This window comes from Benincasa hispida, chromosome 5, assembly GCF_027475165.1.
Source record: "Benincasa hispida cultivar pf3 chromosome 5, pf3_genome.v1.1, whole genome shotgun sequence".
NCBI lineage: Eukaryota > Viridiplantae > Streptophyta > Magnoliopsida > Cucurbitales > Cucurbitaceae > Benincasa > Benincasa hispida.
The window spans coordinates 44,506,679-44,578,767 of record NC_143482.1 but is presented as its reverse complement, the minus strand read 5'-3'; the positions used below and the strand labels follow the sequence as shown (position 1 = coordinate 44,578,767).

The window sequence follows — 72,089 nt, the reverse complement described above, 5'->3', positions numbered from 1 at the left end:
TTCATAACAACTACTAAAATCTCGAAATTTAAGGATGATTATCCGCTTGATCTAATCAAGTTAGTTGGCATTGAAAGTCTGGAATATTTAGTTTAATTAATTAAAGTCTCATTAATACAAATGTCGAATTAATTACACAATAATTAAAAGAAATGATAAGGACATTTTAGGATTTCCAAAAGTTTGACTCACGTGACTTCCATGCGTTTTGCTATAATTCAAAACTACTCCACCTTTTGCTATTTTTTCAGATGATAATATAATTACTACTATTTACCTGATTATTCCCTGGTAGAACTGTATTCCTTTGTTTCAAAGTCTAAGGAAAAGAGAAACTTAATTGACATTTTCCATATCCAATATAACCACTAAACATCTCAAGCTCCACCTAAAGTTAGAAAACACAAGAGTAAATAAGGTATCATATTACATTGAAACTAACAATAAATTAACAACCTTCACCAAGAAAATGTGAGAGTTATAATGTGGTTTAATCAAAGTAGCAAACTTTTTCTTTTAGAAAAAGTAAATATAATTTAATAGCCAAAACTGAGAAAATTATGAAAGTAGAAGAAGATTAAACAAGTCCTCCCTTTCCCATGGTCATTTACCATCTTTAAAAACCTAAAAACAAATATTTAAGTAAAATAATTTCCTTTAGCATTAGAAAAAAAAGAAATTAAAATACCTAAAAGGTAGTTCAAAATCAAATTCTACTAATTTGTTCTAAACTTAAGCAACCAGTAGTACTCTTTTTCCATTTAACACAAACCCCACCTATTTCAACAAAACCAAAGACTTGAGAAAGAAAACTATTTAATGAAGCTAAATTAAAGAGGCGTTGCAAACCGAATTGAGCTTCTCAAACAATAAGGACAAAATTAATTCAGGAAACACTTTACTAACACTTTACTAGCAGAAACCAAATAATCCAAACAAACCCCATCTCATATTCCCAAAGAATTTGAATTTTAGCACCATTTCAACATCCTCAAGAACAATTCAATCAGAAATCAAGCAGAAACAATAGTTCCAACAAGAAAAAGCAGTACAAACACGAACTCTCTGGAAGAAAAAGCATAAAATTACTTCCAAGTAGATCAAACAAACAGAGGATGAGATCTTGAAGAAACCATCATCAAATCAACTACCAAAATGTTGACACAAAGAAATGCAGAAACAAGCCATAGTGTAACAGAGACTAAAAGAACTGAGAACCCAAACTTGCTAGAAATATAACAATGGTTAACAGTTGGCTAAGATAGGAAATTATGCCATTATCAATTGCTAGAAATATAAGGAACAAAAACTTACAAGTTAAAATATTGTTTCTCAATATAAAATCGAAAGAAAACAAGTGCCAAAACTAAACACCTTAATAGTCGAAAAAGTCTAATATCATTACATGCAATAAATTGGTTTTTGTGATAGAAGATTTCAGTTGACTTAGATCCATGTTTTCACTATGAATTTCTCCACTAAAGTTCTGATGACTGAAACATATAGAGATACATGAATTAGAAACATAACAACAAAGCTAGAGTGCTAAAAAACCTCTATGAAAAACATCAACAAGAGAACAAATCAGTTAAACAACAAGTTAAAGCATCTACATACACTATTTGTCTTAGAATTTCAAAGCTGATTTTAAAATATATATATAAAAAAAAAGGTTTAAATGGGTGGAAGGATTCAGTGATTAACCTCAAATAATTAACTTTTAATGTTCAATAATTTTGAGAAAGAGAGAAAAGCACCTGGTAGATGAAGAAAGTTGAGAGAAATCCTTAGAAATTGGCATTGTAAATGACATAAAAGAGAGGAAGAAGACATGTTTGTTCTTACCCAAAAATGTAAATATGCTCCAGCTATGAAGTAGCTATGATAATTATAAGATAGCTACAAAACAAACCAATTAAGTTCCTAAATCCACTATAACATGCATATACGAAGAAGCTACCTTAACTACATGATAGGCACCCAACAACTTAATTGAAAGGCTCAATCCACTAAAACATGCGAAAGATTTTTCTACAAGCTTAACATATGGAAAAAAAAATGCAAATATACAAACCACTTAGTAGCCTTTGTCTTCTAAAAGCTTTGACTTTGATCCATAATACCTGCAACAGGAAAGGAGAGGTTAGATTCTTCCTATTGTGAAAAGATTTTTCTCTTATCAATATGAAAGACGAACATTGCAGGTTAGGAACCAATAATAGAACTATACCAAAAAGCATTAAAATCGAAAGCTACTTATTCTTCATTTTTCTTTTAAAATGTAATGTAAAAAAAATAGTTTAATATGAGTTTAAAAACCATCTTAGATGATTCTCAAAACTACTTAAAAAAATTCCAAAAGAATGTCTAAGCATCACTTTGACTACTGAAGCCACCTAAATAAAGGGTCTAAATGACACTTTAATTCTCAACCACCTAAAAGGTTCTTAAGTGACACTTTCATTCTCAACCTCCTAAAAAATACTTGAAGGCAAATGTATGCACTTAAGCTTGAAGTTGATAGCATTTCAAATTTGAAGAGAAAATGCAACATAAAAAGCTAAAGTAGATGTAAATTCATGAAAACATGACAAAAGGTTCATGTCTTACTATATAAAGTGGTGAGATCAAGTTCATCAAAAGGAAGATATCCTGCTATCAACACGTAGAATAACAAGGACCAAACGTATGTAATAGCACCATCATAACTCTTGTGGTTGACCACCAAAAGGCAATCTAAAAACTATATAATCAAATTTATAAAAACAAAATGGTTTACAAGTTTTTAGATCCAACATAAATGCCTTTGGTACTACACAGTTTTCATTCCCACATGTTGTGTGGAGTAGGCTTACTCCCTGTCAGCAAATCACCAATAACCGATGAGCGAAAAATTGAGTCTTTAATCATGTTTGATACAAGAATGCTTTTAATCATGTTTGTTTCCAATAAAAAAAAAATCATAAACAGTCAGTTCTAATCAGTATTTTACATGTATCATTTCTCCCAAACGTCATTTAGCCCAACCCCTCCCTCCCCTCACCCACAACCATAAAAAAGAGAACAATTAGGGACTAAAAGGAATCTATCTTAAATTTTACAAAGCTTGGAGTGGAGCAAAATGCAAATTACAACACTCAACACCTTCAAGCAAAAACAATGATTTACCTAGCACTTTGTATGTCAAACTAGTTACATCGTATATCTAAGCCCTTAAATTTCAGATCTTGTAAACTTGTAGGTGTTATAAATCAAAAGTAATCACTTATCTCGCTCTTTCAAAGTTAAGACCCATTCATTTACCACCATCTTGAAATACAGAAAGCTACTCAAATCAAAAGAGAAAAGAATGATCAAATAAAAAATCTAAATTCCATCACACATGACTTATATGTAAGTAGACATAGAAACCTAGTTAACAAGAAAATTTGCATGTGATAAAAATTAATAGTTTAGTAATAAGTAGACATAGGTCCCATTTAAGCTACCAAGGTTTACATGCTCCCATTTCATATTTGCACACAAATTAATAGTTTAGTAATAAGTAGAACAGCACACAAGTAAGACAAACATAAATGTAGATTGTAATTCGATGATGAACCACTATAATAATATTTACATTTAGATTCCATTTTATCAAGGCATACTTCCGGGCAACTTTCAATGGATGTGTATACTTATCACTCACGAAGGAAATATCAGATTTACAAATTAGAAATTCCAAACCTATATAAATATAATATTAAACAAACAAATAAAAGCATTATATCGATTTGTTCAAAGAAAAAACTGGTATATTGGAAATAAAGAAATGAGAGATAAGAACACCTTAAATCCAGAGAGTAGTATGCAATATTGGAATTAAATTTTATCTTCTTCCTCAATGCTCTTTATAGAAGAACTATGACAGTATTTTCTATAATAGTATTTCTTAGAAGGGAGTTTTAATCTAAACTAGTTAATATCTTCGTACTAGTTACTAGAACTTGGAGATCTATTTAATCCTATTTGCTCTTGAGTTGGTATAAAAATAGACCATAGGCAGAAAGTTGCAAACATAATTTGGTTTGTTATTTATTATAATAGCTCATTTATTAATATGGATCAAGTTAAGCTCGCTCGTAAATATAGCTTCTATCTCTAATGATATTCTTGTCACTTGAATATTCTGGGAGGAAATCAAAGTGAGTTATCATAAGGAGCAATCTACTGCAGTTTGACACTAATTTAAGAACCCCATAATGAACCTCAATAGTTATTTATTTATAACTATCATATATCATTAAATGAAATGAAAATCATTTAATATCTAGGAGTTTTAAAAGGCCCAACCATTGATAGATTTGCAAGCAGAGGTGATTCAAAATCATTGAGCCTTTCCCTTAGGTATCACTCTTTTGTTGTGCTACCAAAATTTTATAATTGAGCCTTTCTTTAAGCACGGTTCTTCAAAAACACAAGAACATTCACGCATAGCACAATCGCCTTAAAATTCAAACACTAAGAATAACATAATTAATACAAACAACTAAAATTAAAGAACTCCTCAATCAAATAATTTGATCTTGATACAATTCCAAACATTCTATCTACAAAGTCCAATGAAACCCAACAGAAACAAGAAAGAGCAATTCAAGAGATAGAAAGAAACCTCAGTATAAGCTTCAATGACAGCTCCAATCCGACCCTTTTGAAAATAGTGGTTCCCATCTTTTCTAAGAAGCTCGACTTACTCTGCGGCGGTCAGACAAGGAACTTTTGACCCCATAACCAAGCAAAGGAATCAAAGAATTTCTATACTTGGTGGGAGAAACATACAATTAAATAGGAAGTAGAAAAACGCAACATCAAAACTAAAGTGCTAAACAACTCTATATGAATGTTATGGAAAGACTCGAAATCAAGAAATAAAACAGTATAGCTGGCAGTTGAACCGTTGTCGACCTCTTTCTATTAAGTGTTGTAACCACCAGAGCTTCATCGTCGACTGAATCGCTTGCACATATATAAACGAAATCGAATGTGAGATTAATGTAAGAGTGAATAAGAAATCGAGAGAGTAAGGCATTCATTCTATAATACTTTGAAGAGTAATAAAAGAGAACCTTCCAATTTGCACAGTGGACTTAGACCTTTGGCCGAACCATTTAAACTCCTGTGTCTTTTCTTCTTACCTCTACGATCGTTTAGATTTTGCTAAAGTATCGTTTACATGATCATGTAGTTCCTATCGCATCGTGTACACAATCGTTTAGCTCCGTACTCAATCGTCTATACGATCGTTTAACTCCTCAGTTGTCTCTATACAATCTGTTGGGGTTGGTGTCCTAATTCTTCTGGTGGTTTCATAGTTTGTAAACATTTTGTATACATATTGTTATTAATAAAATGATGTTTTTTATATGCATTTACTCAAATCTAATAAACTAAGATTCGTGGTTATTTCATGTAACTTAAGCATGTATGTGAGACATACAAGTAGATCATGCCTTAAGTAATAATCTAAATGGTCTGTAGTAGATGGATAAAAGAGGGATGTCTTATCCTGATGACACTACGGATACGGCCCGCTTTGTAAATTTTACAAGTGTTGTAAAGTGTTACAAATGGTTTGATCCCGACCATTCATGTGGAGACATGCGAGTGGGGTATCCTATACAAAGAGTTTGTATAAGACCGGACCACGATATGTTTAGTCTCTTTATATAACGTCGTTGATAATTGAGACTTACATTTCACTAAAATGACCATAGATGACATTACCTTAATCCTGAGTGAGTTGGGAACTCCTGCCTATGAGGGTGGTTCTTTGATTTGTATGGGTGAGAGTGGCAAATCAACAAGCTTACCATTTTGGGGATTCGTCTAATTGGGGAGCTGGAAACTCAGCTACACAAGACGGAATTCACTCCTTCCCCGAAGCAGGGGTAAGTAGATAAATTGCTCCCTTAAGGGCTAATTTTGAGTCATGAACATAGTGGCCACACCCTCTCCTGGCCCGAGAGGACTTAGTCATAGTAGGACTATGACTTATTGTTCATTAGAGGAATCAATTTTACTTAAATAGTTAGATGTAACTACACAGGGCAAAACGGTGAATTGGCCCAGTTGTACTTACGAGTAATTTGTGAAGGGTCATCACACTGTTGATTGGTCATATGGACACAAAAATATATCTGTAGTGCGAAGAGTGCAACTGTCGGTCTTTAATGGAGTGGCCAACAGTTAACGGATGGTGGACTCGTGATTAAAGAGTTTAACCAGTTATTCACATACCGTTGGAACTTCAAGCTACAGGTCCATGAGGTCCCCTTGGTAGCTCAATGGGTTCAAGTAGGGGTATTCAAAAAACCCGGAAACCCGACCAACTCAGACTACCCAACCCAAACCGCAGTTTGGGTTGGGTTGGGTTAAAAATGTTAAAAAATATTAAATTCGAGTTGGATCTCGGTTTACCCCATTTCAGAGTCGGGTCAACCCGACCCGACCCAAATATATATATATAAGTTAAAAAAAAACATTTAAATTAAAAAAAAAAAAAAAAACAGAACCGGTGACCTAACCCGACCTAACCTAGAAATTTTGGGTTGGGTTGGGTTGGGTTGACCCTCCAAAAAAGAACTAATAGGGTTCATTATTAGCCAACCCGAATTTTTGGGTTGGTTCACAAAAATCTTCCAACCCGGCCCAACCCGGACTATGTACACCCCTAGGTTCAAGTTGAGAATCAAATTTTGGGTTAATTTGAACTGTTCAAATTAACAAGAGGAAATTTAGTTATATGTGAAATAATTGATATGATGTATTAGATACATCAATTGGAGGAATTAATATAAATATGATTTATATAAATACCATAAAATAGAAAAGGAACTATGGTTTATATGTTTCATATGATGAAATATTAAAACTATAGGTTATAAATATAATATGATAAGTTGGTTATTATATTTATTTATAACATATTAATTATATGATAATTAATTATTCTTTTTCTCTAATAACCGAATTGAGTGGGAGGTTATTGAAAGTTTTATGGTAACTGTGAGATAAAAGGAAAATGATTTTCCAAGACTCGATGGATGATTCATTCGGAATAATCTCACGAAAAAGGCTATCAAGTAAAAGATTTTACTAAGCGATAGCATAGAGAGCATACGCGATTGAGCTACGAGTTTACTATACAATAGTTACTCACTTAATCGTTGCTACACGATCGAGTAGCAAAGTCTATATGATAGGCTTCATCTTCTAAACGATTGGGTACATCGTCTATACGATAGGCAGTATTCCTCTCCCATTTACTCAATCATCTACCTCTTGCTTTCCTCAATACAAAATCATATAGAGCCCACAACTTCTGGATTCTCACACTGAGAATACCAAGGTAACCATTGTGGTGGTGTTCTAATTTAGTTCGAGGATCGAGTTGGACTCGATTGGGTTCGAGGTTCATTCAGACGTTCATTGAGATCATTTTCTGATTGTTGCATTCGAGTTTTTGTTGATTGAACGAGTTATTGAACGATCGAGGGATACGTGAAGAAAGGTTCTTCAAAGGTTTGCATACTCTATCCCTTGTATCTTCATATTAAGTAGCATGCTGTAATTTCTGTTTATGTATAATTGTTTCTGTGTGGAGTTCTTTCTCAATGGGATTTGGAATGATCCGCTTCCACTCACCATCTTGTTTAGATTTCCTTCAATTGGTATCAGAGCTAGGTTGTTATGATATTCCAAATTCCATTGCTGTATTGAACTTCTTTTACAGTTATGGTGGGTTTTAAGTTTCTACAATGCGTTTAAGAGTTAAATGTGTTTGTGGATGTGTTGATGGATGTTTACGGGATGTTTACCTCTATTTAAAGCTTTCTTTAAGTTTACAAAGTGTTAATTTGTAAGGGTCCATGTGTTTCTGAGCATAATTAACAAGCAATCGAGTCTGTATTCAAAGTGTTTGGAGATTTTTGAGCCGTTCGTGATGAAGTTTCGAAGCATGGAGATATTGTTCTCATCGAAGAAGAAGACCAAAGGTTGGTCGCATCGTGTAGCCCAAGCCAAATGATCGTTGAGATTTGACTAAACGATCGTGTAGAAAAGTTATACCCGATCATGTAATTTTTACTAAACGATCACATAGCTGATGCTAAACGATTGAGTAAAAAGTTTACTCTCTCATGTTGCGTTGGCTGCTCGATTGCGTAGATGCTTGGGGTAAACGATCGTATAGAGTTTATAACACTCGTCGCATGGTAGGCGCGTACACTAAACAATCGTGTAGTCCAGTATGTTTCATCGCATAGTCACTGACTACTCTATCACCAGGTATACGATACTTGACGCTTGCCCTACAATCGTTTAGACGATCATGCTTCACGACATAGTTGTCGTCTACTTAATCATTTAGGCATGTGTTACACGATGTGTGTTGCACGATCGCGTTACCTTCATGCTTCATCGCATAGTCATAGGCACTCGATCCATGCTAAACGATCATATATGTTCGTACAGCATTGCTAAACGATCACAAGAAGCTGTTACACGATCAAGGAGACACAGCTTCGCTTGGACGGTTTAAGACCTGGTTCGCCTGTTTGAACCGGTGGACTCAATGCTCTTTGTAATAGTTAGCTTTATTCTTCAAGATTTGAGGCTAATTATTCCGGTCCTTCAACTTTTATCTAATATACATGAGATGTATGTTTGTTTATATGCCATAATGTATGATATATAGATTTAAAACCCACCTTAGGTTATGCATTTTGTTCATGCATCATCTTTATATTATAAGTGTTATAATATAGTAGATCGCATGATGAAATTACATTAAAGCATGCTCATGCATCATATAATATAAGAGTTATATTTATGCATGCATCATCTTTATATTATAAGTGTTACAGTATAAGGGTGTATGAGAGCATGTATGCTTGGTTTATTACTTTGTTATATAAGAGTTATATGAGCATGACACTTAGGTTTATTTATAAAAGTTATAAATACCTTGTATGTGTTGCTTTGCATTGTGGTTGGTTTTAGTTGTTTCCTTTTATAAGAGTTATAATGGAAATTAAAACTAAAATCAATAAGAAAGAGTTGCATGCAAACTTAGGTAAAATCGTGTTTTAAAAGGGTTTTAAAATTTGATTGAGATAGACCTAAGTTCATGGTTCTAATGTGATTAGAAATCTAAGTTTAATCTTTTAAATCAGTTTAATAGGATTAAATTGATTTCCATAAAAGATTAAATTTGTAATAAATCTATCTATAAGGGACCTTTTGTTTAAGGCGGGTTCTAGCTAGGCTGGGCTATTTAAGTTGACGGAAACGGAACACCTCTACCTGAGAACCTACCTGGAAAGGTGAATTAGATAGATTTGCTACAAGTATGCAACAGTTGATCAAAGACTTCATTAAAGTGTTTAATGAATGATGATTAAAAGTTGTTTAACTTTCCAAAGTAAGCGTTACTTTTGGGAAAACCTAAAAAGTCACGATCGTTTAGTTCTACAATCGTTTAGATTTTACTAAAGTATCATTTACACGATCATGTAGTTCCTATCGCATCGTGTACACGATCATTAGCTCTGCCCACAATCGTCTATACAATCGTTTAGCTCCTCAACTGTCATCTATACGATCGTCTAACTTCAGTCAACTGTCGTCTACACGATCGTCTAACGCTTTCTCCAACTGTTTGCTTAATTAAACTATCGTTTACTTCTTGGTGCATCGTCTACACGATCGTACAACCTTTTGGTAAACGACAGAAGGATTTTCAAGCTTCAACATTCTATTTCCCCTAACTCTTGGATTGTTATCGACCATTATATCTGAGTGTTTTGTGATTATTAACGTCAAGATCTAGTCATTTGGGACAACAAGTGGTATCAGAGCTCAGTGAACAATTCAAGACAGCTCCAAGATTTGAATTCTTGATTCAGAATAGTCAATCTTGAAGACCAAAAATGGCAACTACCAGATATGAGATTGATAAATTTGATGGCAAGACAAACTTTGAACTATGGAAAGCAAAGATTAAAGCAGTCCTAGGGCAGCAAAAGGCTCTCTTGGCCATTACGGACCCTGCGAAGTACCCTGAAACACTTTCTGAGGTAGACAAAAAGACTATTGAATCGAATGCATAAGGAACCATTATTTTCAATGTCACAGATAGTGTTTTGAGGCAGATTGTCAACCAGCCTACTGCCTATGTGAAGGAAATCGAACATGAGGATTTCCATGAGCAGCGGAATAGATCATTCCAAATTACAATCATGTATGAACATTATAATTATAATCGTAAACAAAACAAATGGTTATGCATTCATTACAAAAATTACAGCATGAAAATATAACTGAACAAGGAGAAATGCTACGAACATTTGTCGACTCGTCTCCACGTTCCTTGCTCACGAACGCTCGAACACAGAAACCTCGAACGCTCGAACAACACGACCGCTACGCAGCACGAACACTGCAAACTCGACCTCAGCAATCGCCTCAGTCACGAACACCCCAACAGCACGAATGGCCTTCACAGAACCTCGACGGTGTCAAGTTGAGTATGACACCACCAATAAGGCTACCTTGGTATTCTCGGTGTGCAAATTTAGAGAGTGGGCTCTATGTAGACTTCGTTTGAGGTAGAAGACAGAGGATTCAACAATCGTGTAAACGATTGAGCAAGTGAGAGAAGACTGAACCTATCGTATAGGTCGATGCCCAATCGTTTAGTAAAAGCTAAGCAATCGTTTAGCAAAAGCTAAGCGATCGTTTAGCAAAAGCTAAGCGATCGTTTAGCAAAAGCTAAGCGATCGTTTAGCTCATCGTTTAGTTCTGTGTCTGTCGCTTACAAACACTACACGATCATTTACCTTTTATCAAGCTATCGCTTAGTAAATCCGTGTTTACTTGACAATTCCCATGAGATTCTTTTTCGGTGAGAGAAAATCTTAAAAACAATTTTTGTCAACATTACTAAAATTAGGAAAACAATTTTCCTTTTATCTGACGGTTACCATGAACCACCAATAACCTCCAACTCAATTGGTTATTAGAGAAAAAGATTTAATTATCCAATAATTAATATTATTATAAATATAAATGATAACCAACTTATCATACTATATTTATAACTTATAGTTTTAATATTTCATCTCATGAAACATATAAACCATAGTTTTTTTCTATTCCATGGTACTTAATGTAAATCTCATTTACATTAATCCTCCACTAGATGTATCTCATACATCATACCGATCATATCATATATAATCGAATTATCTCTCGTCAATTTGAACATTTCAAATCAACACCAAAAACTGATCCTTAACTGAATCTATTGAGCTACCAAGGGGACCTTATGGACCTGTAGCTCGAACCTCCAACGATACGTGAATAACTGACTAAACTCTTTAGTCACGAGATCCACCATCCGTTAACTTTCAGATACTCCACTAAAGACCGACAGCTGAACTCTCCTTACCATAGATATATTATGTGTCCATCTTAACCAATCAACAGTGCGACAACCCTTCACAGATCGCTCGTAAATACAGCGGGGCCAATAACCGTTATGCCCCTATAGTTACATCTAACTCCTTATGTACCAGTGATCCCTCTAATGAACATAAGTCATAGTCCTACTATAACTGAGTCCTCTCTTCCAAAGAGAAGCTGTGGCCACTATGTACAAGCCCCAGAATCAACTCTTAAGGGAGCAATCTCTCTACTTATTCCTGCTTCGAGAAATGAATAAATTCCATCTTGTGGATTGAGTTCCCAGCTCCTAGATCAGACAAGTCCCCAAAAAGGAAATTTGGCCACTCTCACCCATACTATCAAAGGACTGCCCTCAAAGGCAGGAGTTCTCAAAACACTCAGGATTGAGGTCGTGTCACCTATGGTCGTTTGGGTGAGATGTAAGTATCTAGTATCAACGACGTTATATACAGAGTCTAGTCATCTCGTGGTTCGGATCTTATACAAACTCTTTGTATAGGATACCCCCGCTCGCACGTCTCCACATGAATGGTTAGGATCTACCATTTGAAGTAGTTTACAACACTTGCAAACCTCTACAAAACGGGCTGTATCCGTAGTGTCACCAAGATCAGGTGTCCCACTTTAATTCTTATACTACAGACCTATTTAGGTTATCACTTAAGGCATGATCTACTTGTATATCACATATACATGCTTAAGTTCACAAAAGATAACCAAGGAGCTTTGTTTATTGGATACGAGTAAATGCCAGAATGAAATAATATTTATTTTATTCATTAAACAATGTATATCTTTACAAACAACGAGACTCTGGGATAATTAGGACATCAATCTCAACACTATGCCCTATGGAATAAGTCGAATGAGATATATCTTAACAAAGATATACCTAACAAAGCTTTCTTGAGGGAAAGATTCTTCACTTATAAGATGGATCCAACAAAGTCCCTCACAGATAATCTTAATGAGTTTAAGAGATTGTCTTCTGAGTTCAAATCGATTGGAGATAATATTGGAGATGAGAATGAGACGTTCATACTATTGAATTCTCTACTAAAATCTTTCAAAGATGTGAAGATTGCCTTAAAGTACGATAGAGAAAGAATTACCACAGAAGTTATCATATCAGCTGTAAGAGTCAGAGAACTTGAATTGCAAATGACTAAGAAGGATCAACCAGGAGGTGAAGGCTTGTTCTTAAAGCGGAAGAACAAAAGCAATGGGAAGGGGAAACAGAACAACGATGACAAGTCCAAGATAAAGTGCAATTTTTTCACAAAATGGGGAACATGAAAAAGGACTGTTATGCCTTGACGAGAAAATTGAACCAACAGAATAAGGGGGGTAAATAGACCGAGGCTACTGTAGGAGAGAATTCTCTAGTCTATTCAGATGCTTTAGCTTCTACTAAAGAAGGTGAAGACCAGAATACTATGGAGACTCAAGATTGGGTATTAGATTCTGGTTGCTTAGTCCACATGGCACCATCAAATGGTTGGTTTTGCACTTATAAGAAGGGAGATGGTGGGTTGATCTATATGGGAAATTTGCAGAGCTGTGGGAATAGGATCTATGTCCTTGAAAATGCATGTTGGTTCAGTCAAATTGATAAGGAACGTGAGCCATGTTCCAACTTTGAAGAGAAATCTCCTTTCTTTAGGGATGTTTAATGCCATAGGCTGTGAATATAGGGGTGTGGGAGGCCCTTTGAAATTATTAAGGATTCTAAAGTGGTTTTGGTGGCAACCAAGGTAAATGGTTTATATGTTATCAAGGATGTGCAAATGGCACACTTGTCTTTGTTAGCAACTGATGAGGAACCTATTGAAGATGAGTTGTGGTACAAAAGACTCTCTCATATTAGTGTGAGGGGGCTGCAAGTGCTATCTAAACAGGGAATACTACCAAGGGGTGTTGGAAATAGCCTTAAATTTTGTGAATGTTGTATATTGGGCAAAGCAACAAGACAACAATTCCCCAAAAGGACAGCACACTTCAAAGAAAATCCTTGAATATGTGCATTAGACTTGTGGGGGAAAGCTCACTCTCCATCTCTTAGTGGAGCAAGGTACTTTCTCTCATTTATAGATGACTACTCAAGGAAGAGTTGGGTTTACTTTTTAAAATCCAAAGATGAAGTATTTAGTTGATTTAAAGAATGGAAGATCTTGATTGAGAAGCATACCTCTAAACAAATTAAACATTTGAGAACTGATAAGGATTTAGAGTTTTATGGAGAGAAGTTTAATTTGTTTTGCAGGGAGCATAGCATAGTAAAGCATAGAACTGTGAGGTACACGCCTCAACAAAATGGAGTAGTTGAAAGATTAAATAGAACAGTGTTGGAAAGAGTAAGATGTCGGCTGTCCAATGCCTTGTTGCCTGAAAAATATTGGGTTGAAGCTATCTTCTACACCATATACACTCTTATTAGATGCCCTCATCAATCTAAGAGCTGAAGACTCCTGAAGAAAGGTGGACAGGGCAGCCACCTAAGCTGGAACACCTAAAAGTGTTTGGTTGTGTAGGCTATGTGCACCAAAGCCAAGGGAAGTTGAAACCAAAGTTTGTAAAGTGCATCTTCTTAGGTTTTACACCGGGAGTAAAGGGCTTTAGGTTGTGGCGTCCAATTGAAAAGAGGTATGTGAATAGTAGGGATGTGGTCTTTAGAGAAAATAAGATGTTCATGATGTCAGAACAACCATCTTCTATAGTTATAAAGACTAGTAGCACTAGATTTGAGGTGGAGCCTCAAAATGATCATGGAGTTTCTACTTCCCCTCAAAATCAAGAGTTAGAAGGTGATGAGGCTGCTGAAACCAATGAGCATGTGTCAAATGATCAAGTTGAGACACATGGGGACTTACACAACTACTCATTGGCAAGAGATAGACCTAGAAGAACACTAGTACCACCAGCAAGATACCAAGAGTCTGATTTTTCTAATGTAGCATTGAGTGTTGCCATTTCTTTGAGTAATAATGAACCTTCCAACTTTGAAGAAGCAACAAATAGCCCGAATGCTAGGCAATAGATTGAGGCTATAAATGATGAAATGAAGTCCCTCAATCAAAATGACACTCGAAGATTAGTACTTTTGTGTAAAGGGTACAAACTTATCTCATGCAAATGGATTTACAAATTTAAAGAAGAGATTCCAGGTGTGCAAAAGTCTAGGTTCAAGGCTAGGCTTGTTGCTAAAGGGTTCATTCAAAAAGAAGGCATTGACTACAATCAGTCAATGCCTTCCTACATGAGAAGAAGCAGTAGTTGTGAAGCATACTTCCATCTGACTACTTCTTTCGTTAATTGTACATAAAGATTTGGAGTTAGACCAGCTAGATGTAAAGATAGCCTTCCTACATGAATAGTTGAATGAGACAATTTACATGAGACAACCTCAAGGAATATTAAAAGTGGAGAAGAAGACCTAGTGTGTTTGTTGAACAAGTCTATATATAGCCTCAAACAGTCACCGAGATGCTGGTATGAAAGTTTTGATGAGGTGATCTCCAAGATGGGGTTCAAAAGGAGCTCATTTGATTGGTGTGTTTACACAAATTCTAGTAGCTTCAAGGAACCGGTCTATCTACTCCTCTATGTAAATGATATGCTGTTGGTCGGGAGATCCAAAAAAGAATTGAAGCAAGTGAAAATGCTTCTTAAGAGAGAATTTGATATGAAAGACCTAGGAGAGTCAAGGAGGATCTTAGGCATAGAGATCGAAAGAGACAGAAAACAAGGCAGATTGCTTGTTAGCCAATCTGAATATTGTTCAAAGATATTACAGAGGTTTAAGATAGAGAATGCTAAGCCAATAGGTACTCTTCTTGCTCCTCACTTCAAGCTTTCAGCTACCAATAGTCCAAAGAGTACAGATAAAGAGCATTTGAACCATATGAAGGTTGTCCCTTATTCCCAAGCAGTGGGATCTCTTATGTATTTTATGACTTCTACAAAACCAGACCTGTCCTATGCAACAAGTATGGTCAGTAGGTACATGGCAAACCCTAGTAGAAGACATTGGGAGGAAGTCAAGTGGATACTAAGGTATCTATGTTCATCCAAGGAGGCAAAAGTCTTATATAGGCAGAATGAGTCATCTAATGATGAAATTTATGGTTATGTAGATGCAGACTATGCAGGGGACTTGGACAAAAGACGTTCCCTATCAGGCTATGTTTTCCTATAGGGGAACAATTTTATCAGTTGGAAAGCTACTTTGCAGCCTATTGTAGCCCTTTCCACAACAAAGGTTGAGTTCATCGCATTGTCTGAGACTGTGAAGGAAGGTTTGTGGCTGAAAGGTTTACTAAACGATTTCAGCATAACACAAATAAAAATCAGAATCTATTGTGATAACCAGAACACAATATACCTATCTAAGAATCAACAGTTTCACAACAGAAGCAAGCATATCGATATCAAATATCATTTCATTAGACAAGAGATTGAGAAATGGGAAGTCGAGGTAGTGAAGATTCATACCTCTGATAATGCAGCTGATATGCTAACCAAAACTGTTCCATTGAACAAGCTTGGTAGATGCTTGGACTTTCTCGGGTTCGAGTTACCTGAAAAAGATTAGCTCAAGTCAGCTCAGTAAAGCAAAGAGGGAAGGAACTCTGAATGCTTACAAAGGTGGAGATTGTTACAGAAAGACACAAAATCAAGAAATAGAACAGTGCAGCTGGCAGTTGAATTGTTGTCAACCTCTTTCTGTTAAGTGTTGTAACCACCAGAGCTTCATTGTTGACTGAATCGCCTGCACATATATAAATGAAATCGAATGTGAGATTAATGTAAGAGTGAATAAGAAATCGAAAGAGCAAGGCATTCGTTCTGTAATACTTGGAAGAGTAATAAAAGAGAACCTCCCAATTTACACAGTGAACGTAGGCCTTTGGCCAAACCACTTAAACTCTTATGTCTTTTCTTCTTACCTCTACGATCGTTTAGATTTTGCTAAAGTATCATTTACACGATCGTATAGTTCCTATCGCATTGTGTGCACGATCGTTTAGCTCTGCGTTCAATTGTCTATACGATCGTTTAGCTCCTCAATTGTCGTCTATACGATCGTATAGCTTCAGTCAATTGTCGTCTACACGATCGCCTAACACTTCCTTCAATCGTTTATTTAATTGAACTATCGTTTAGTTATTGGTGCATCATCTACACGATCATGCAGTCTTTTGGTAAACGACAAAAGGATTTTCAAGCTGCAACATTCTATCTCCTCTGACTCTTGGGTTGTTATTGACCGTTATATCTTAGTGTTTTGTGATTATTAACGTGAAGATCTAGTCATCTAGGAAAACAATAAATAACATCAACAACTCTGTATGAATTAACTTGTTGTTTCATATACTTCAATGAAACATCAAGTTAAAGCAACCAGCTACATTATTGTCCTTGAATTTTAGGTGAATTAGGGGGTCAAGCTTGCTAAAAGAGACAACAATAAAACTCCCTACAACTTTATTCAATATGTCTCTAAAATAGAGTCGTGAAGAAATTTAAGAAAAAAATACCTGGAAGAATGAAATTCGAAAGCAAAAAAGTTCAAGAATTGATTTCAAGCGTGGTTGTAGTTCAAGGAATCAACCAAATCAAAACTAAGAACCTAGTATCTCTATCAGAGTAGAAATTGATCAATTGTGATTTTAGGGATGGAGGCTGCATGGGAGGATTCATTGTCGTAGTTGGTTGAAACAAATCAAGACTCTTTCCTCATGTGATGATTGTAACATAAAATAGGAGTTAATTAGTTATCTCTAACTCTTATGTATGAACCTTTTGCTAATAAAAGGGAAAGATAGTATGTAAATAGTGTGCATGATATGACAAAGTGTGAATGAAGAAATTAGAGAAAATAGGGTCTTATCTTGTATTTCTTCATTTTTTTTATGAATGGAAAAATCTCTGAATGTCTTCAAAAGTGAATGTAGGCAAACTTACTGAATAACTATAAGATTGGTCTTAACTTCTCTTCTCTTCTTCTTTATTGTTGTTGTTCTTGACTGAAATATTTTCTTCTTTTTCTCTCTAAGAGTTTTGCATGTAAGAACAGAAAAGAAGAAAGTTAGTAAAGTTGCTAGCTTTTATATGCAGAGTTTTTTTATCAAACACATGGTGGGTTATTGCCAACTAAGTTTTTTTTAACATTCATGAGCTCCACTGGTTTGTCCTAGGAGTCCAGCAAGGACATAAACCGACAACAATATAATAGCTAAACTTGTCCAAAGAAAATATTCCTAAGACATTGTGTTTTAACTCATTGAAAAGAAGTCAGGAAATTAAGCAGAGTGTATGGTGGGGTTAGAGGAGCTAAAATGGAATACAATATTTTCCAATCATGGATATCACTTATCTTGATCTTGTTGGATTAAGCAAAAGGTATGGTGGGATTAGCTAAGCAATCCAATAGTTACGAATGTTTTTTCCCATTTAACATAAAGGAAATTCGACAAGCACTCTACAAGAGTAATCTTGATTGACAATAGTTGATTAAAAGGTATAAGTCCTCAAATCTTGACGATGATAATGTCATAATCACTTTCTACTAGTAGTACGAAAGCATCCTCTTTATAATGGAAATGAGAAGAGATCCTATATAAGAACAGAAAAGAGTATAATCAAGATCCTAAAAATATATGAAGGAAATCGGATTCGAGATTTTCATGAGCAGCGGAAATAAAAACATTCCAAATTTACAATCATGAATGAACATCACATATTACAGTCGTTCAGAATCAAACGGTTATACAATTAATATAGAAATTACAGCATGAAAACTCAAATAAACAAAGAGAAAACTCTACGAACATTTGAAGATGCATCTCTACACTCCTTTGCACATGACCGCTCGAACAACAGCAACCTCGAACACTCGATCTACATGACCGCAACACAGTACGAACACTTTGCGCTCATCCTCAACGATCGCCTTGGCCACGAACTCCTTAGCAACAGCACGAACGACCTCCAAAGCACCTCGACGGTGTTGAGTTGAGTATGACACCACCAACAAGGCTACCTTGGTATTCTCGGTGTGAGAATCTAGAGAGTAGGCTTTGTTCGGACTTGGAATGAGGCAGACGAAGGAGGAAACACCGATCGTGTACACGACTGGGCAAGTGGGAGATGGCGGAGACCTATCGTATAGGTCGATGCCTAATCGTTTAGCTAAAGCTATGCGATCGTCTAGCAAAAGCTATGTGATCGTTTAACTCATTGTTTAGCTCGGTCTGTCACTTACAGACACTACATGATCGTTTACTTTGGGCAAGCGATCGTCTAGCAAAAGCTATGCGATCGTTTGGTAAATATTGTACAATCGTTTAGCTCGCCACTACACGATCGTTTAGCTAGCCTAAGTTGTAGTTTAGTAAAACTGTTTTTGTTGAAATGCCTTAAATCAGTTTGCTGGTGTTTCGAACAAGCTAGTACGGGGGTCTCACTCTGCCCGTGGACATAGCTAATACACTGTTAGTGAACCACATATATCTGTGTGTCGATCTTCCCTACTCTACGTTCCTTTTTGTGTTCTTTAATTGTTGATTTCGCAACAGTATTTACTTGACAACTCTGTGAGTTTTTTTTTTTTGTTTTGTTTTGTTTTTTTTGCGAGAGAGATCTCAAAAACTTTTAATGAAAAAATTTTCAATAGTTTGTAAATCTTACTAAAATTAGGAAAACCATTTTCCCTTTATCTCACGGTTATATGAAAATCTAATAACCACCCACTCAATTGGTTATTAAAGAAAAAGAATTAATTATCCAATAATTAATATTATTATAAATATAAATGATAACCAACTTATCATACTATATTTATAACCTATAGTTTTAATATTTCATCTCATGAAACATATAAACCATAGTTCTTTTTCTATTCCATGGTACTTAATGTAAATCTCATTTACATCAATCCTCCACTAGATGTATCTCATACATAATAAAAAAAAAAAAAACCTCTTGTCAATTTGAACATTTCAAATCAACACAAGAACTGATCCTCAACTGAATCCATTGAGCTACCAAGGGGACCTTATGGACCTGTAGCTCGAAGCTCCAATGGTACGTAAATAACTGACTAAACTCTTTAGTCACGGGATCCACCATCCGTTAACTGCCAGGCACTCCACTAAAGACCAACAACTGAACTCTCCTTACCATAGATATATTATGTGTCCATCTTAACCAATCAGCAGTGCGACAACCCTTCATAGATCGTTCGTAAGTACAGTTGAGCCAATAATCGTTATCCCTCTGTAGTTACATCTGTCTTCTTAAGTACCACTGATCCCTCTAGTGAACATAAATCATAGTCCTACTATGACTGAGCCTTCTTTTCCAAAGAGAAGTTGTGGCCACTATGTTCAAGCCCCGGAATCAGCCCTTAAGGGAGCAATCTCTCTACTTATCCCTGCTTTGGGAAAAGAGTGAATTCCATCTTGTGGATTAAGTTCCCAGCTCCCAGATCAAACAAGTCCCCAAAAAGGTAGGCATGTTGAGTTGGCAATCTGGCCACTCTCACCCATATTAATCAAAGGACCACCCTTAAAGGCAAGAATTCCCAAAACACTCAAGATTGAGGTCGTGTCACCTATGGTCGTTTAGGTGAGATGCAAGTCTCTAGTATCAACGGCATTATATACAGAGTCTAGTCATCTCGTGGTCCAGGTCTTATACAAACTATTTGTATAGGATACCCCTGCTCGCACATCTCCACATGAATGGTCAGGATCAACCATCTGTAGTAGTTTACAACACTTGCAAACCTCCACAAAACGGACTGTATCCGTAGTGTCACCAGGATCAGGTATCCCACCTTAATCCTTATATTACAAACCTATTTAGGTTATCACTTAAGGTATGATCCACTTGTATATCACATATATATGTTTAAGTTCGCATAAGATAGCCAAGGAGCTTTGTTTATTGGATATGAGTAAATGCCAGAATGAAATAACATTTATTTTATTCAATAAACAATGTGTATCATTACAAACAACGAGACTCTGAGAGAATTAGGACACCAATCCCAACAATGTATATAAACATTTATACAATATGACACAAAGAGATCAATAGAAAAGAGTAGATAGATAGTGGAGTGCAAGTAAAAATGAGATGTGACATTGAGTAAAAACAGCCATATGAATCTTAAACATGATGTATACCTATGAAGTATTCAATAAAATTTCATAGTTCAGAGATCCACAACACTTCCTTGGCAAGGAATTTCTTCTCCTGGAAAGGAAAATTGTAACTGTATGTAAACTGCCACTCTATTTTATGTTTAAAATAGTACATAGGATGCAATAAGTAGATGATCTTACATTACCATGGAATGAAATGCGACAATTAACTCAATATTGCAACTACTAAAATTGACTAAGCTCACACGTAGTATTAGAAATAATTAAATGATCAAGCTTTGAAAGTATACATTGCTGCTAAACTGTAATAATCAAGCCAAAACTTAAGTATTGATCCTAAAGTAGAAATCATTAGTAATTCATTTATGAAAAGTTTTTGTATCTCAAGCTCTCAAAATTTTTCCTTCCTTAAACGTGGGAGCAAAAAGATATAAAACATGTAAAAACTTTGCAATTTGTCTCAAATCAAATAAGCCCACTAGAATAGGCAATGTACTCGATAACAATCTTGACGCCCATTTTCAGTTACTAGAAACTTCAAACAAAGATTTGCATATGTGGGTTGCCATTTCTAAGAGAACTTCCACACTTAAATTAAAAAAAAAATGTCCATCAGTAGAGCCAATTAAACATGAGTTTGGACACAAAATTAAGAAAATTATTGTTGCAAGGCTCATTTACTATCTTTAAGAACAAAGAAGCGAAGAGGAAAGTTTGAGTTGAAAATTCACTCAACATTAGAAAAAATAGAAAATTAAAACATCTGAGATCGTTGAAAGTCAAACTGGCTACTACTTCTTGTAAATCTCCAGCAATAAGTACGCTTTTTCCTTTTAGCCCCCTACCCATTTCCTCAAAACCAAAAAGGACAAGAATCAAGAAAGTAAATTACTTGGAACTAAACTAAATTATAAGAGCTTTGCAAATTGAATCGAGCTTTTCAAAGAAAAGAGAAAAATATCAGTAAGGAGATCTTAATCGAACAAACGAAAACACAGATCTAAACTCAATAGGTTGTGGGTATTGAGAGACGGAAGTTGTTTGAGGTGAGAGTTTCAAATGGAACGTTGAAAAACACCGACTGTGGTTGTAGAAGTTGTCGTCCACTGGAGCAGACTTTCGAAGTTCATTTGAAGTATATCTAATAGAGATGAAAATGTTACAAGAGTGGGAAAAAAAAATCAGCGTGACAGAAAATCTGCTGCAATAATAAAAAGAGATGGAGTTCTCGATTTAAAATGAAGCAAGTTCTACCTCAATCGAAAACTCCAAAAAGCCCAACCAACCCAAAGTATCTTTCAACAGTGAGTTTGATGACATTTATATTCTTTGATGCCCAGAAAACGTCTAACCTACAATGCTTTGTGAAACTTCATGCCTAAATCAAGACCAAGAAGTAGTCAATCAAAAAATAAAGATGGAGAGAAGAGAAGAAGAAAAGAGAAGAAGAGAGGAAAATCAGAGAAGAGTGGAGATTGAAAATTGGAGATAGTACGCATGTTTTCATCACCCCGCCCATTATTTTTTTAATTCCAAGAGAACCACGCGCCTTTTTTTGTAAAATTTTTATAGCGGTTTTAACAAAACGTTGTAATTAAATGTTACGAAAAATAATATTTGTTATAGTGACGTATTATTGATTATTAAAAACATTGAAAACATAGTCAACAAATACTAAAGTGCTATTATTTTGAAATCCAATAAAAAATGTGAAATAGTGATTAATGAATATAATTGATAGTTGATGAGAAACAAAGCACACATGACGTTCAAAACATAGTCAAATACTAAAGTGTTGGAATGTATGTGTAGGTTGGAAGATGTCTTCATTTTGTAGGTTTTAGCCAAGTCAAATCCCTTTTCAATGTTTGGTACGTAGTGATCAAAATTTATATTAAAAGTTCTGTTTAATTTATATCTAATTCAAAGGAAGCTGTATAGTAGTGGATTTATTGGAATTTATTTTGTTGTAGCTTTGATAAGAAATAGAAAGGAATTGTGACTCTTACAAAAGACATTATAGAGAGATACTAATTCCAAGTATGATTTTTCCTTCTAGAAGGAGTAATAGCCTATTTTGAGTTTGCATAGTTGTTCACAGTTTGAAATGAATTAAAACAAGACAACTACTTTTCACCGTCTTTGTCCTTGATGTCGTTACTTTTGGATTGGCCATTGCAGCTGAGCAAAGTAGAAGCATTGTAAGCTCATGCCCTTTTCCCCTTTCTTTCTCTCTGTTTACCATTGCCTTCATTGTTGCATGTTTTAGTGAAAATTTCTGCCTGTACTTAAACATCTTGGTGTTTTGTAGGCTTTTTCTTTTGGTTTTGTTTAGTTCATTAGAGAGAGAAAAAAAGGTTATAATCTCTTTATTCAAATGTGTAGTTCAATATTTACATCCTAAAACTTTTATCCAGATAGGGATTTTCCATTGTTAATTATACAACACATACCATTAAGGTTGTTTTCTTATCCTTTTTTTTTTTTTTTTTAATCATTGGAAGACCTCTACTATGGTACTTCAAATAAGCTCTCTTGATCAATCAGAAAAACATCAACACATTAACTAATACTTCATCAATGGACTAAGTTAAACAAACACAATTATCCCTCTCGCTCTAACTTTCCTCTTTTAGTCATGCAAAACAAATATTATTTTGAGAAGAAAGAATTGAGAACTCACCTTTTCTTGATGCAAAAAAAAAAAATGGAGATTCAAACGTGAAGAAGAGCAACCACGGGAGCTTGGTAATCACCTTGAAGAGCAGCCATGGTCAAAAGTGCAACCAATTTCCATCCTATCAGAAGAAGAGTTGTGGAAGAAGAAGGTGGAATCATGGTGCAAAGTTGTTTCTAGAACCTGTTTTAGCTGAGCTTTCTCTCTGATGGCCTCTTCTTCAACTTTGCAATGTATTTCCTTCTTTTCTTCTTCGTTTCTTATAAATTGCTTTTATACATGTTCAAAGTGATCATGTATTTAAATCATTAGCTTTAAACAATTTAATTCACATATTAATCACTCATGTATTTAAATCACTATACAATTTAGGGTGGTTCAACACAAAGGCCTACATCATTTTTCAAAAGCAGCCTATGAAGCTTCATTAAAAAATTCTTCAAGATCGGCTTGAACAAGGTACACACATAGACTATTTTTCATCACAATTTCATACACTCAATTTTCAGTTACAGACTATATGAACAAAAAATTCATTTCAATTCTCACACAAACCGAACACTAACAAACTTCTGTTATTGGGATGAGGTGTGCATTCGAAAGAACAAGTTGGGCTTAACATCGTTTTACTCAATCTTAGTAATTGATATGTTCTATGTTTTTGGGTTTTGATGTTTAATGTCTTATTTAAGGAGTGTTCATTGTCTTTTTGTTAACCAAGTCCAAGTAGAATGTAACTTATGTTTCAAGAAGTATGCAGTAATCGTGCATAACACTCCTTTCCTCAGAAACTATTAGTGAGTATGACTTTCCTTTGTTCTTGTTAGTGCTTGGAAACTCTAATTTACTTCCACAGGTTAGAGCCAAAAAAGATTAACAATCATAAAATAGAAATCATTAAGAGAAGGGAAAAAGAGAATAACACAGAAACTTGGTTGAATAGGTTGTTAAGATTGAAAACACATTCCACAAGTGGAACAAAATATTGACCAAAAACTGGAATGAAATGAACAGTTAACCTTATAACTTAGAACCTTATCCATTTTGAAACATTGAAGTGTATAGAATACCCTTAGACAACATATTAGTGGAAATTCTGGTCTTCTTTAGTTGAGCATGCCAACAATTCTTAAATAAATTGCTCTGTCAATTAACTTCTTCAAGGGTAATGACTTTTCTATTCTGCTTGTTATATTTGAACTATGGTATGGCTTGTTTATGGTTATAATATTTGCACATCTGATTTTAAACTTTTTAGTAGTAGGAAAATCATTTGTCTAATGAAGTCCCAAATCTTTTCCTCAAGAAAAATGAGTTTGTTAGTGCACCAAAATGGAGTAAATTCTTGTGGTTGTTGCTGATAGTTTTTGCTCTTTCTTTTTTCTTCTAATGCATCTTAGAAAGGGGTAAAAAGGAGTAAAACCTCTTCAATTACTAATTGATCAATTTGCGTAAGTTTAGTTTTATATTATTTTTTGTTCTTAATGTTAGGAAATTTAAACTAAGAGGCTTTAAATTTAAGTTGGGGGTATGTACATAGAAACTGCTACTGTAAGTTAGGGGGAAGGTTAGCATGTTCTAATAGTACAGTTGAGGTTTAAAGTAGAAAATTTTTGTTATCTATATTCGGAAAAATCTTTTTAGAGGTTTGGCAATTGCACTAGCTATATGTTATAGAAAATATAAGACAGTGATATTTAATTTGATGACATTTATCTTCATGAGTGGTGAATGGCTTTGCATATATAGTGCCAAAGTATAGAATCTTATGTCAAATATCAATACAGATAAGACCACTGTAGTTGGAAGTTTTTTAATGACTGGTTTTCTAGTTATTGGGTTCTCTTTTTTTCCATCTTTTTCTTTTAATTATTTTTATTTGGTATATAATGGCATGCAAGTGTAAAAGAGAAAGCAATGAATGTGTTTTACATTGTTGTGCTTTGCAGAGTTGGTGCAGTAGGTTCAAATATTTAGGATTTGGTGAAATACTTGGAATCTTCCAAGTTTAAAACTTTCGATCCGTAAGATAATTATTGCTAAGAATCACTTTGTCATTGAATTTGGAAATGGGCTACAACAACTACTTTAGAGTATATTTGGATTGACTTTCTAAATATTTAAGAATATTTTCTTTATACTTTGAAACACTTATTTAAGCACTTAGAAAGTCAATCCACATAACACCTTAATTTATGAGTGGAAATGTGCAGAATTCATTACTTATAGCCTATAACACTTCTAGTTCACCTCATGGTTTCTCAACTTTGTCTTTCATATTAGTTCTCAACGTTAAAGTAAAGTCTATGTCCCAAACTCCCATCTCTGACCTTCATATCTCATTTATGTTGGATTTTTGCAAGACTTGCATTCGGTCAAGGAAGAACGCTAGGCTTCAATGGAGATGAACTTATCACTCAACATATTTGTGTAAGTTTAATTTTGTATTCATTTTTGTTCTTAATATTGGAAATTTTTAATTTTGCATTTAGATTTGTAAATTGTTAGCTAGACCAAATGTCCGGTGCTAAAGGCTTTGACTTTTGTTTAGGTATTGATCTATGTTTTCAAGAATACATCTTTAAAATAAGTGTTTGCTTTATTCTTCTTGTTTTTGTCAAATAACTATGTAAGCCCTTGATATTATATGTTTCTTGAATAGAAGGTACAAGCTGTGATTTCTCTATTTTTACACTTTAGTATATGGTCTCTTTAGTTGTATGCAATATTCTTTCTCCTCATATTTGTGTTTTACAATTTTAGTTTTACATCATGCTCAACACTCTATTGTAGAAAAATATTGTCACATTTGATGAGTTTTTTGAGTTTGATGGTAAATATATGTTCTTTTTATAGCAAGCAGGGATAAGAGACTTCTCAGATTTTTTTTTATGTAAATACTAATGGATGAATCATTTTAAAAAGGTGGAGACTAAAGGATACTTATGTGTCTTGAGGAAACTAGAAAGTTGAGGTTGCATTGTTTTTTTCTTTATCTGAATGTAATTTGTACAACATGTCAACCCCACAAAAAATATGGTTATTTTTATTGAATGAAACATCCCATTACGAGCTATATTTATACTATTGAAAATTTATTTTGATGTAATGTACTTGCATACAATATTCAATATTTATTAGATTATAGTTGATTTTATAACTTTATTTGTAATAATTTGTTACTGGTATAAAATGCTATGTAAACTATATGCAATTTGATCAAATCAACTATCAAGGCGAGATTCAAAATGCAATATGGTTTTCATAGCAATTTTTTAGGATTCTAAAAATTGCAATCAAGAGCCAATTATAGCATTTTTTAATGCTATAAAAACTTTTCAAAACATTAGAATATGTAATAGAAAATGAGCATTTTCTAGCTTTTTTTATAGCATTGAAAACATGTTATGGAAAGTCAAGAACTTTCAATAACATCAGCTACAACAACATACCTAAAACGTTGTAGAAAGTCTTTTATAACGTTTTCTTACCGCTAAAAAAAATGCTATAGAAAGCTTTTTATAGTTCTTTTTTACCGTTATAAAAAATGCTATAAAAGACTATCTATAGCATTTTTTGCCAATGCTATGAAATGTTTTCATAACATTAAATATATGCTATCAAAAGTTGATTTTTTATAGCGTTTTTATAGAGTTAAAAAACGCTATGGAGAGTCGAGGACTTTCAATAACATTGGCTACGATAGTGTTTGAAAACGCTATGGAAAGTCTACGATAGCATTTTTTTTAAAGTTATTGAATGTGATATTTGTTGTAGTGGTGGTATTCGAAGTGATCATTAAATTTGATTTTTGCCGGAGTTTGTAATCGGAAGTGACTGTGAAAGCCCAGAAGTCAGTCCCATGAAGGTAATATTAGAGTTGGTTGTTGGAGTTTATTGTCAGAGGTTGTTGTCCAAGCCCTGAGTTGGTCGTCAAATTTGCTCGCTCAAAGGTGGTCATCGAAGGTAATTTTCGTCATAGTTTGTAGTCAGAGGTGGTTTTCAAAACCTATGAAGGTGGTTGTCGGAGTTGGTCATCGGAGTTTGTTGTCTAAGTCTGAAATTGGTTTTCAAAGTTGGTAACGCGAAGGTGGTCGTCGTTGTTGGGTCATCGGAGGTGGTTGTCAGAGCTCGAAATTGGTTGTCGGAGTTGGTCGTGCGAAGGTTTTTGGAGTCCAAAGTTGGTCGCTGGAGTTTGTCATCAGAGGTGGTTGTCGAAACTTGGAGTTGGTCTCGAAGTTTTCATCGGAAGTAGTTGTTAGAGCTCAGAATTTATTATCGGAGTTGTCATCGGAGGTATTTGTCGGAGTCCAAAGTTGGTCGTCAAAGTTGTCATTAGAGGTGGTTGTTGGAGCCTGTAGTTAGGTTCTAGAGTGTGACAGTGAACGATGGGTCGAGCCATTGAAAACATTGGAAGAATGGGGAGTTGGGATGAGTGGGGATGAATTGGTAAAATATACCCAATCAACTCCACCAACATTTAAAGTTGGTGGGCCAAACAATGAGTTGATATATTATACCAACTCAACTCATATATCAACTCATCTAAACTCATGTTGATGAGTCAAACACCCCATAGTTTTTTATAAATGTAGGTTAGTGTGCACTTTAATTTTACAATACTGTAATTTACTTACTAAAAATATGTTACTTTGTCAACGGTTTTGAATAAATATATTATTCTAATATCCTTCTGTATAAATATATTTTTTCATATTTATTTTCAACTTTTAATTGATTCAATTTTTGTAACAATTATTTTTCTTAACTTTCATTGAATGTTTTAAATTAATTGAAATTCAAATCATATAAAATTTTAAAAATATATATTATAATAAATTATATATTAACTATCAATATGAAAATAATTAAAACAATATATCTATTTTGGTTCATTAATTAATTTATCAAACATCGTAGTTAGTTTTTTTAAAATTTAAAATTAAAATATACCCAATATTATATTACTTCCTTAAATAGCAATTATATAACTTTTGAAATTTCAAATACCTGTTTAAAAATTCTCTCATCTTTGCGAACACTTGTAGTTACGGCATCGACAAAGCCTCTTCCAAAGACTTTTGACAACGAAAGAATTTTGTCGGCTGAAAAGTGAAATTCTTGTAGTTTCTTAAAAAGACTCATACTTGGTTAGGTCGAGCTCAAATTAGAATATTACTTGTTCGAAACATTATGCATAAGCTTATATATACATACATATGTATTTTTTAGTTTAGAAGTAAGGATATACTCAAATCCTTTTATCATGAATTATCTATTTTAATTAGTAGAAATATGTTCATGTTGACATTAAATATAAATATACACACATCCGAAAGAAGCCACATTACTTTATGAATCAAATAGTTTTCCACCAATAAGAATGATGAACAAAAATTTTGTTTTCCAAAGTTAGAAACTAAAATTTTTTTTATGAGGTTAGACCTTATCAAATTCGATGAAATCATTATTCTTTAGTCTCGAATCAACTTACCACATAAACATTTAAATAATAATATTCATCATATATAGTAAGTCACCCATTAGAATCAAAATCCAAAAGATAGGTAATTTAAGAAAAACAAAAATTATATAGTATTATTATATATTAATTTTAATAATTATTAGAATGATATATATTTCCATTGGAGATCTTAAAACACATTTCCCTCCAATGTCTTTATTATTCTTACAAGTTACAACTATATAATAAAACCCAACTTCTTCAATCTAATTTCCAAATCTCATGTCTTCAAAACCCAAAATTTCATATAATTTCATCTCCGTCGCCAATGCGGCCGCTATCACGAAATTTAGAGACAGCACAATCCGCCGCAAACAAGCTAGAAGTTTCAAACTCCTCCGCCCTCCCCATGACTGCCATAGCTGCCTTTACATTAACACTACTCACATACTCAGCCCCATAAGTCTGCCCCAAAACCCCATTAACTTCCTCACTCAACCCATAAAACTTAAACCCTACATCCAAATGAGCAAATGAATCCCCTTCCTCAATCCCATAGTTATGAATTCTCGAGTCCTCTATTGTTATTGGCACTACCTTGGCTGTGATTCTAAACAGCCCTTTGGCTTCCACAATCACGTGGTTCGTCGCTGCTAGTCGAATGATGACCACCGTGGGATTTTCGGCAGGGTGGCGTGATTGGCTGCCTTCAGATGTTGGAAGGATGATCGGGTGGTCGTCAAGGGAAATAGTGAGGCGGTCAATGGAATCGTCCCAAACGTCGGTCTTTTGGGCAGCAATGATGAGGCGGTGAGTGTGGAAGAGGATAGCTAGGGATTGGACCCAAGTGAAGTCACGTTTTAAGGAAGGGTTTCGTTTTCCGATGAAATGCGCGTTGATGTGGAGGTTGGGATCAGAAACTAGACAGAAATCTTTGTCCTTTTTGCCGTGGAAGTAGAAGGTTACGCCGTCGCCACCGACGAAACGTGGGTCTTGGCATACTGCTCCTGGTCTGTCGCAATCTGCCATTTTCAACCCAAAATATTAATAAGGGCAATTGCTATTTAACAATCAGACCATTAATATAAGTAGACATAGCATAATGCAAAATAAAAATTGTAAATATAGCAAAATTTAGATCTAACTATCAAAGTGTATTAGATTATATTGCCAATATTATAATAAGATAAAATCTCTAGTATTCAAATTCATAACTTGGTTTTTCCTTTTTATTGTTTTGAAAGTTAGATATCAAAATGGTTCATCTTTTACTCCTTAAAAACCAATGATGAATTGGTTAGGCATTGTTTGATTAATACTTACGACAAACGGGTTTGCAAGTAACACAATCAACTTCACATCCATTAGGGCAAGTGCTAGGACAAGTGTGAATCATGTTATAACATTGAGGATAATTCACATTTTTGCATCTCACTCTCTTTGCTGCGCCGGCCGAGGACGAAGATGGTGGAGTTGGAGCTGATGGTGAAGAAGGTGGAGGAGATGGTGTTTGAGGAGCCAACGGGGGAGTGTTAGTCGATGGGGAGTTGGGAGTTTTGGATGGTGGTGCCGGTGATGGAGAATTTGGAGTGGGTGGTGTCGGAGGATTAGGATTTGTTGGAGGTGTTGATGGAGGGTTAGGGTTTGATGGAGGGTTTGGATTTTCTGGAGGGGTAGGGTCTGATGGCGGTGTCGAAGGAGGGTTGGTATTTGTTGGAGGCGGTGGTGATGAAGGGTAGTTTGCTGAAGGCGATGTCGGAGGATTGGGATTTGTAGGAGTGGTTGTCGGAGGTGGTGATGGAGTAACGGGAGGAGGCGACGAAGTAGTCGGAGGGGTCGAATTTGCTGGAGGTGTCGATGGAGGGTTGGTATTAGTTGGAGGTGGTGGTGATGGAGGGTGGTTCACCGGAGGTGGTGGAGATGACGGAGTTGGAGGAGAAGGAGAAGGAGTTGTCGGACTTGGTGAAGGCAATGGAGGAGAATACGAGGGAGTGGGGTTTGAAGCAGGAGGGCTTGGAGTTACCGCCACCGGAGGCGGAGGTGAATAATAAGTATTCGATGGAGGAGATGACACAGAGGGGGTGGCCGGAGTGGGAGTATCCTCCGGTGGAGGATTGGCATCACCACTACCACAAATAGGCTTACAAGAGGCACATTCAACATAACATTGATTAGGGCAAAATTTGGGACAAACATGTTCCAAATTATAACAATGTTTATACTTTTTAATCTTGCATGTTGCATGGCTCGGATTATTAGCAATCCCTGGCGGTGTTGCCTCCGCTATCACCACCAACATCACCACCATGACTAATGGCACAAGAAACCGAAATGTAGAATAAGCCATTGGAAAAGAGAAGAAGCAAGTTTGAGATATGGCCATAACCAAAACACATCCAATTTATACAACATCACTCTTAGCACCCACATGCCAAGCCCTTAGGAATTCAGAAGAATTCTGCAACAATTCAGGTAAAATTTAAAGTATCCCACATTATTATTATTGGCTTCGCATAGGCTTGTTTGCTTCTAAAATGAAAAAAGAAGCATTTCCCACTTTGTTGTAGCTTTGCCATAGACGAAAATTAGTGGAGGTCATCAAGAGAGAGTAATGAACTTAAGGTTGATTGAATAGTTAGTTTGCTTCTCTGGAAAATTATTCAATTGATTTTCAAACTATACGTAGCTTGGAAATAAAGGGAAAAGTACTTTTGAATAATTCTCTATTGTTTATTGTTTTGATATGGTTTATTTAATATTATTATTCACACATTCAATGTACAATTCAAGGCCTTTTTTGAAGAGAGTTTTTGTCAATTATATGATTGCTTTGAATTATAGTCAACTTGTGGAAAGTGATCCAACTTTTTGTTGCGAGAAATGCAAGAATACTATAACTTAGATTCCTCAACAGTGATAAGTGATTGATCGTTTACTTTCTTTATGTGGTTTATTATCAATAATATTATTGTTATTGCATGTCTAACTGAAAATGATTGACTTACTAATGTGAAATCAATTTTTTCTAAAATTAAACCTTCTGTTTTACATGCAATAATTGGATGATTTCTAATGAACGTATGGCCAAAATGTTTTAATTTAGATAGGATTACTAAAGCCTCCTTTAATAATCATTTGGTTTTTTTGTTTTGACACTAGTTCCACCTCCCAATTTCTTTCTTTGTTATCTACTTTTTTACCAATAGTTTAGAACCAAGCCAAATTTTGAAAACTAAAAAAAAAACAGTTTTTAAAAACTTGTTTTTATTTTTGGAATTCGGCTAAGAATTCGGCTATTGTACTTAAAAAAATGCAAATCATTGTAAGAAACATGGAGAAAATAGGCATAATTTTCAACAACCAAAAACCATAAACGAAATTATTACCAAACAGAGCCTAAGTTTTCGTTCGATAATCATTTGATTTTTGAAATGTATGATTATACACACTACTATTTTTATACCTAAATTCCTATATTTTGTTATCCACTTTCTACAAATGGTTTTAAAAATCAAGTCAAGTTTTCTAAATTAAAAAAATATATATTTTTAGAATTTGATTAAGAATTTAAGTGTTTTTTTATATAAAATTGAAAATGTAATTGAAAAATGGAGAGAAAACAAAACATACATTTTTAAAACAGAAAACTAAAAATAAAATCACTACCAAACATGGTTTAAAAAAGAGGGAGAAAGATAGGATGTAATTCCTGATATTATTGTTTTTTCATCTTCATCTTCTTTTTAGTTTTGAATTGCAGCTGGCCAAAAGTTGACCTAAAATTTTAATCTCAATCCTTAAAAAGTATTGGTGATGCAATTTTGAAAAAATTAAAGGCCCTTTCCCCGAAAGGAAGTCAACATTTTGAACTATGGAAAATGGCTGGCAATTGACCCAAAAAAGAAAAAAGAGAAAAGAAGGAAAAAAAACTAAATATAATTACAAATATAGCGATCAAGCCCAATAGTAGATATAACACAATTCAAAAGAATTTATAGTTATAGCAAAAATTAAATTTAACTTTTAAAGTCTATCATTACTAGAAGTCTATTATTGATAGATTTTCTAAATCTTGCAATTCTTTAAAAATATTGTATCTGTACACTTAATTGTTAGCTCTAAAAATGTTACCATTGCGATTACCTAAAAAAAGTTACTTAAATGACTTACCCTCTAAGTGTGTGTATATATATACACACACATGCAAGTGTTCACATGTCCAATGATGCCACCTCATGCTTCATGTACCTACCTCGAACTGTCCACATGCCACGCCAAAATGGTATCATAGCCAAACATCATTAATAGAGTATATTAGTTCAATTAATATAGTATTAAAGATTTATTAGTCTTTGTCTTAATATTATTCTAATTATCATTTGTGATAATAATCAAGTTTTGCTAATTAATTTTATTGAATAGCACTTTGGTAAACCTTGTATTCCAGAGTAGAATCGTAAGACCGTTGGTAAGCTTGGTGTTCCAGTGTTATAGAATTTTAACATCTTATTTATTTGTCACAATAGATAATTAGAGTCTTAATAAGATAATAAATTTTAAATTTTTAATGTCTAAGTTAATTGAAACAGTACTCTCTAATGCTCATATTACAAAAGACTTGAACATAATTGAAGATTATGCAAATAATTCTCAATTCTCTATGGTCAATTCTCAATAGTCAAGAGCTTCAAATAGTAAAAATAGGGAAAAAAACCTCCATAATTGAAATATACTAAAAGTAAATATTAAAACTATTTATCAAATAGGAAATTTAACGTTCTTCAAGATTATAGAATCAAGACCACAGAACAAATAGTTCCAATTAATAAACTCTCATAAAGTTTTCATTTATTCTCAAGACAGCCAATTCTTCAACACCAAAAGAATATAAATTTCTTCATATAAGATTAGTTTAAATTGCCATAAAATCTCTTTATAGAATAGGATTAGATACTTCAATTCTATTACTATTATGTGATGAAAGACATCGAAACTTTTCTAATTCAATACTCTCTATAGTTGAATCAAATCTAGAAAGATAACCAGTTTACTTATATTTTTATCCAAACATTTCAGTTTTATTAAGTGATCCAAATATACTTCAATCTTTAGTGCTTGATATTAAAATTCTAAATATGGATTGGAAACCACAAACAGAATCCATTGTCGGAATATTTCAGATACATTACAAATTAATGCATAAAAATTTATCTCCTAAAGCTCTTAGGACTTCTCCTAAAGATCAAACCCTTCTAATGGAAGCTAATACTGAATACTCAAATACTTTTACTCTAAGAATGTTATCTTGGAATCAAATTACTCATAATCCCTGATGGAATTTAGAAGACGCCTTTAAACCATTAATTGAAATCCAAAATTAACCCAAATTATTGAAAATGAAGATGGAAGTATAGAAATACAATTTCAATCTTCAAAAGTAGAACTTCCTAGATTTTCTCCTACTTATGAATCTCCTCAACCAAGTGCTTCTATAAATCTGGAAGGAAAGCGGTTTGATAATACAATACCACAACCTTTTTATACAAAAGATAAGAATCCAACTTTATCTTCAACTCATTCTTATATGCAAAACATTAATAAATTAAATGTTATTTCCAAACCTCTTACAATTGACAAAATAGAACTAGATAAAGAATTTTGGTATGACAAAAATAAACTCTTAAGAGATATATTTTATGAATCCTTTAACAAAACTGAACAAAGTGAGATTCATGATAAATACTACAAAATAATGGAAAAACTCAAAATAAGTATATATTGCTTCCATTGGATGAAATATAGGACAAATTATCAAAACATTACATCCCCTTCATATCAAACTATTAACACAAATACCTCTTCTCCCACATGGGAGACTACAAATTCTAAAAAGTACATAACCTCCACATATCCTCCTTTAGAAGAAATTAAGTTTCAAAACAATGATCAAGAAGTAATAGTTTCTCCTTTAAAAATGATTGACATATCTACATACTAATTATTCCAATAAAATTTTACATACAATATCCAACTAAGTTGAAAGAATAGAATCTAAACTCGAAACTCAACATTATCCTATAAAATCGCAACTTCAACCAATTGATAAAACAAAACCTTTAATCAAACCTTCTGAAATTTTGGATTTAAAATTAATTAATTTTTCAAGTAAAGAATTTAATAATATTTTAGACAAAGTTAACCTTCAATTACAAAACTTAAACCTAAATTCAGAAAAAATATCAAATACAACAAGGTCAAAAGTTAATACCCTAAATGAAACTCCTGGTTAAAATCATTCTGATATTCATAAACTAGAAGAAAATTTTAATAATAACCTGAAAAAACAATTTCAGACCCTTACCCCTCAAAAGATAACAAATCCTAGATACCCAAAATTAATAAATTATTATTCTAGGTCATCTCTCCTTGACATGCAATTTGAAGAAAGACATCAATTAACTCAGACTCAATATATAGGAAATGACATCTATAAATAGAATATAGATGGCATAACTGAACATCAAATTCTAAATTTAATGCCTGAGATGACCTTAGTCGTCACTGCTTATAAGATACATCAAAATACGGACCACCAAATTGTTCAAATGTTAATTTCCGGATTCATTGAAATTTTAAAATGATAATGGGATAATTGTATATCTTCAATTGACAAAACAAGAATCCTAACTACCATTAAAGTTGAACGAAGTGGCACAGAAATAAATGAAACACAAGATGTTGCAACTTTGATTTACATCATTACTAAAAACTTTATGGGGGAACCCGGTCAATTCCAAGAATGAAGTTCTTAAATACTTTCTAGCCTTACTTGTCCAAAACTTCAAGATATTAGATGATATAAAAATATTTTCTTAAGTAAAATTTACACCCGAACAAACTACAATAATCAATATTTGGGAAAGAAAAATTCCTCTCAGGATTACCAAAATTATTTGTGGAAAAGGTACACCAAACAATAGGACAAGCTTATCCAGATATAATTCCTTTTAATAGTCTAACCTACGGAGAATTAACTAACTTTATCAACCGTGAAGTATTAGCCTTATGCACAGACTTTACACTAAAAGCAAAAATGAAAAATGAATTTTATAAACAAAAGTAGGAGCTTGGATTTTTTTGTGCTCAATATGGTTATGAGAAAATACAGGCTCCATTAGCAAGAAAACAACCCAAGAAATTTAGAAGATAATGTTATAGAAAACCTTATAGAAACCAAGGATGTTTTCAAAATAACCAGAGTAAACAAAGTTATAAGTCAAAACCAAAAAGAAGATTTAAAAGTTATAAAACTACTGAGAAAAGAAAATAAATTATTTGTTATAAATGTAGGCAAAAAGAACACATAGTTCCCAACTATCTATGAAAGACAAAATTAATAACCTAGAAATAGTATAAGACTTAAAAATTCAGTTATTAAATTTATTAACACCATCAAACCTTTCCTTAAATAGCAATGAAAAATGACCAATTTTTTTAAAATCCAAGAAAATACCGATTATTCTGATTCTAAAACATCATTATCCTCTAATGATGATCAAATAGAAACATATACATATAATAAAACTATAAATGTCATTTCTAGAGATCAAGAAATTCTTTTTGAAGTCATTAGTCAAATTAAAAAAGACTATTTTGAAAAACTTAAAGACTTTATTATAAAAAAAATCTAAACAATAAAGTATCCAACATTACAATCTTAAAGATATATTTTCCCACTTATAATCTAAAACGAAACAAGTAACTATTCCACCTTCAAAAAGAAATAAATACAATAAAAGAAGAAATATCTAACATTAAAAAAGAAACTTCTCAAATTAAATTTGAACTCTTACCATTCCAACCTCAACAAATAATTGATCAACCTTTCATTTCTGAAAACCCTGAAAAATATTTAAATTAATAACAAAGCCAATAAAATTTCTCGTGAATCTTTTATCAATCTTATCAATAAAGTTCAATTACAAGAATGGTATGCTATTATTAATCTTGTCAGAAATAAGGAATCCCATTTAACTTCTAAGGTTTTAATCGATTTAGAAGCTGATCAAAACTATATACGGGAATGATTAATACCTACCACATACTTTGATAAAGCCTCATAAAAATTACATGGTGTAATGGTCAAAGATTAAAAATTCACTACAAACTCTCAAATGCACATGTTCATAATCAAGGATATTGTTTTTAAAATATCTTTATATTAGTTAAGGACTTAGATGAAGAAATAATAGTAAGAATTTTATTCCCATCCCAACTTTATCCATTCTCGGTAAATGAGAAAGGAATAATTTTAGAGATTTTAGATCAAAATATTACTTTTAAATTTGCAAACCCCATATCCACTATAACAATATATTCTATTCAAAATTCCTCAATATTTAGAACTATTAGTTCTATTAAAAGAAAGATGGAACAAATACAATTTTTAAAAGAAGAAATAAATCATAAAAGAATTGAAAAATAATTAGATGATCCTGATATTCAAAACCAAATTAATCAATTCAAGTAATTAATTGAAAAAGAAATATGAGTTTCTATTCCTAATGTTTGATATGGAGGGGATGTAATATTTTGATAATATGTCATATATTTCATCCAATGGAGGAAATATATATTTATTTTGAGTCTTTCCATTGTTTGGTAGTCTTCATCACGAATCTTACTTTGTTCAGTTTTGTTAAAGGATTCAAAAAATATACAACTTAAAAGTTTATTTTTGTCAAATCAAAATTCTTTATCTAGTTCTATTTTGTTAATTGTAAAGGGTTTGGAAATAACACTTAATTGATTAGTATTTTGCATATCAGAATGAGTTGGAGATGTTGGATCCTTATCTTTTGTATAAAAAAGTTGTGGTATTGTATTATCAAACCAAACTCATATAGAAGTACTTGGTTGAGGAGGTTCATAAGTAGTAGAAAATCTAGGAATTTCTATTCTTGAAGATTGAAATTGTATTTCTATACTTCCATCTTCATTTTCAATAATTTGGGTTAATTTTTTATTTTCAATCTATGGTTTAAAGGTGTCTTCTAAATTTCACATGGAATTATGAGTAATTTGATTATGAGATAACATTCTTGGAGTAGAAGTATTTGAGTATTCAGTATTAACTTCCATTAGAAGGGTTTGATTTTTAAGAGAAGTCCTAAGAGTTTTAGGAGATAGATTTTTATGCATTAATTTGTAATGAATCTAAAATATTCCTACAATGAATTCAATTTGTGGTTCCCAATCCATATTTGGAATTTTAATATCAAGCATTAAAGATTGAAGTATATTTAGATCACTTAAGGAAATTGAAAAGTTTGGATAACAATGTAAGTAGATTGGTTCTCTTTCTAGATTTGATTAACTACAGAGAGTACTGAATTGGAAAAGTTTCTATGTTTTTTATCACATAATAGTAATAGAATTGGAGTATATAATCCTATTCCATAAAGAGGTTTTATGGCAATTTGAACTAATCCTATATAAAGAATTTATATTTTTCTTGGTGTTGAAGAATTGATTATCTTGAGAATAAATGAAAAGTTTCTGAGAGTTTATTAATTGAAATTAATTATTCTGATTATGTAATCTTGAAGAAATTCAAATTTTTCTATTTAATAAATTGTTTTAATATCTATTTTTGGTATATTCCAATTATGGAGGCTTTTTCTATTTTTTCGATCTGAAGCTCTTGACTATTGAGTATTGACTATAAAGAGTTGAGAACTATTTGCATAATCTTCAATTATGTTTGAGTCTTTTGTAATATGGGCTTTTGGAGAGTATTCTTTTCAATTAACTTAGACATGAAAATTTTAAAGTTTATTATCTTATTAAGATTCTAATTATCTATTGTGATGAATAAACAAGATGTTAAAATTCTAAAACACTGGAACACCAAACTTACTAGTAGTCTTACGATTCTACTGTCGGGAACACAAAGTTTACCAAAATGCTATTCAATAAAATTAATTAGCAAAACTTGTTTGTTATCACAAAGGATACTAATAATAATATTAAGACAAAGGCTAATAAATCTTTAATACTACGTTAATTGAACTAATACACTCTATATTAATTATTATGTAACAATTACCAGTCAAAATTCATAAATTTTGGTGAAAATTTGTTTGAAATTCATCTAATATCGCTAAAATGGACTTAGATTCAAAGTTTTCTCCTTTTTTTTTCCTTTTTATTTCTAGATCTTTAGTTTGAAAAATTCAAATGCCAAAAATATTGGTCAAAAACTCAAAAAATTAAATCATGATTCATGCAAGCTGAGTTGTGAAATGAGAAAAGGGTTCTCATTCTTACTTGACCAAAACTGATTTTTACTTAAAAATTCCCTCTATTCAACTTCATTTTGAATTTATTATCCAATCTAAGGGCCTAGAGAATAGTAGGGAAGATCTTATGGTGGTCTACAAGCCATTAGTGAGAGATTCAACTAGATCTGAAGCTAATTTGGAGGATTCTAAAACCCTATTTTATGAAAAATGAACATGCATGCTTGTTTGCTCAACTTAATGTAATTAGAGTGCTTAAAGATCTTGATACTTCCACTTATTGAGCGTCAATTCCATTAGTATCAAAGCATGATTTAAGCACTCAAGTTACATTAATTTAAGCATGGTAGGTATTTTTCATAAGTTGTATGAAATGGGTGCTGATATGATGTTTTTCAGTTTTGGTATTAAACTTCTCTTCAATTCTATTGCAAAAGTTGTCATTGGCTCTTTATTTATAGGTCTTAATGTGTGATTAAAAGTCTGTAAATTTGTTAGAGTGAATAGAGTTGCAATTAGGTTGTAATTGAAGAAATTTGGAAGCAAGTACAACAACAGAAAACTGGAGTTGAAGCTTCTATCTCACAACGTCGCGATGTTGTTCATGTAGCGTCATGACGCTGTTCTTCATCCAACCCAGATGACGCGCGCACAACGTTGGTCTGGTTCAAGGGTTAGTCGGTTCGGCTGGTCTGGGTCGTGGAGGTCCGGTTCAGCCCTGTTTTGACCAGTTCAACCCATTTTCTTGCCTTGGAAGTCTAGTTCGAGCTATTTGGAGTCGGTTCGGGTGGTCTAGAAGCAGTTCAATACAGTTTTTGTAATTATTGTTGTAATAATTAGCTTATTTAGTTGCTTAGGATGCCAAAATTGGTCCATATCAGTGTTTGTTTAATTATTTATGCATTTGATATATGTTATAATTAAATTAAATCTTGTATGTGCATAATGTATGCCATGTAAATTTAAAATTCTACCATAGGAAAGCAGGTATCATGCATTGAAAGTATGTTATAATTTGTTATAATATATAGTATGCATGATTTAGGGTTTTATGTGTTTAATATAATTTGTTGTATTAAATTATGAAATGTTTGGTGTTTATTATGGAAAAGCATATCTATAGTTTTATAAAGTGTTATAAATGAATTAGACATTTAAAATATATAACAAAGATAAGATGCATGCTCACTTAAGGTTAACAAATAAAAACTTGTTTTAATTCCCTACTTTGGCTTTCCAATTTGGTAGCATTGTTGGGGCCGACCTCTGATGTCTGAAAATGGAGGGTTACACTTATAATAGTTACTATGTGTTAGTAAGTTCTTGACCGAAAACGGTAACTAAATTACTACAGGAATAAAGAGTTATTCTGGAGTTAGTATTTAGTCAAAAATGTCTTGTTTTAGTGAATGAGTATTTGATTGCCCCTCGGTAGCATCTATTCTGACTCACTAAAGTATCAGTGCAAATAAATAATGAAATTTGGGTTCATTATTACTTTTGCTAAAATTTGATTGGTTTTAAAAGCATTTTACTAATTAGAAATTGTTTATATTTTCATCATGTCGAATCCTTCTGAACAAACACTCGCTTCTAATAAGTTTTTCGATATTAAATATTCAACATGGAAATTAAATATAAACACAATACTAGCAAATGATTATTTAAATTTTGTTTTAACAAAGGAATATTCTCTAACTCCCAGCTCATTTGCAAACCAAAAGGTTTGTAATGTTTATGACAGATGGATTAGGGCAAATCAAAAGGCTCGAATCTATATATTAGCAAGCATATTCGATATACTAACTAAGAAATACGAAAACATGGTTTCCACTAAAGAAATCATGGATTCAATGTAGACATTGTTTGGACAATCTGTCAAGCACAATACTCTCAATAATGTTTATAACTTTGACATATAGGATAGAGCCTCTATTAACGAACATGTTCTAGATATGTTGAAAGTAATAAACAGGAATGTGATAGATGAGAAAGCTAAGAAAACACAATAAAGTAAATATGATTTACTGGTTGTTGAAACACATTTAGTGGAAAATGATAAATTAATTTAGATATTAGATTCAGGTGTCACTAATCATATTTGTACTTTCACTTAGGAAACTAGTTCCTGGAGGCAGCTTACAGAAGGTGAGCTAATCTTTAAGGTAAGGATCGGAGAGGTTATTTCAGCTAAAGCAATGGGAGATATAAAGTTATTTTTTAAAGATAGATTCATTTTGTTTTAAAATGTTTATTATGTTCCTGCCATGAGGAGGAATTTAAAATCTATCTCATATTTTCTAGAACAAAAGTATAAAGTTTCTTTTGAAGTTAACGAAGTGTTCATTATTTTGAAGGTTATTAAAATATGTTCTGTAAAACAAGAAAATAACTTATATATGTTAAAACCAACTGAGGCAAAAGCTATTTTGAATATAGAGATGTTTAAAACAGCTAAAACTCAAAACAAGAGGCAAAAAGTTTCTCCTAATGCCTATTTTTGGCACTTTAAACTTGACCACATTAATCTCAATAGGATTAGGAGATTGGTTAAGAGAAAACACCTAAATCAGTTAGAAGACAACTCTCTACCACCATGTGAGTCTTGTCTTTAGGGTAAAATGACCAAAAGATCTTTTTTAGAAAAAGGTCTTAGAACTCGTGCATTCAGACCTCTATGGTCTGAAGAATGTCAAGACACGAAGAGAGTATGAATATTTCATCAGTTTTATTGATGATTATTCTAGATATAGTTATATTTACCTAATACATCATAAGTCCGAAACCCTTGAAAAGTTCAAGGAGTATAAGGCAGAGGTTGAGAACCAATTAAGAAAAAAAAAATTAAAACACTTCGATCAGATTGAAGTGATGGGTATATGGACTTAAAATTTCAGGACAATTTGATAAAACATGAAATTCAGTCTCAACTCACAACACCGGGTACATCTCGACAGAATGGTGTAGTGGAAAAGAGAAATAGAACCTTGTTGGAGATGGTTCGTTCAATGATGAATTATGCTCAGTTACCTAAATTCATTCTAGGGAAACGCAGTATAGACTGCAGTATATATTTTGAATATGGTTCCCTCGAAAAGTGTTTCAGAAACACTTTACGAGTTATGGAGAAGGCGTAAAGGTAGTTTACGTCATTTCAGGATTTGGGGATATCCAGCAATGTACTGGTACAAAACCTGAAGAAACTGGAACGTCGTTCAAAAGTATGTCTATTTGTAGGATACCCAAAAAAAACAAAAGGTGGTCTATTTTATAATCCTCAAGAGAATAAAATATTTATATCGACAAATGCAACATTCTTAAAGAAGGATTACATAAGAAATCATCAACCTCGTAGTAAGCTAGTATTAAATGAAATGTTCACAAAAGCTACAGACAATGGTTGTTGATCAGGCTAATAGTTCAACAAGAGTTATTGATGAAACTAGTCCATCACATCCTTCTCAAGAGTTGAGAGTGCCTCGATGTAGTGGGAGGGTTGTTCAATAGTCTTACTGTTACATGGGTTTGACAGAAACTCAAGTTGTCATACCTGATGATGGTTTAGAAGATTCATTAACCTTTAAACAGGTAATAGAAGATGTGAATCTAGTCCAGTGGATAAAAGTCATAGACCTCGAAATGGAGTCTATATACTTCAATTCAGTCTGGGAACTTGTAGATCAACTAGATGGGATAAAACCTATTGGTTGCAAATGAATCTACAAAAGAAAACGAGACCAAGCGAATAAGGTACAGACCTACAAAGCTAGACTTGTGGCAAAAAGGTTTACCCAAAGAGAGGGGATTGATTATGAAGAAACCTTCTCTATGGTTAACATGATCAAATCTATTAGAATACTCATATCTATTGCTGCCTTTTATGATTATGAGATATGACAAATGGATGTCAAGACAACTTTTCTGAATGGCTATCTTGAAGAAAGTATCTATATGTCTCAACTATAGGGGTTTATTGAATAAGGTCAAGAGTAAAAATTTTGCAAACTTAAAAGATCTATTTATGGGTTAAAACAAGCATCTCAATCCTGGAATATAAGATTTGACACTGCGATCAAATCTTATAGCTTTGAACAGAATGTTGAGAAACCTTATGTATACAAGAAAATTGTCAACAAGATTGTAACTTTTCTTATATTATATGTTGATGATATCCTACTCATTGAGAATGAGGTAGAATTTCTTGGTGATGTTAAGGGATGGCTAGCATCGCAATTTCAAATGAAAAATTTTGGAGATGCACATTATGTTCTTGGAATCCAAATTGTTCGAAATTGTAAGAATAGAATGCTAGTGTTATCTCAGGCATCTTATATAGACAAAATGTTGTCTAGATATAAAATGCAAAATTCCAAGGGAGGGCAGTTACCTTTCAGGTACGGCATTCATTTGTCTAAGGAACAATATCCTAAGACACCTCAAGAGGTTGAGGTTATGAAAAGAATTCCTTATGCATCAGTGGTTGGGAGTTTAATGTATGTCATATTGTGTACACGCCCAAACATATGCTATGCAGTTGGAATAGTCAACAAATTTCAGCTCAATCCTGGATATGACCATTGGACTCTGTTAAAAACACTCAAGTATCTTCGAAGAACGAGAGACTATAGGCTTGTATATGATGCTAAGGATCCGATCTTTACAGGATACACTGATTCTGATTTTCAAATCGATGTGATTCTAGAAAATCTACTTTGGGATTAATATTTACTCTGAATGGAGGAGGTATAGTGTGAAGAAGTATAAAGCAAAATTGTATTGCTCACTCCACCATGGAAGTGGAGTATGTAGTTGCATGTGAAACAGTGAAAGAAGCAGTATGGCTAAGGAAGTTCTTGACCAATTTGGAAGTAGTTCCAAATATTCATCTGCCTATTTGGAAGTAGTTCCAAATATTCATCTGCCTATTTGGAAGTAGTTCCAAATATTCATCTACCTATTACTCTCTATTGTGATAACAGTGGAGCAGTTGCAAACTCAAAAGAACCGAGAAGCCATAAGCGTGGGAAACACATCGAGCACAAGTACCATCTTATCAGGGAGATAATATACCAAAGAGACATGATCGTCACGCAAATAGCCTAAAAAAAATTTTGTTGATCCATTTACAAAGGCCCTCACGACTAAAGTGTTCGAAGGTCACCTAGTTGAACTAGGACTACGAGATTCATAAATCTAAGGCAAGTGGGAGAATTCATGGATATTTGGATGTCCTAGTTTATTGTATTTATAGTTTATTCTCTATTACTCGACGTTGTATATATGTAAAAACCACTGGAGTTTTAGTCCAAGTGGGAGTTTGTTGGGTTGTATGTCCTAAAACTTGTAGTTTGTAATCGTTAAACTTGTTCTATTCTATAATAAAGTTGTTATTGAACGTGTAAATTGCACTTGTAATAGCCTAAATCCAATATACTAACAAACCCTTGGCTATAGCATGAATACTTAAACTTTATGTAGGGACATAAAAGTGGATCAAATTTAAATATATAGCCAAAACAGTCTATAAGTATAAGGATGGGGTTTAGTATCTTATCTTGGGGACACTATGGATGCGGCCCACTTTGTATTTGATACAAACGATGCGATTTCAAAATTGTTCGTGGAGACATGCGAGTGAGGCATCCTATGCAAAATGTATTTGCATAAGACTGAACCACAAAATCCTCACTTTTCTTTATAACATCGCTTACTATTAAAACTGACTATTTCAACTCGATGACCTAAGGTAACTCGATCTCAATCCTGAGCTAACTATGAACTCCTGTTTATTTGGATTATCCTTTAATTTGCAATGGTGAGAGTGTCTCATTATTACCGCTCAATAAGCCTCCCATTTTAGGAGTAAGACCGGGTAGATAGCTAGAGACATAGTTTTGCACGATGGAACTCACTCCTACCCGATTTCAGGGTTAACTGATAGGTTGTTACCTTAAGTACTGACTCCTAGTCTTGAACAAGAGGCCCCACCCTCTCTATGACTGAGAAGGACACGGTTTATAGGTAGAATATAAACCAATGGTTAATTAGTGGACCAGTGGAGACTTAAGAAACAAGATGTATTACAGGAGTAAAACGGTAATTTTGATTCGACTGTAAATACAAATAACCTGTGAATGATTGACTTACTGATCATGGTTAAATCAGATGAACAGAAATATATATACAGTGAAAAGAGTGTAATTATTGGGGCTTTACTAGAGTGATCCAGTAGTTAACGAATGTTACTTAATTCTGTTAAAAGGGTTTAATCAATTGATCTTAATCGTTGGAGCTCATGATCTATAGATCCATTAGGTTTCCCTACTAGCTCACAAATGGAGTAAACCTTAGAATAGTGTGATGAGAAAAATTGATATGTTTTAATTCGAATTACGAGAATTATCGATTATATGCGATATAAGTAAACATTTAACTACCGAATTAAACGAAATGGGAGAGTTAGAAAATATTTGAATATGATTTAAATATTGAAAACATAGTGATTCATGTTAAGAATTAATGTTTAATTGATTTAATATTCGATATTAAATTAATTTAATTAATTAAAATTGTTTAATTAATTATTTAGAATTAATTTTATTTAAAGTTAATTGTTAGAATTAATTTTATTTTACATTAATTATTTATTTAAATATTAATTATTGAATTAATATTTTATAAAATAGTTTTTTCGTTTTAATTTTGAAATTAGATTTCAAAATTGGAAATTGAATTTTGATTAAAATTCAATTAAAAATAAAATTTACATTTAGTGGGGTTTTCCCACTTGAGACGCCACAAAAATCCACTCAATTGTTATGTTTTGTTGTCAAGCTTAAGTGCAATTTGATTGCATGATAAAATTCTTTAAATAAAGAAGTTTTTCAGCTGAAAATGATTCATACAAGCTGAGTTCTGAAATGATAAAAGGGTTCTCATTCTTGCTTGACAAAAACTGATTTTTACCTAAAAATTCTCTCAATTCAGCCTATTTTGGATTCCATAGTAGGGAAAATCTCGTGGTGACCTACAAACCATTGGTGAGGAGATTCAACTGAATTTGAAGCTAATTTGGAGGATTCTTCAAAGGTAAATTTCGAAACCCTTTTTTGCTCAAATTAATGTAATTAGAGTGCTTAAATATCCTAATTGCTTCTGTGATTGAACGTCAACTCCATCATATATTGTCTTTCAATTTTGAAATGGAAAATTATTTTAAATGACAAATTGCATAAAATATTTACGAAGAATAGCAAAATATCACGGTTTATCTACAACATCTATGTCTATCATTATAGTAATCCATCGCATAGATAGACAATAAAATTTTGCTATATTTATAAATATTTTGATTGATTTTTCTATATTTTGAAAACGGTAATTTTGAAAATTAATTCTTAAATTTGAAAAGGCAACAGACTGACCTTTGAAATTTGCTAAACGTTTCAAAGTTCATCTTTGAATTCTCATTTTGCTAGTAATATCAAACTATTCAACCAGACAAGTGAAGGGATGGTATTATCATTTGAAAAACGATCATACAGTCACATCATCCTCCAAAACTTGTCAAAGCAAAATTTTTTGTTAATAATTTTTTTTTTAATATTTAGAGTTAGAAGATTATAATATGGTCACAGACTCACATGCTTGCATCATGTTGTCTACTTTCAACAAGTTTTCTGAAATAAAACATCTTGAGCTCTGAATTACCAATTACATATAGCAGTCTTTACATTTTAACCTGATTATTTGAGGATGATACTTCTACTTTATTTGAAACTAACTCTATCAACGTAGAAAGACATTGTCAAGATTCCAAGTGTAATATTCTCTTTAACAGAATGAAAGTCACCATAAAACTTACTACTTAATTAGAATGCATCTAATAGGCGACCCCTCGGCACCAAGCAACCTAAGAGGTAAGCAATGGATCGAATATAATCCTGGCTGGACGCCATCAAGCTTTAAACCTTCGACGAGAATGGTTTCCTGAAGCAATAAGAGGGGAGATCTTGTTCATTACTTAGTATCTCAAAATGAAGTCACATAAATTTAAAAAAAAAAAAAAAAAATTGGGTGCTACATGGGCTACACCCTTATCCTATGTTATATACCTGATGAAAAGATACTTAAGGAAAATAAATGCAGAACGCTCTCAATGAAAGATGCGACAGGAAAAAATTGGTATTGTATAGAAGCTTCATAAACAAGTTGGGATAGGATAAGGGTGGGGTTGACAACATATCCTATATATCTTTTACTTTAACTTCCAAGGGAAAGGGGAGAGACTTAAGTCATATGTTTGAATAGGCAACAGGACTTGCTTCCTTCCTTCTCATATCAATTATCAGAAGGACAGAAACCAATATCATTTCATAATAGAAAGAATTAGATAAGAGATGACTCAGAGGTGGAAATTTAGTTGTCATCAGGAAATGGAAAAGAAAATGTCCAGAGACACATTCATTAAACCGAGTTCCTTTTTTTAAGTCAACATAAATGGTGAGAAGAATTATTAGATAATTAGTTAATTTTAGTTAATATTTAGTTTGGTTGTTGATTTAGATTAATTAGTGTTTAATTAGAATTAGTTAATTGTTTGATTTCCTTATAATTTGTAAGGCTATAAATAATCACTTTAGGGTTATAATAGAAAGCTTCTGAATATCATTCTTATAAAGAACTTGTATTCTTGAAGAGTCTCTCAACTTTAGAGACAGATTTCCCTTACTTGGTCGTAGATTTGGCCTAAAACCTTAACCCTTTGTATCAATATGCTTCATTTTGCATTAGAAGCTCTATCTCATAAACTACCATTCCAATTCTCAATCTAGCAGTCAGAAAGAAGAAATTCAAGACTCTTTGTAATTGATTTAAATAATAAAGATACCTAAACAAGCATATATAGAATATATTCTCTACAACAGAAAGAAAAATTCCTTACCCTGCCTCTTAAAAATTCAAGATGAGATGGAATAAGATCATCAAAGGCAGCAACTGATAAGTAGTCAATTCCTGCATAATTGAATGAGACTTCAGTTGAACCATTGGGCTTTCAGAAAATATAAATCTGATTTCAAATTAATAGAATATTAATCTCTCTCACCAACTAGTTTGATGTCAGTGTTCTCTACAAGCCATTTTGCCCCATCTTTCATAAATCCCACATAGCTTGTGTCAAACTCCTTTTTCCACATGAGACGTCTGCATTGGAATGGATCAAAGGTGAGTAAGTTTCTTAGTTGAAATTTGTGAGACTTTCTTCACTACAAAACCAGGACTCTACAGTTTATGAAACATATAGCTAAATTGACTCCCCACAAACGAGACCAAATAAGAAACTGGTAAATAGGCAAATCTGTAAAAGTGAGGATTAAGGATTTGTTGCATGTGATACTTATCAGACATTAAATCTCAAATGAACGCATAAGATGGTCTCTCCGGTTCAAACTTCATGAAAAGAAAAGCAGGGCCAACAAGGCAGAAGTTAGCTAATTAGACAATAACTAGGTTGTTGAATTATGGGCTTTTTTTTTCAAAATGTAATGCTTCAAGTTATTTACTTTATTGTTTGATTTATTTTTCAGCTTTTGGTTTTTAAGTTATTAAGTTTATGCTTTTAATATACCTTTAATTTGTAAGTTATTAAGCTTACTTTTTGTTCCTATAAAAGGGTGATGTTTCATGTAAAATATAAATCGCCAATCTTTTTCTTACTCAAATCAAAAGATTAAATTTCACTCATTTTTTCTTTCCTTTGTTTAACAAACATTGAGATATTGATTTGCTTTTGCAAATTTTTATTTTTTCAATCAATTCCATTTTCTCAACAATAGCATTAGAATTACTTTGATTTTTCAACAGTATGGTATGTATGTCCACCAATAATAGCATTGGAAGTTCAGAAATTCATATTTGGATTTCTCAAAATAAGAACAAAAAGACCTGTGAAAATGAAAACCTAGAAGAAGTTCCTTCAAATAAAAGCATCAACGATTTTATCAAACAAAATGCATCGATGTTATAACAGCTGAAGGATTCCATTCAGATGATTCCTCTTTAAAAAAAAAGGACAAACTGAAAGTTCTTCACCCTGATGACAATTCAAAAATCTTTACCTGTCTGTATTTAATGTTCTGAAGAGTACACGACGCACACCTTTAGGAATATTTAAAGACTTCATGACCTCAGCTGCAACAATTGGAGAACCAAAATTCGTTTCATCACCCATTTCACAAATTGTGGTTTCTTATAATATAAACCTTAAGCCTCATTCAATTCTTGAATTGCTAAACATATCCACACTCTGATGCAAAGCTAAATTAGTGAGAAACATACGAAAAACAATCAAGGAAATCAATGGAGAATGCTTGTAAACGTGTACCAGTGATGTTCTTCTCCCTTGGAACGTCCACCAACAGTCCAGGACCTGACGAAACAGATACTTCAAATCAGCGTACTAAATTCAGGCTTCGATTTAAGATAAATCCAGAGCATACCAAAGCCACAAGCACAAATAGTTGAAGATATTAAGAACCAATACCATTAAGAACTTCCAGATCGAGTGTGTCAACATCGAAACCGGCGTCGAAGTAGTGATCAAAGACATGACCAGGCGCATCGACGTGCGTGCCAGTGTGAGCTGGAAGCTTCATTTCAGAATTGTTAGCAAGCGAGCCATTCTTCATGCTCTTGGGAAGCCAGAGGAACTGGCCAAGCCCTTGGTCAGATTCCCAAGACGGCATATCTGTAGTGAACCGATGACTTATGTCGATGATTCTTCCATTATCGTACACCTCCCGGCGAATAGGAGTGAGTCTGTCGTCGGAAAGTGAGCAATCAGTGGCACCGGTATCGACGACGGACGGGTAGGCTGTATTGGAAGCAGCGGCAAGGAGGAGACCTGGAAGGGCCTGGAACAAAAGGAAGAGGAGAAAAGATGACCGGAGATTCATGATCGGAGGAGCTCCGGAGGAATTTGTTAGAGAAAGATTATGGGTTGCTGTTCTTCAGGAATAAATGGAAATTGAAACTGAAATTGAAAAAAGAGATTTAACAGTTGCTGTGTTCTCAACTTCTCAGATAATGGTGGACTAAGGGATCATATTCTTCGTCTAATAAGAGGAAAACGACAAAATTAATTTTGTGAGTCAATTTTCAATTTTATGGATAAAGTACTCATAATTATAGGCAGATATTTTTGTAATTTATACATCTTTTTTATTAGCGTTCATATTCATATTTAGCTTAATTATTATAATTTGTGGTGTTTTATTTATATTCGTAAGAGTATCAAAAATATCGATTAATCATTAGTCGAATCCTCTTCATGTTTTAATACCAAATGTTCTAGGTCAAATGGATTATTTCGTGAAACTGTTTCAGACGTGGATATAAAATATATAGATATATTAATGTATATAGACGAATATTTCCAAATATATTCGTATAAGACTTTTTTGTAATTTTCAATCTTTTCATAGTTAGTAAGAGTTTGGGGATTCCAAACTTTCTTTTTCTTTTTTTTTTAAGAATATGATTCATTATTTAGAGTGCAAAAGTTTTTGGGTTATTTTCAATAATTATTTAAGCAAACTTCTTACACCTTAGTCAAATTGAATAGTGTTTAACTTGACTTGTATAATGTTTCATAGAAAATTTTACTTATATCTCTTTTAATCAATTAAGTTAGGTTTAATTTAGTAATTATTTGAAGTAGATAACAAAGTAACATGTTATATTTTTAATAAGGTAAGTTATTTTGCATGTATATTCCAATCAAAATTGCATGTATTTTAAAAATTGAAGATATGAAGTGTTTTTCTATATGTGCTTGATAATTTATTTTGTAACTAGAACCCAATTAAAAAATTCATTCAAAATGCATTTTATTTAAATATCATAAAAATAGTAGATTGAATCTTAGACCTCAAATGATAAATATTTTGACCTCATTTGATAATCATTTTATTTTTGTTTTTGTTTTTAAAAATTAAGTCTATGCATACTACTTTTACCTTCAAATTTCTCCATTTGTTATCTACTTTTCACTACTGGTTTAAAAAATCAAACCAAATTTTGGGAACTAGAAAAAGTAACTTTAAAAAAGTTGTTTTTGTTTTGGGAATTCGGCTAAGAATTCAACCATTGTACTTAAAAAACATGTGAATTATTATAAGAAACGAGGAGGAAATAAGCTTAATTTTTAAAAACAGAAAACAAATGTCAAACTATTTACAGAAATAGCAAAAAAATACTGATAGACACGAATAGACTTCTATCAACGTCTATCACATAGTATCAATGATAAACTTCAATCTATAAATGTCCACGGGGTAGGGCGGGGTCGGGGATGTCATTCCCCATCCCCATCCCCGCTCCCTATTTCATTCCCTATCCTCGTGAAATTCCTCACGGGGATCGGGGCGGAGATTTTCCATGAGAAATTCACAAGGATCGGGTTCCTTGTGGAGAAATTTGTTCCCGTTACTTTAAATCACTAGTATGAGCAAATTGTAATTAAATAATTAACTTTATCGCTAAATTGGTTATTATGGTTATCTTTACATGATAATTTGAATATTACTCAAAATTTGGCCTAAAAAAACTAATTAAATTTTTTTAGTAGAAAGAAATAAATATAAATCAAATTATTCACATATATAATCTAAATCTAAATATTCAGTTTAAACATATTCATTATCTATTGTAAAAAATAATCAAATTTGAAATTTAAATGTAATATTTATATAATAATAATAACAACATAACATTAGATAACTATACTAAATAAATATGTAGAAGTCGGGGCGGAGGCGGGGACGTCCCCGTCCCCGTTTAGCTCACGGGAAATTTTTTCCCCACTCTCTCCCACATTCCCCGCCTAATCGGGGAATCCCCGTCCCCATGGGGAAATTGGACATCTCTATTTTATCAGTTTCTATCATTGATAGACTTCTATCAACCGATTAAATTTTGCTATTTTGTGTAAATAGTTTCCCTTATTTTTCTATTTTTGAAAATCTCTTTTTAAAAGCTACTTTTAAAAAACTATTATTTTTAATTTTAAAAATTTGGTATGTTTTTTTAAACTATTGGTAAAAAGTATAAAAATTAAAAAAATTTCGAAGTAAAAATAGTATCTATCAAAGAAGATTAAATTTTGTTATTTTGTGTAAATAGTTTCCCTTATTTTTCTATTTTTGAAAATTCCTTTTTAAAAGCTACTTTTAAAAAAATATTATTTTTAGTTTTTAAAATTTAGTATGTTTTTTTAAACTATTGGTAAAAAGTATAACAAATAAAAAAAAAATTGAAGTAGAAATAGTATCTATTAACTTAATTTTCAAAAATAAAAAAATTCAAAAATCAAATTGTTACCCACCAAAGCCTTAATTATTATTAATCAAAAATGTTTTATGTTAGACGTCTTGTATAATTATTATTTTACTGTATTCTATCATGTATAATTTACTATGTTATACATATTTTAATTTTACCAAAAATAAAATGAGTTTATAACAAAAAATGATATATTTATCAAAGTATATTTTTATTTTATTGTAATATTGCCTTTCATAATCTCAAATCTAAATCTAGAGACAGGAAATATGAAGATGTTGTTTTCATAATCTTCATTATTTGGATCACGAAACTCAACAAATATTTAAAATAAATATGTAAAATAAATGACGTTTCTTATTTCCTATTTTTGTTTTTCATTTTTTAAAAATTTGATCTGTTTCATAAACATTCTTATTTTCTTGTTTCTAAAATTTGAGAAACGTTCCTACAAATAAGATCAAAATTGAAGAACTACAAAAAGTAGTTTCTCCTATTTTATTTATATTTTATTTAAAGTTGTTTCCCAATTTTATTAATGTGTAGATTTAACTAGTTGTTGAGGAAGCTTACCCAGAATTCTCCTTTAACTTCAAGGACTTGGGATAAAATCTAAGCTGAGGATTTTTTATTTTACCTTCTTTCTTTATATTTCCTTTTTCTCTATATATAATTTATATTTATTTTATAATTATTTCTTTTTTTATTTGTATTTATTTTCTTTATTATTTTTTATATCTATATGTTAATTTAATTTTGAATTTTGAATTTCTAAATATTTAGATTTATATATTATTTTGATTTTTCAAATTTCAAATTTTCAATAGGATTGTTTTAAAATATAAGAAAATAAATAAAAATATTTACAAATATAACAAAATTCCACTATCTATTTACGATAGATTGCGATAGACTAGTATTTGTGTCTATCTGTATCATATCATGACACGGATAATTGTTTATCACAGATTGACTATGATATTTTGTTATTATTTGTAAATATTTTCAACAATTTTTTCGTTTAAAATAATTTATCTTTCCAATATGTATATATAAACATTTTTTGAATTTTAAATTTTAAATTTTGCAATATGAATTTTTTATATATTTTTTTAATTTTTCTTACATATGAAACCTGCTATAATTTTACAATATATGAATTTTATTTACTAAGATATTCATTTAGGTTCATTTTAATATTTTTACAACCACAAAATTTATATAATAATATAATTGAGTTAGATTTAGATTTACATCATTTAAAATTTAAAACAAATGACTTGAGTGAAAAATAACATTATAAATCAAATTTTAGCAACATATGAATGATAAAAAATATTATTGTTATAAATTTTACATCAGAACTTATGTGTATTTGATAATTTTACATATTTGATCATTATTTTTTATATTTTAATGCATGCTATATATTTTTATTTTATATAATTAAATTATATTTAAACTATAAAAATACAAGAAACAAGTTATCAAATAAATTTTTATTCTTATTTCTTTTTTAAAAGAAACAAGAAACGGGAATAGTTATTAAACATATTCCTATTTTTTGTTCTAAAAAAAGAAGAAACAAGAAACAGGGAATAGAAAACGGTTAACAAAAATTAGAAACAGAAACGTTATCAAACGGACCCTAGAAAACCAAATAAGAACTCAATCACCCAACCCAACTTTGTACAAGAGTTTGGTTGGATTGGATTGGAATCCAAATTGGAGTTACATGAATTAATTTTATCCTTAAATCGTCAATTAACTTAAAAATTTAAGTTGATTGAATACAAATTTAATATTATATTATCTAACCGTTGCTAGCTACCAACTCATGAACAACTCTGGCTAGTTTGAGTTACAAAATGGAAATAAAATATAAATGAAGAAATGCAAACATCTGCCACCAATATTTTCTTTTGGCTTTCTTTTCATCCCTTTTATGAAGTAAAGAGCATTAGGTTGGATAGCTGATGATACGGACTAATGGTCTGAACTGACATTTTAAACAATGTAGGCTGTCAAACAACTGCAACACGACAGAGAATGAACTTAAGCATATATATATACACATCATTTTGGTTTGGATCTGAGTTGAACTGACTGCTAAATAGTTGAACTCGAGACCCGACTCGAAATTTCAAGTTGAGGGTAAAACCAACCAGAATTTACTCAATGTCTAACACAATCCAACCCTGTTTGATTCGAACTTTTTATACTCCTATGTACATACATCACATTCACCTGTTTTGGAGTTTCTCCATAATTTGGAAGCTGAAGGAATGTCACGATGCCTTGATTCGAACCTCAGATTCTGAGACAAAGGAAACATGATCAACAAATTGATAAACCAGTGTAGGAATAGGACTCAAGTATGGACTTATTATGATCTAATTTTGTGTATTTTCATCGCGTAGGACCCATTTGACAAATATTTTGATGCTATTAGTTATTTCCCAAGTACGAATTTGGATAACTCTTACTTTAAGGGGATATTTGGTCCACTAACTTCATAAGTTGATGTTAAACATCTCAACTTCAATAGTAAACAAAACACTACTGAAATTAGCACATTTATCGATGAATTTTATTTTCTCCTATCTCTATTTTACACATTTATCGAGAAATTTTATCTTACAACTTTTCACCTCAAACAGATACCAACTCCAACATATTAATTCTAGACTTCACAACTCAACTCAGTGTCCTGAATACCTTAGATAATTGTGTGACAAACAAATATGATTAGTCACACCACCACCAAACTAGTCTAATAATGAAATCTTTAAGACTTCTATAAATATGAATTTAAGGATCATTGTCCCATGAGATTTGTCAAAGTGCATGCAAATGGATTTGAAGGCTCGTGAAATAAAAAATAAAATTTAAAATGATAATAAGTTCCCGTTTCTCAAATTTTCACTATATGTTAGAAATTTCTTTTAACCCAATTCATAATTTTTTAAAATATTAAATTTTTACAAATATGGAAATGGAAAACTCTAAAACGGGTTATGAAAACAAAACAACAAATTCAAAAACATAGACACTAAAATATCAACTTCAAGTTTAATGTAGAATAATACTTACCAAAAAAAAAAAAAAAAAGAAATCTAGATGGTCTGTCTAAAGTTATTATGAACTAAATCTGGCCTTGAAAAATAAAGAGAAAATGGGGAAAAATTGTAAGTTCGTCCAAAGTATTCAAAACAGCTCCTGCACATTTCAACTAATGACTTTCAACTCTACAACATTTGGCTATTAAGAAATTAGTGAGATATTAATATAAAATTATAGTGGTTTAAAATATCCCTTGATTCGTTCCTCTCTTCCCGTCAAATTTCCCCACTTTTTCCACTGTCCTGCTATAACAAGACAATGGAAACAGGATTCTTTGTCTAATTATTGCTCAATGCCTAGGGAATGGATGGGTGATAGGCATGAAAGGATGCAAGTGATAATGGATGATTACGTTGATTAATAATATGTTCTATTAAAATGCTAACTTACCAGATAATTTTCATTTGATTAGAATGCATCGTATTGGCGACCCCTCAGCTCCTAACAACCTCAGAGGCAAGCAATGAACCGAATATAATCCTGTCCCAATGTCATCCAGTTTTAGGCCTTCCACCAGAATGATTTCCTGAACACATAGAAAAAAGTTTATGTTACAATGTCTACCTTACAAGCAGCACCAACAAAAGGAGACTAGTTTGCAATTCCAAGTATAGTTGTAAAATGAAGGCCACTGGGTGCAATTCATTCAAGACTTCCAAGCATCAGATAATCGCTCATAACATAGTTAAACTCAAAGTTGTCTAAAATTTTATTTAATGGTTTTTCTAAATTTATCATCTGCATTGCTTCCATCTTCGAGTGTAACATTACTATGCAACGTAGCAGATTAATAAATGAACTCAAGCACTGAAGCACATGGTAGTTATTATTCACAGAAATCCCAGTTTAACAGCGCATGTACAACACACAAAAACTAGGGATGTTCATTTCTACAAATCACTTTGATTTTTGGTTTACACACTTCAAAAGCACTTTTATCTGGCCCCAAAGACGAGTTTTAGTGGGAGGTGTTTTCATGAAATGATAGAGCATTCAGAAAGGTATCTTTAGTAAAATTGAAAACCTTACTCGGCTTTCCAGAAGCTCAAGGTGAGCTGGAATCAGGTCATCATCAGCTGCAACTGACAAGTAATCCAGTCCTGGTTTTAAGATATATGTCTCATAAGTCATCATATTCATCGTAGTTTAAAGATAAAAACAGATATTTTATCGGTAGCATCAAAGGGGAAGAGTATTGCATTCAAATTAGGGGAGTTCAAAACAAGAATGCTAATTCTGATTGTCTAGAATAGATTCGATGGACAATAGAAAATCTGATGAAAATCAAAACAAAAAAGAATTAATCATCGTCAACATGAGAATAGCTCAATTGATAAGGCATAAAACTAACTATCAATTACATGATCAGAGGTTTGATTTTCCCATCCCATACAATTGTCGAAAAAATTACTCATCTAATATTTATGTATTGTAGGTTTTAAAAATCAAATCAGCTAATCCTCTTTTCACCTTCCCAGTACACGGAAGAGAGAAATCAGCGATGAACAAGAATGACACACATTCTTTAGTTAGCTAACTATAAGAGTGATAAGAGAAAAACATTCAACATATAATGGACGATTTTTTTTTTTTTTTTTGCTAACACTTGCAGATAGGACTATTCTACTCTTTACTTTGAGTTAAGTACATTTCTATGTTTATCAAACAATCAGCGTATGCGTTTTTAGTTTAATATCGTAAGATTACAAAAAGAAGGCATTGCCTATCTCAATTCTCACCAACAAGTTTTATGTCAGTATTCTCCACCAACCATTTTGCCCCATCCTTCATGAATCCAGTATAGCTTGTGTCATATTCCTTTTTATACATGAGCTTCCTGAAATGGCAACTAATTTCACATTAGTATAACTCCATCCAACCAATGATCGAACCTAATACTTACTAGATAAACATTCAACTAAGGATCGAAGCTAATACTAACTAGATAAACTTGGTTCCATCTCACAACTAATTAACAAGGAGGAGTAACCTCATCTACCTTATAAAAATTGTGAGGTCTTCTCATCTTTTCAATGTGAGATCCGTCTTATTATCTCCAATGAACATGACAATTGGACCGTAGTCAATAATTTTGTAAAGTGAGCATAACAAGAAGCAATGAGGCCTTTAGAAAAAGGAAGTTAAAACAGTTTTTTTTTTTTATGTTGCTTTATAGATAAATATAGCTGTTTTATACCGTGTACATGTATGCCTCCCCATAAATTATATATATATATATAAAGGGGAAAAAAAAAAAAGAAAAAGAAAAACAGGACTTTTGTTAGAGTAGAAAACAACTAATGGATTTTGAACAAATTGGATTTAAGACAATCTAAATCTTAAGAAATGTCTAAATAGCAATGATTTTACCTGTCAGTATTTAGTGTTCTGAACAACACGCGTATTATTCCTTTGGGGATATTTAAGGACTTCATAACTTCAGCTGTAAGAATACATTTAAGGATCACAATAGCACAATTTTTAAATAATTAATGATCAGAAAGGTAGAATTTATCTTCTTCAAGCCAATCTAATTGTGCCAAGTGACTGGCGTTCAAAAATCCCCATGACCCCCCCCCCCCCCAAAAAAAAAAAAACAAAAAAAAAAAACCCAAATTTAATTAGGTTGGGTGTGGATTCTCCTAAAAGGCTAAAGTTTGGGACAGACCAAATCTATCCAAATTTTTCTTAATTGAAAAAACACCCCTTTTTACTTAATATAAAATTACAAAAGTAACTATCTATTCTAAGTCGTCTACACCAAATAATCCCTTTATGAGTAACTCTGAAAGCCTATTAGAAAAACCAATTTTTTGAGTATATAAACTATGGAGCACAACTTACAAGTAATATGAAAAGGGCTACTAATACCAATTCATTTTTTAAAAATAAGTAAATAGTTTAAAAACTCACACTTTCACCCTTCTTTCTTTAGTTTAAATCTTCTAAACTTCTAAATGGGTTCTATTTCAGTCCCTAAAATTTCCAAACGACGACCATTTTGAAGAGTAAAATTTTATGTTTATTTATTTTGGTTCCTTAACTTTCATAATATCTATTTTAGTCACTAATTTTTTCAAAAACTTTTATTCTCTGTTATGTTATTTTTCCATCTAATTTTCACTTGTCCATGTTTGTCTCTAATCTATGTGGCTTGAAATCACACTTATATTAACATGTTAGTAATACATATTCAAAAATACATCATTAAGTTCTTAAAAATAAAATAAATCTAATAGATTAGACATTTCAAAAGCTCATGATCAAAATGGATCAAATTTAAAATTTCATCGACCCAAATATGACTTAAACTTTTTTTCCTTTAAAAAAAACTTAAAATAAATGACTCAAATAATCTAAACCAACTAACTCAACCTTGCAAAATATATATGTATATCCATGGTTTAGTTGAAGTGGCTCATAAATTAATTAGGTGCATAGGTTATTGAAAATTTTTCACCTCCAAATTATGAATAATTGAGTACTGTTGATGTCAAAAAATAGATCAATTTTTTTGGGAGAAAATAGAATCAATCCCTGCAAAACAAAAATACTAGTGTCGTGTTAAATCATGTACACTCCGACGCTCAAGTTAGAATTGAATTTGTAAAATGACCAAAAAATTTTATTTGATCCAAACAAACAAAGCTTTTAATGATCTCGGGCAGCCACCTCTCTCAGTTTGGCCTCGGCTCGGCCTACTACTTAAATCCTAGATGGAGACATTTACTATTCAAACGATTGAGTTAGGTTAAAAAAAATTCTTTTAACCCAACCCTTTCCCGGGCATGTAAGAGCAAAACCCTGTTCAATAACTATGACAAGAAATGTAAATCAAGAACAAACGGAAGTTCTTTCCTAGATGGAAATACGCACCTGTTATATTTGTGTCCCTTGGTACATCAACCAACAGTGCAGGACCTAACATACAAACAGACAATCATTATCTATTGCCCCAAAATGCAGCTTAATTAACCAAGGCAAAAAACAATCCACCATAAGCAAATAGATAAACAAATAACAACATCTTTCCACATCCAATGTTGCAAGAATCACATAACCAAACAATAAAATGGTGCAGAGATCAAAACTCAGCAGTATTCAAAAACTTTCATCTCTAATTAGAAACAGGGGGAAAACATAGGAATATTTTACCCGTATTACTCAGTAAAACTCACCATTGAGAACTCCCAAATCGAGCGTATCGACATCGAATCCGGCATCGAAGTAATGATCAAACATGTGACCAGGAGCGTCGACGTGCGTGCCGGCATGATTCGGAAGCTTAATCTCAGAGAAATTGGCTTCGGAGCCGTTCTTCATGGTCCTCGTCAACCAGACGAACTGGCCGAGCCCGTTTTCCTGGTAATCCCAACAGGGCGTCTCTGGGGAGTATCGGTGAGTGATATCGATGATTCTGCCATTGCCGTAAACCTCTCTACGGATTGGGATGAGGTCGTCGTCGCTGCTGGACGGCGGTCGCTGCTGGACGGCGGAGGAGGAAATTGTGAACAGCACTAAGTACACTACTAGTAGTTGGAGTGGGTGGTTCATACTTTCTTCGGGAAATGGCGCGATTTGTACGTTTGAGATAATGCCTCAAATATTTATATTTTTGGCTAAAATATCATATATATATATATATCCATATATAAGGGCTCTTTATAAATATAAAAAAATATTTCAAAACTACAAAACACTTTTAAATTTTTTTTTATATTTCAAATGTTCAATTTTAATTATTATAATAAATCTCAGGGGAAGTTACAATCGTAATTACATAATTAATAAAAATTGAGTTCGTGTCTTTCATTTTTTTTATTTTACGAAATTGGCATCAAAATTATCTCGTCTATCTCTCTATTCTTTTTCCCACTGAGATGCACACTTCTTACCTCCAACCGTAGATTCTCTATTGGAGAGTTGTCCACCTACTTGTATAAATGAGTTTTTTTTTTAATTTTTCACTCTCAACTACTTGCTGGATTGTAGCATCATGCAGCGGAAGCGAGGATCAATAAGCACTCTAATTCATTAACTTTGACAGAAACAAAAGCATGCTATAGCATAAATAAATGGGTTTCAAGTCATACCTTTGAAGAACTCTTGAAATCTCAATTTCCAGGGGCAAATCTCTCCAAATCTTTGTGCAAACTACCCCAAGATATTCCCTACTATTCTCTTGGAACCACCACAAGATAGATTGAGTTGTGGGACTCAAAATAAGCTGGAATCAAGGGAACTTGGAGAATAACTCAGTAGCAACCCACTTGAAGAACTCCTTCTTCAACCGAATTTTTCAACAAAAATTCTATTGATTGCATTACCTCAAATTCACTCCAATCTCTTCAATATATTATAGACCATCATGCAATGAGAATGGTTGCATGAGATGCAGCTCATGCTTAGAGTAATTGAAGCTAAAGATGGTAGGTTTAGTGTGAGCTACTTGAAGATGAAGATGGAAAAACTCAATTTTTCATTTGTGTATTTTTCTATTTCCAAAATCTAAACTTGATTTTAAAATCACATTTGATTCAAAAATCAAAATTTATTAATTTTAAAAATTAATTTCATAAATTAATTTTCTAATAAAATTAATAAATAATTATTTAAACAATTTAATAATTCTAATTAATTTAATATCCAATATTAAATTAATTTTACACAAATCCATCTTCGTATATTTAAATATTTATTCTCCAATTCTGTTTGATTCTAATTTGAACATTTCAAATTAAATCACGCTACCCTAGAGCTAATCCATTTTCGAGCTAATAAAGGAACCTGGTGGACCTACAGATCATGGGCTCCAACGATCCGAGATTAATCGGCTAAACTCATTAGACCGAACTAACCCCTCATTCGTTAACTAATGGGTCACTCCACTAAAGCCCATAGTTGAACTACCCTCACTGTAGATATATTATGTCCACTCAATTTAACCATGATTAGTAAGTTAACTCTTCACAGGTTGTTCGTAATAATGACTGGATCGAATCTCTGTTTTACCCCCGAAATTATCTCTTGTTCCTTAAGTTCCACTGATCCTCTAATCAACAATTTTGTTGTGATCCAATCAACAAATCGAGTCCCTCTTGGGCCAATGAGAGGGCGGGGCCCATTGTTCAAGACCCAGAATCAGCACTTAAGGGAATAACATTTCTACTATCCGGTAGGAGTGAATTTCGTCATACACCCTATGTCCCCAGCTATCTATCCGGTCTTACCCCTGAAATGGGAGGTTATTGAGCCAGCGCCGTTGAGTCAACCCTCACCTATGCAAATCTAAAAATAATCTCAAATAAACAGAAGTTTATCATAGTTAGCTCAGGATTAAGGGCAAGTTACCTAAGTCATCGCTTTGAAATGGTCAGTAAACAATGTTATAAAGTAAGAGTGACTAATTTCGTGATCCGGTCTTGTACAAATCCTTTTGCACAAGGACACCCTCACTCCTCATGTCCCAACATGAACAAATTATGATCACTTCGTTTGTAGCACTTTACAACTCTTTGTAACAACTATAGAGCAGGTCGCGTCCAATAGTGTTACCAGAATAAGGTACCCAACCTTATTCATATATTATAGATCATTTTGACTATTTACTCGAACCTGATCCACTTTTATGTCTCCACATAAAGTTAAAGTACTCATGTAATAGTCAAGGGACTTTTAAGTTTATTGGATTTCTAATAACCAAAACATCTATTCAATAACACCTTATTGAATTTTTCAGAATAAGTTCTATTGTTTACAAACCACGAGTTTTATGACACAAAACCCACTATTTCCACCCTAAGTTTCGTTTGACACCTCAAACTTCTTGTTCTTACCATCTTAACCAATATATAAGAAGTACAATAATTTGTATACTTAATATATGTTTTAATTCAAATAATGACTCATTGATATCTTGTTTACTACGAATATATACTTGAAATATCAATAAATGAAAAACACATATGTTCTACTCCAAATAAGTTATTTATTACCATCTGATTACCAATTATACCAATTGTTATTTGGTTGTTGTCTGATTACCACTGTTTGATGCTATTTGATATCGATTGCCAATGACACCAATTGCTATCTGATTGTTGTCTGAATGCTATCTGATACTGATTGCCAATGATATCGATTATTATCTGATTGTTGTCTGATTTCTATATGATACTAGTTGTCAATTATACCGGTTATTATCTTATTGTTGTCTGATTGCTATTTGAATGTCATCTATTTGTATCATTTATTATCTGATTATTGTCTAATTACTATCTAATACCTATTGTTATTTGATTGTTATCTAATTACTATTTGATGATAATGATTATATTGATTCCTATCTGATTGCTGTCTAATTAGTATTTGATACATATTACTATTTGATAATGATTACGCTTTAATATTTATCATTATCTTATATCGGTTGCTAATTATACTAATTTTTGTATGCTATAATTCTAATTTTACTATCGAATTTGCTCATCATTGTGTTCTTGAAATTAATGGTTTCTTGAACTTGGAACTAAGACCTCTGCATTGAAACTCCACTAAGGTTGCTTCTTGATTCCATCTATTCATTCAATGAAATCCTCCTCTTCTAACCTAACTCTAGTGGAAAAAATGAATGAAAAAAGAAAAGTAGAGGTACCAATATTTAGAGCGAAAAGATCTCAAATACAAAAGCCCGAGGAAAAAGTGATTGGGTACCATCACTCCCAATTTTTTTTGTCCAATTTCATCGTCTCTGTGCGATTTCCATCTCTCTCAGGATTCCATTTCTTCCAATTTCTTCCAAGAAGGAGCTTCCTGTAGTTGATAACAATGGTCACCACTACTTTGAGGAGTTTGCTGAAGCAAAAGTCAAAAATTTCATTCGGCCATTATTCGACAGTGGACAAGAAGGTGAAGAAAGGCTTTGAAATTTTGAGTTGTCTATAAATGCAAGAGATGATATGGAGGAAAAAAAACTAAAAAATGCAACCCGTTAAAAAGCTAAAATTGGATTAGGAAAAAAAATAATATCCAAACTTAAATATTTTTGCTATAATTGTAAAACTAAAAATCTTGGAGACACGCTTATAGAACACTTTTACAATTTTGCTAACCCTTATAATTTCCCTAAATCTTAAATGGAGTCCACTGTTAATTTATTGTGAATTGTTAAAAAAAAAATATATGTTATCCATTAGTAATTTTTTAATCTAAATTTTGAAAACATATTGACATATGAATACTTGTTTTAAATGACAAAACTATTACAAATATTTTTAAATATAGCAAAATGTTATTGTCTATCAACGATAGACACTAATACACATCCATCAGTGTCTATCACTAATATTGATAGATACCTATCACTGTCTATCACTGATAAACAATGATATTTTGTCATATTTATAAATAAGTTAGTTCATTTTTCTATCTTTAAAACCAATCCTTGTCTTAGAACATTATTTTGTCGAACAAAACTCATTAAAGATTCAATATATTTATGCTTCCATAGTTGACCCAAATTTATGCTTCCAAAGAATACAAATTTAGTGTATTTTATATAATCTAACCCAAAAAAAAAAGAGTTTGAAATATCCTTTGACGTGTAATATAGGAAATTGTCAAAGATAGCACTCTCAACTTTCCATCTTTCAAAACTAGTACATTTTTTTGAAAATTTGTTAAATTAGTTTTTTTCGGTGGATCTCCGTCGAGATTGACTACCAAGATTTAGTAAAAGATTTTTTTTTTTTTTAAATTGATTGCTTTGGCCTTTTAGGCCTTTCTAAGTACATCTCAAAGAGATTAAATGTCGACATTTTAGTATTTTTTCAAGATAATATATCCAAATTTTATATATTTTCTAATTTTCTCCAAATTTAGTTACTTTATTGAATAATATATTCAATTCTTGTGTAACTTTAGTCAATTTCTGTTTCCATGATTATATAAATTTCTAAATTTCCAAATGAATTTACCAATTAGATTTTTTCAGATGGATTGCATTTTGATTTTAAAATGTTGGGAAATATTAAATTTAGCAAAAAAATAAAAAAAAATGTAAGATATAAAAAATATATAAAATCTTAATATTAATCCGTCTGAGAATTCACTAATCTCGGTATTAATCTGCCCGAGATTCATACCGAGATTTTATATATTTGCATATTTTATCTTTTTTTGAAAAAATTAATCTTTTCAAAAATTTAAAAATCAAAACCAATCACTTGAAATCCATCTAAAAAATCATTTGGATAGTTGGTAAATTAATTTGAAAATTAGAAATTTGACTAAAGATTTAAAAAATTACGTAAGATTTTGATATAATATGTGGTAAATATAATCGAATTTGGAGAAAATTTGGAAATATATAAGATTTGGCATAAAATTTAGAAATATCACATAATATTTTGGAAAAATGACTAGAATGTCAATGTTATCTCTTCAAGATGTACGCCCAAAAGGGCCAAACAATCGATAAATTAAAAAAAAAACTAATTTTTTTTTAATTAAATCTCGGTGGTTGATCTCGCCCAAGATGGATGGAGAAAAGTTATTTGAACGAGTTTTAAAAAAGATGTTAATTTTGTAAGATGAAAACTTAAAGGTATTAGTTTTTGACAATTTTCCTTTCCTTCCTACTTTCTTTATTCACATCATTTTACGTTTATAACCTATTATTATTATTATTATTATTATTATTATTATTATTATTATTATTATTATCAGGATAGATTTCACAATATTTTTAAAAGTTATGTTAAAGTAGCAAACAGTAAATAAAAGAAGTATCCAAACTCGGGAATTTTGTTCTTTGACTGTGAAATAATAATTTAACACTCAATCTCTTCGTGGCCCATACTTCTCTTTCTCATCTAAAGTTGCTTATTCCATTTATATCTTTCTACCTTTCAAATTCCTTATTTTAATCTCAAATTTTGAAAAGATAACTACAATTATATAAGAGATTAAAATTATTACTACCATTAATTAGGGATGTTAAAAAAAATTTGATGAACTGAAAAAATCAATCAACCCAATCGAACTAGTTCGGTATAGATTGAGTTCAAATATATTAAAGTTTTATGGGATGACTTAGTTCATAGATTCACCTAAAATAACTTAAACTAACTCGAACCAACTTGAACTTATTATTATTTTTAAAGAGTATGTTTTTTTATTTATGATATAATTATATGTTATATATATTTATTTTAATTTTATTTAATTTTGTGATGTTTTTGGATGATTTATTCTCCAAGAACTCTTGAAAATATTTTTTTAGCACTTTGGAAAGAAAATTTCATAATATAAATTGAAATTGAGTTGTTAATCTTAATTCAATATATGAACATAATTAAATAGAATTTTTATTTATTAGCATTTTACTTATTTTTTAAAACAAAAATTTAAATAAAAATGACCGACTAATCCGAATCGTCTAACCCAAATGTTTTATGGTTGGGTTGGATTGAGTTCATTTTTTAAAAAGGATTATTTGGGTTTAAGAAACATATAACCCAAACAATTGGATTATATCTAAAATGTATTTCAATCCAACTCAACCCAACCCAACTCACAAACATCTTTACCATTCATTTCTTCTCGAAAATATTTGTAAAATTATTTACATGATTAATGTTTCACATCTATTGTTGCATCAATTTACGTGAATGATGTAATGCACACCTTTTAGTTCTTACACAAAAATTAAGTGATATTATCAATTCAATAAAGGCACTAATTACAATTTTATAGGTCTGTTTGATTCATCTCTGACCCTACTTGAACTTCAAAGAAAATCGGGAAAATATAGAAAAAGATACATTTTTTGTCCATAGGTTTGTGTTTAGTTTTTATTTGGTCTCTAAGGTTTAATATGTTATGCTTTTTTTTTAACAATAACATGTTACACTCTTATCCCTAAGTTTTGAGTTTAAATTTTGGTCTCTAAATTTCAAAATATTACATTTTTACTCTTAAGCTTTGTTCGTATTTAGTCCTTAAGTTTCAAAGTGTACACTAACCTTCATTTTTCACTAAATATTCACTTTTTGTTCTTGGTGTTAATGTCTATTAATTAATTTTAAAAAAAATTAACTTGATTATAATTAATTTATCTTTTACTAATTTTTTATCATTGTTAAAATTATTTTTAAAAAAATTAAGTCATAAATATTTTAATTGATTAACTGAAAGTTAACTCCAAAGACCGAATTGAATATTAGTAAAAATTCAAAAGTAAAAGTGTAAAGTATCAAAACTTCAAATGAACTCATAATTCATTTTGAAAGTTAGGATTAAAAGTGTAACCTTTTAAAACTTACCTAATGAAAAATATACCCAAAATTTAAGGATAAAAACTGTATTTTTCAAAAAAAAAAAAAAAAAAAACAGAGAGAAAATTTCAATGTACACCCTAAATAGCAAGGATTATAATCCGTTCAAATCTTAAACAAATAATTATTTTAATTTAAATCATAAACTTTTGCAAGTATATCAATTTACATCTTTCATTGTGATTCGTTTGGATAAACATCGTACGAGATTTGTAATTTTATGAATTAAACCATTATACTCTTAAAAGCAAATCAATTTAGACTCTTAGATAAGATTTCGTTTGAAAATTGTCCATAAATCAATTCAAAATTAATCTAATATTTGAAGAAGTTTGAGGATGTTCATATTTGAAAACTAGCAAGTACATGAAAAACTTTATAAGAAGCAAACTTTATAGTTTAATTCCAGACAAAATAAAGTTGATTAAAGTTAAACCATAAATTAGTTGATTTATTTTTCTTCTTTATTAAAGAAAGATGTACTACAAAATGTCTTGTGACTTCTTTTGCGGATCAATGGACAAACACATACCAATACTCATTAAAAAAATATCTCAAACACACAGCTTGCAACTCCCTCCCTACAAAACAATGTCTCTCCACCATTGTTCTTCCATTACAATCTCTCCCCAAAACCCTTTCTCTCTACCATAAATCTCTCCGCCATGAAAATTCCTTCTAACTTCCTCTCTCTCTTCCTCCTCTTTCTCTCCCTCCTCTCCTCCGTTCAATCTCTCACCTCCTCAGCCGATATCTCCGCCCTCAAAGCCTTCAAATCCGCCGTCAAACCCTCCTCCATTCCCCCTTGGTCCTGTTTAGCTTCTTGGAATTTCTCTGCCGATCCCTGCGCTCTCCCTCGCCGGACCTTCTTTTCCTGCGGCCTCCTCTGCAACTCCGCCGCCACTCGTGTCACCCAACTCACCCTCGATCCCGCCGGCTACTCCGGTACTCTCTCTCCACTCATCTCTCGACTTACTTACTTGACTGTTCTTGACCTCTCTGATAATGCCTTCTCTGGTTTTATCCCTTCTGCAATTTCCTCTCTCCCTAATCTTCAAATCCTCACTCTCCGATCTAATTCATTTTCTGGATCCATTCCCCCTTCTATTTCCAATCTCAAATCACTTGAATCTTTGGATTTATCCCATAATTCCCTCTCTGGAAATCTCCCCAAATCTCTGCATTTTCTCTCTGTTTTAAGACGTCTCGATCTCAGCTTCAATCAACTCACCGGCTCTGTTCCTAAACTCTCACCTAACTTGCTTGAACTCGCGTTAAAACGAAATTCCCTTTCTGGGTATTTGGATAAATCGTCTTTCTCCGAGTCGAATCAATTGGAAGTAATCGAACTCAGTGAAAATTCGCTCGCCGGTACCTTACCGGCCTGGTTCTTCCTCCTTCCTTCTCTCCAACAGATCAATCTGGCTAATAACAGTTTAACGCGTCTCGAGATCTCCCCTGCCGCCGCTGGTGGCAGCGATCTCGTCGCCGTCGATTTGGGGTTCAACAGAATTGAAGGGAACGTGCCGGTGAATTTCGCGAGCTTTCCGGCGTTGTCGTCGTTGTCGCTGCGGTATAATCGGTTGCGTGGCGCGATCCCATTGGAATTCAGCGAGAAGAAGACGATAAAGAGATTGTACTTGGATGGGAACTTTTTGACTGGGAAGCCACCGGCGGGGTTCTTCTCCGGCGGGGGAGATCCGGTTTCCGGTAGCTTGGGGGACAATTGTCTGCAGGGATGTCCACAGTCGTCTCAGCTGTGCGCTCCGTCGCAGAAGCCGAATGCTGTTTGCAAGGAGGCGTACGGAAGGGGGAGGGGAAGAGGAAAACCGATGAGCTGAAATCCGACATGTCGGTTTATTATATTAATTATATAGGTTTTTTATTTTTATTTTATTATTTTTTAATTTTACGATGAATCTCGACGATTATGAAAACTGCTTCGGGCTTTGTATATAGTGTTTTTTTTTTTCCTAATGTACTTTAAAAAATAAAGTATCGAGGAAGATGGGGTTGAAATTATAAATTTAGTTTCTTGACAAATAATGTATTTACTTAGAATCGGAACTTCTAAAATTTCAATTATATTTCGATAATAAATCATAAGTTTGATGTAAAAATTTGATTGTTATTTGTAATAGCTCGTCTTTTACAGTTTTAACTATATAAAGTGTCTGTTATATTTTTAAATTTTTAATATTTATTTATTAATTTTTAAATTATCAATAGTGTTGGTATTGACCTCGTCTTTAGAGGTTGAAGGTTCAATCATTCATCCGATAGTTGTTGTACTCCCAAAAGAAAAAAAAATTAAGGTTATTAATTTTCTCTATGATACACATATATATCAAAACAATGAGTGAAATTTAAATATAAATGTGTGCTTAATTGGAATATAATTCAATTAATTAATAAAATAATAATTTCTTTTAAGATTGTGCAAAACATTGCATTTTTTTTTTTGTTTGAATTAAAAAAATTCTTGGGCATAAAAGACTGTGTTTGATGAAGAGAAGTAAATACTTTTATACTTTCTCCTTTTAAAAATATATCATATATATTTATTCTCTCTTCATTGTACGAAAGGTTATATTTAGAACGAGACTGGTATATGAGATTAAGTTATACATTAGTAACAACAAAAGAGACATAAAAAGAATAATTACTATATCTTGTTTTTTTTAATACCACGAAAGCAATTACTAAAATACAAATTAAAAGTTGTATTAAAAAATGAAATAAAATTTAAAAGTTAGTTGATGATTTATCTCCAACGGATGTAAAGGAAATGAGAATAACAGTGGAGATAGATTTGATTTTACTTTATTCTATTTGGGAAGATTTTAAGAGCTTATAAAATATGGTATAGATTCTTCAGTGCATGTAAATTCAATTCTTAAGAATTAAGTAAATAGAAAAAATATTTTATAAAAATATTATTTAGAAAAAAAAAAGAGAGTTAAATTTATGGATAGTTATTTATTTATTTATTTATTTTGGCAGGGATAGTTAGTTTGTCAAAAAAAAAAAAAAAAAAAAAAACTAAAAGGAACATTTAATTCCGATGAGGAACGATACCTGTCTTTGTCTACTCGATAACTGTGTAAGTTCAATAGTGTTTAGCGCTGAAGTTTGGTTTGTTTACACCAACTTAATAAATTGGTAGGCCAAACGACCTCTAAACTCTAGACTTATCCACATGTTAAAATAGCTTAGATTCAATTTGAACTAATTCACCTATAGTAATTTTACATTTAGAAAGAAACTTTCTAAAAATTTACATAAACTCATCAGCTTATTAATTTCAATAAAATTCAAGTTTGCCACAAAAATTAAGTTCCATAAACGAACAAGATTGCAAATCGATTAACTCTCCAAAGCCTCACAATTTTTCTTCAACATTTAACCTGAGAAAATTGAACCTTAAATCTTAAAGTTGATGATATACAATTCATACTAATGGAATAATGTTTAGGTTGACCAAAAACTCACAAATTACACCAAAAAGCAACTCTAATGTTATTTTTATTTTAAAGTCTCATCAATATTCTATCACACTCATGTTCTATAATCCTCTTAAAAAAGATAATTTTCGTTTACAATTGATTAAAATATCATTTTGGTCTTTACATACTCTTATTTTAGATTATTTTCTATATACTTTCAGATATATAAATTTACTCCATATAATAAATCTTAAAATTAGTCCTATTATCAATGATTAAAATATTGATGTCGTTATGAATATAGAAATTTCAATTTTATAGATATATTAATGAATATATTGATATTGATGAATATTTCTATAAAATTTATTTAAATTAACAATTAATTCTTTTTTACTTTCATACTAAGTTATACATTGTTTTATTAGTGTGCATCTTCATATTGAAATCTATCCATAAGATTTGTTTATGGTTTGTGGATATTTGTAAAAGATACAAAGATATTAATTAATCTATTATATCAATGTTGAACTCTTTGATCTATTAATATCATGTATCAATGATATTCTAATCACTACATACCGTTTCATCACGGTTACTTTTTCCCCAAAAAGAAAAAAAAAACTCTTAAAGTTATTTCTAGAAATTTTTAGAGATATTTATTTTTCATACTATGTATTTCTTTTTGTAATGAAACTTTTTATCAAGTGCACTTATGATGTTGGAGGTTTAAGTTTGGTGTCTATTTAGTATTTGAGGTATAATATAGACACTTTAATTTATGAAATTTTTTAACAATAATTTTAAATAGTCTCTAAACTCTTTTGACCATTAATTGATTAATAAAAATATAATGTGCCACATAACAAGTAAATTTGGTAATTATATACTCGTTGATTTAGAGAAAAAAAAAATAATTAAAAAACATGCATTTTTTTTTTAATTGTTTCTTCCCTTTTGAGACAGGACATAAAAAAGTATGTAAATTTCTTGAAGTTAAAAGAGAACTCAAGTTAATTAATACAATCAACAATTGAAAGAGGTAAAACTCAAAAAGAAACTATGGAAAATAACAAAGGAAGATTATACTAGAAATGTGATCAAAATTACACATTGACTAAATAACAGAAAGATCTATTATATATAACAAAGGAATATTATACTAGAAATGTGATCAAAGATCTATTATATATAAGTGTGAGACATATTTTGGGTGAAACCAAAAGAATCGTGAAAACTTATGTCCAATGTAGACAATATTTATAGAGATATGTGGAGGGTTATTGTCTTTAACAAGATACCCGAATTAGGTAATGAGGTGGAAAGACAAGCTTCCATCTGTATAGGAATTGATGCCTCTTTCTCATAATTCCAACAATAGTATCTCATTGTTCCTTTGCATGTCTCTCCCACTTTCAAATTTCTTTGTGGGTTGGATAACAAAATCGTGTTACCCGACTGTATAGATTTTGGTGATTCTGCCGATCTGGGTTTCGACGTTTGCTAACAATCAATGAACTAACTAATTCGAACTCTCAAGTGGAGTCTTTACCAATAGGAAGTTGGAGAATAAAATGGTATAGATTTGTGGGTGTTGTAAGTCGTACCAATAAAACAAAGTAATATTTTATTAAGTTGTAAAGTAGGATTAAGTCAGCACACATCAAAGAAGCTATAGTGTAATTGTGATGTGTAGCACCATGAATGTGAACGATGGAAAGAAAGT

General features: G+C 32.0%; 4 protein-coding genes and 1 long non-coding RNA gene across 5 annotated transcripts in view; 1 reads left to right on the top strand and 4 right to left on the bottom strand.

Annotated features, from left to right (window-relative positions):
• LOC150036182 (uncharacterized) overlaps window positions 1–4,789 on the bottom strand; it is a 5,774-nt gene extending 985 nt beyond the window's left edge. The window contains exons 1-3 of the long non-coding RNA XR_016529867.1: window positions 4,652–4,789; window positions 2,075–2,123; window positions 278–1,493 (exon numbers count right to left, since the gene is read on the bottom strand). This is a non-coding gene — a long non-coding RNA (uncharacterized LOC150036182). The remainder of the gene's footprint in view (window positions 1–277; window positions 1,494–2,074; window positions 2,124–4,651) is intronic.
• Window positions 4,790–29,073: 24,284 nt separating this feature from the next.
• Window positions 29,074–31,163, bottom strand: LOC120077327 (uncharacterized). Its single transcript, XM_039031209.2, has 2 exons — window positions 30,140–31,163; window positions 29,074–29,838 (listed from the first exon to the last, which is right to left on the bottom strand). The coding sequence occupies exons 1-2, from the start codon at window positions 31,161–31,163 to the stop codon at window positions 29,120–29,122; spliced, it is 1,743 nt and encodes a 580-aa protein (XP_038887137.1). The 3' UTR covers window positions 29,074–29,119.
• A 15,629-nt stretch (window positions 31,164–46,792) lies between these two features.
• LOC120077048 (cyclase-like protein 2) lies at window positions 46,793–50,366 on the bottom strand. Its single transcript, XM_039030886.2, has 6 exons — window positions 49,661–50,366; window positions 49,502–49,546; window positions 49,236–49,308; window positions 48,224–48,321; window positions 48,062–48,132; window positions 46,793–47,106 (listed from the first exon to the last, which is right to left on the bottom strand). The coding sequence occupies exons 1-6, from the start codon at window positions 50,070–50,072 to the stop codon at window positions 46,981–46,983; spliced, it is 825 nt and encodes a 274-aa protein (XP_038886814.1). The 5' UTR covers window positions 50,073–50,366; the 3' UTR covers window positions 46,793–46,980.
• A 4,072-nt stretch (window positions 50,367–54,438) lies between these two features.
• LOC120078812 (cyclase-like protein 2) lies at window positions 54,439–60,304 on the bottom strand. Its single transcript, XM_039033137.2, has 7 exons — window positions 59,760–60,304; window positions 59,458–59,502; window positions 57,952–58,024; window positions 57,321–57,418; window positions 56,611–56,681; window positions 55,972–56,107; window positions 54,439–54,775 (listed from the first exon to the last, which is right to left on the bottom strand). The coding sequence occupies exons 1-6, from the start codon at window positions 60,133–60,135 to the stop codon at window positions 55,982–55,984; spliced, it is 789 nt and encodes a 262-aa protein (XP_038889065.1). The 5' UTR covers window positions 60,136–60,304; the 3' UTR covers window positions 54,439–54,775; window positions 55,972–55,981.
• Window positions 60,305–67,345: 7,041 nt separating this feature from the next.
• LOC120078664 (Leucine-rich repeat (LRR) family protein) lies at window positions 67,346–69,037 on the top strand. The gene has a single exon (XM_039032956.2). It carries the CDS (start codon window positions 67,583–67,585, stop codon window positions 68,756–68,758), a length of 1,176 nt encoding a protein of 391 aa, XP_038888884.1. The 5' UTR covers window positions 67,346–67,582; the 3' UTR covers window positions 68,759–69,037.
• The last annotated feature ends 3,052 nt before the right edge of the window (window positions 69,038–72,089 follow it).

Coding starts and splice junctions, on each gene's coding strand:
- LOC120077327 (XM_039031209.2), bottom strand. CDS start 31,163: ATGGCTTATTCTACATTTCGGTTTCTTGTGCCATTAGTCATGGTGGTG. Junction 29,839..30,139: donor TACTTGCAAACCCGTTTGTC/GTAAGTATTAAT, acceptor TGAAAATGGCAG/ATTGCGACAGACCAGGAGCA.
- LOC120077048 (XM_039030886.2), bottom strand. CDS start 50,072: ATGAATCTCCGGTCATCTTTTCTCCTCTTCCTTTTGTTCCAGGCCCTT. Junction 49,547..49,660: donor CGATCTGGAAGTTCTTAATG/GTATTGGTTCTT, acceptor CTGTTTCGTCAG/GTCCTGGACTGTTGGTGGAC. Junction 48,322..49,235: donor AGAACATTAAATACAGACAG/GTAAAGATTTTT, acceptor ATTCCAATGCAG/ACGTCTCATGTGGAAAAAGG.
- LOC120078812 (XM_039033137.2), bottom strand. CDS start 60,135: ATGAACCACCCACTCCAACTACTAGTAGTGTACTTAGTGCTGTTCACA. Junction 58,025..59,457: donor AAGGGACACAAATATAACAG/GTGCGTATTTCC, acceptor GTATTCTTACAG/CTGAAGTTATGAAGTCCTTA. Junction 56,682..57,320: donor TACTGACATAAAACTTGTTG/GTGAGAATTGAG, acceptor TCTTAAAACCAG/GACTGGATTACTTGTCAGTT.
- LOC120078664 (XM_039032956.2), top strand. CDS start 67,583: ATGAAAATTCCTTCTAACTTCCTCTCTCTCTTCCTCCTCTTTCTCTCC.